This window comes from Gopherus flavomarginatus, chromosome 3 (assembly GCF_025201925.1).
Source record: "Gopherus flavomarginatus isolate rGopFla2 chromosome 3, rGopFla2.mat.asm, whole genome shotgun sequence".
Classification (NCBI taxonomy): Eukaryota; Metazoa; Chordata; order Testudines; family Testudinidae; genus Gopherus; species Gopherus flavomarginatus.
In genome coordinates this window covers 124383493-124455581 of record NC_066619.1, presented here as the reverse complement: position 1 = coordinate 124455581, position 72089 = coordinate 124383493, and positions in this window count along the sequence as shown.

Genomic DNA, 72089 nt, shown 5'->3' with positions numbered 1-72089 from the left:
CCCCTCCTCCGCGCCACTGCCCCCTACAGGGTGGCCAGAGCAGCGAACAACAACAAAAAAAAGCGGCCATGACGCCCTAGGTTTGGGTGGAAGCCACCCTGTAGAATCTGCCACACCAAGCACAAGCTTGCTCAGCTGGTGCCTGGAGCCGGCCCTGGCAGCAGGTAAACAAACTGGCCTGGCCTGCCGGGGGCTTTCCCTGCACAAGCAGCAGAAAAAGTTTGGGAACCACTGCTCTAAACAAAACTTTTTTATTTTAAAACAACGTTTTGAAGCTACATTTTTCATTTTGCAGTGTCATTTCAAAATGAGAAAATATCAAAAGTCCAACTTGAATCTTTCTGTATTTCTCCAATTTGCAACAGGAAGTAATTTCAAAATATCAAAATGTACCACAGAAGGAAAATTCTATTTTCAAACAATATTATTTTGGTGCATAAGTAGAATGTGAGCGCTTTCAAAAAATCTGAATCCAGTTATCAATGCTGAGTACTTCTGAAAATTCATGCCATTGGGTTCCTCTTTTTTTTCTGTGTAACTTTTGGATATTTCGCTTGTTAGCCGATGGGTTTTTTGCTTGCAAAAGGGGTTCCATATTTTAGCAGCAAATTGGAGAGTAAGAGTTTGTAAGACTAAAATGTTAAAGTGTCTGTTTAATAGTTTTTTCTCCTCCCTTTGAATTTCATTAACATTTCCAGTCAGCTGACGAGTTTAGAGTACCATCATGCAATTAAAAGCAAAGTTAACACCAACATCCAACACTTTCTAAGCTCACAGCTGTAGTACAAAACCTAATAAAGACTCTTCAGGTGGGATTGCAATAGATATTTTAATTGCCATTTGGTTTTGCTCTGTGTGTTTTTATTTCATCTATAATTGCTGCCTAAACCCAAATAAATCAATAGCAGGTTGCGGGGGCTGCTTTTTTAATTAATTTTTAAAAAGAGAGAGTGTATGCTAGCTTTTTTAGTAGCATGGCCTGTGGGGAAAACCATGCAGACTATCTTAGAGTGGTATTAGAACAGTCAGACTTGTACATAGGGAATATCTTTCCCTATTACTAACTTGAGGTAAGTAAATATCATCCCAGAGAAGAGTTCCTGTCTCTAATAAGACATGTATCTAGAAATCCACACTCCATATGTGATGCATAATAGTTAGTATGACTCATACTGTGGAGTAGGAACATTGGAGAAGGTCATCCTCAACCCGACAGTTCTTAGGAAGATTTCCATGAGGAGAATTAATCTTTGTTGAAAAATTATATGAGATTTCAGGAACCAACAGATGGGGTCAGGAAAAAATACTCCTACACTCCATCATCTACTGTTATCAATTTAGCCTGGTTATATAGGGTGGGTTAAACACTATTCTGAACCAGGATTGGCCAGGATAATGGAAGGTATAACTCACGATCAGGGTGGTCATTAGTCTATTTCACTGTGTCAGTTTTGTGCAGAATTTTCAAACATGAGTGGCTAGATTTAGGCTTCTACCTCCATTCTGACTTAGATACCAAATATAGGTATCTAAATGAAAGCAGCTGGCTTTTGAGAGGTTCCAAAGACCCATAAATCCCCTTGACTTCAAGCTGCTGTGTACTCAGCACTTCTGAAAATTAGACCACTCATTTAGGTACCTTAAAAAAAAGGGAATGAGGGCACATATTTTCAAGAGGTTAGTTCCCTCTAAACGAAGTGGACAGATTTTCAAAAATGCACCACAACAAGCCACTCCCCTTTCTCTCAATGGGAGCTACTGGGTGCTGCCTTTAGGTGCCTAAATTGGAGTTCTTGGGGGCTGAGATCTTTTGAAAGAAAAAAAGATTTTCAAAAGTTGCTCATGATTTTGAGTGTCAGTTATTAGGTGCTTAACTTGAGACCTTAAAGGGCTTTGTTTTTCAGAGACAGGGTGTTCAATCACTCATCTACATCTTGGGCTATATATTTATTTTGCCAATGTCATTGCCATGGGGACTGTTGGAGTACTGATTGGCCTCGTTGGTATTAGGATTCAAGCGTGCCATTTAAAATGGAGGCATGCACAGTTATACCTGCACAGAGCTTTACTGAAGTCAACAGGACTCTGTGTGCTTACAACAGTCTGTCTGCATGTTGTAAATTGCTGAAGCCGGTGGCTGAACTATATTATGTGCAATCATAAAGTCACACTGATGTTGATTTGGAATATAGATGTAAGCCTAGTGCCAGTCTGAGCTGATGATTTCCTAATGTTTTCATCCTTTCCAGAGACTTAGAGCTAGGTGTTATTAAAGTGGAGTCAGCTGCCAGAAGCATTGCCTGTCTCACATGCATGTGTGTGGCGTCTGTGGTGGGGAAAAGCTATATGTTGTCAATTTCAGTTACCATGGAAACTAATAAAGCTTAAAACTTACTTGGCGGGTGACCGTGAAGATCAGTGCAAAAAGAAACCAAATAGCTCGTCTTAATAGTTTCAAGTGTACACTGTAGGACCAAGATTTATAAAAACAAGGCTTTAAATTAGGTTCCTAAATCCATAATTAGATGCCTGAATAAGTGACCTGTTTTTAAAAGTGATGCGCACCCGTCAATGGCCACTGGTTTCTGTGGGAGATGCTGAGTGCTCTGTTCCTTTGAAAATCAGGCCTTTTAAGTAAGGATAGGCATGACTTAGTCAAACACAAGTTTGGGAGCTCAGTGCAGGAGTAACTGGGGCTGACATGCTATTGCCTGTGATATACAGGAGGTCAGACTGGATGATTCAATGGTCTCTTCTGGCCTTAAAAGCTAAGAATCTAAGCCAAATTGAAGGCCCCATGGTTGCAAATGACAACCGAGATACATTATCTTGCCTGTAAAGAAATGAGTATTTATAATGGACTGGATTCTACTTGGGCTTTTCATGGGGGCATAGTGATGCGGGGAGGGTTTGAAGATTCCCTTTCCTTTTGTGTGGCTTGCGTAAGTGCCAGGCAGAATTCTAGTCCATCCCAGAAAGAGGGATGAAGGCAGGATGTAGAAAGATCTACCCCCGTTCACACAGGAAGTGCAACCTCCAGTTACTAGGGGGTTCTGCTCCACTTTAATCATTTCTGCAGTGTGTAGCCAACCACCCCTAATCATGGGCTGTGCCAATATGGCAATGTCTACTCCACTGTGTCTTACATCAGTCGTTTTAAGCAAATATTTCCCCAGAATAATGTAATGTATTGTTCAATAGTCCTTCTATATCAACATAATGCAAATATTTTACTCTAAGCTCCTCAGCTCCCAGTGGATGATAATTATGATAAACACATACACTAACTGCCCCGACATTGTCTTTCCTTTGGGTTTAATCCTCTGCCTCTAGCCTTCTTGAAAAACACACAAGCACATTCTGAGCAGTCATGAGCACTTGCATATTTGGCACTGATTTTTTTAGGCAGGAGTAGGAGTTATAGACCAGGACCCCACTGTGTGAGGTGCAGAACAAACACAGAACAAAAAGACAGATTGTAAGCTCTCTGGGGCAGGGATTAAGTATAACACACAATACAACAGATGGATGCAGACAGCCCAACAAAGGAGTACATGGAAACAAGACACTAGCCATCTAATCCATGTCAAGTTGTAGATGTCATGGAGAGTTTGAAGGAAGATGTTTATGTGGAACTCCTCCCAATCATGAGATGCTGCATGGGAGTAAGAATAAAGGCGCTTGTTTGAAAACTTGACAAGAAGGTGATGGAGAATGGCATCCTGGGATGAAGCTGTTTGTACTGAAGACCTCCTCTTTCAGTCTTCTTCTCATTTACACATTTTATGCCCATTAAGATCCCACTATCTCTAGCAGGAGACCATGACTTTCTGGCAGGGGCTATGGTATGGAACTCATTCCAAAGTTTAGATGAGCAGGTGGTTTTAGGTCTGGATTTTGCTTGGAACATATAGAGTTTATAAATGATATGTCTGAAACTGTGCCATTCTCTGGTCAAATATTTATAGCAAGTATTGAGGAATATAAATAATAAAAAATATGGAATTTCTACATCAAGCCATGTCTCAGGTTCTGACCTTCCATAAATATTTTGAGGAGATTTTAAATAAACGATGAGCTGCTTATTTTTTCAGACTCCTGCACTTGACAAAATCCATATCCAATTAACCTGAAATTTAAAAATAAATAAAAAGTTGCCTGTGACTAGTGACCAGACATAGCAGGTTTCAGGCAATCACTGAGTTGGTGGAAAGGGAAGTTGAAGAATTTGGCTGAAAGCATTCTAAAATCTTGTTTATAACATAATTACTGCTGCACTTCCATAATTGATGGTTTACTCTAGCAACTGAAATCCAACCAAAAATCCAGGCTAAAATCTGAAGTTTCATATTGATTTTTTTCCCTCTTACTTTACATAAAACCGATCAGACAGTAAATTAAAATATTTGATTCATAATGATAAAATACAGTTTGATAAATGTCTTTTTAATTGTATTTGTAGTGAATCAAATGGAGCTATGTGAACAAAATGTAATCTAGATAAAAGAAAGCTGGCTAAAATGATTGTCTTCATGGAAATTTCAATAATCATTTAGTTAAAGTTTTCAATTTAGAAAAATGGAAAAAATAAACATTGTTAAAAATGAAAAACATCAACAATTTTTAATCCAAAAAAGTCATTTTTGCAAAAAGGTAATTTGGGGATGGGAAAAGTAATGAAAAATGTCATCCAGTTTCTAGTCTTCAGGTTTCCTTGACCCTGGCCGGCTTAACCTGCCTCTGCACACAGTATGCAATATGGAATTACTCTCTTTATTTTGAGGGTTTGCTATGGCAGTACCACAGGATAGCCTGCACATTTGAAGTCCAGCAGTTTTAGGATTATAGACAAATCTAACAGGGCAAACTCCATTCTTGTTCTGAGATCCCCCCAAACAGCCTTGGATGCCCTCTGTTTGTTAGTACCTCTGAGTTTTATATATATATATATATAACCTTCACCAAACCACCGCCACACTCCTGTGCAACAGCTGTCTGCAGCTTTCTCTGTGCCTTAGCCCTTTCTCCAGGACGAGCTCTTACTTCCTTTGAGCTCTGCCAACCTCCCCCTTTTGCACTTCCTTCCAGTGCTTTTACACTACCCTCGCACTAACAGCTGCAAAATAGTGCTTGCAGGGATCTGCATATACATGGGAGGGGAGGAGGAAGACCGCAACCCCCATCTAACCAATGGCTGCTCATTGGGGGTTACTGCACCTTGCTCCCAAGGCACAGTTATGAAGCCTCTTCTATCTCCACTGGCACTGGATCTAATCATCCTTAAAGTGTGTGTCAGGCTGGTGTGGCGCCAACATACATAACATGGGAGCAAGGCAATGATGCATTTACACTCCCTCTGCCCATACAACAGGCCCGATGATGTCGTCCTATGTTACTTAATGCTGTGTTCACCAGAGAGTTTTCAAAATCCCAACCTAGATAGTTCTAATTGAAGAACAACGAGGAGTCCTTGTGGCACCTTAGAGACTAACAAATCTATTTGGGCATAAGCTTTCGTGGGCTAAAACCCACTTCATCAGATGCGTGGAGTGGAAAATACAGTAGAGAGGTATAAATACACAGCATATTAAAAGATGGAAGTTGCCTTACCAAGTGAGGTGTCAGTGCTAACAAGCCAATTCAATTCAGGTGGAAGTAGGCTATTCTCAACAGTTGACAAGAAGGGTTGGAAATCACTTTTGTAATGCTAATGAGTTCAATGTAATCAAGATGGCCCATTTCAAACAGTTAACAAGAAGGTGTGAGTATCAGCAGGGGGGAAATTAGTTTTTGTAGTCACTCAGTCTTTATTCAGGCCTAATTTGATGGTGTACAGTTTGCAAATTAATTCCATCTCTGTAGTTTCTCTTTGGAGTCTGTTTTTGAAATTTTTTTGTTGAAGAGTTGCCACTTTTAAGTCTGTTATTGAGTGTCCAGGGAGATTGAAGTGTTCTCCTACCGGTTTTTGAATGTTATAATTCTTGACATCAGATTTGTGTCCATTTATTCTTTTGCGTAGAGGCTGTCTGGTTTGGCCAATGTACATGGCAGAGGGGCATTGCTGGCACAAGATGGCATAAGAGACTATTTTAATGCTCACTAATTTATAAAAAGAAATAAGGGATCTACTAATAATTCTCAATGGAGCAGCATATTTATCCTAAAAGGTACCTTCAAAGCATTATCGAATTCAGCCTCGCAGTGCCTTTGTGAGGAAGGTAAGTGTTTCTATCATTACAGAGGTTAAGTGACTATCTCAAGGCCACAGAGTGTATCTGTTAGGAATGGTATTAGAAGAAACGTGGCCCTAATTCCCAGTCCTGTGCTCAAACCACTGCCCCACCCCCTTCTGAAGAACATTCACGGTAACTAGATTACTCCATGTTTAAATGGCAGCAGTACTGCGTCCCTATGAGGAAGTGGGATTGGCCAATAAGTGCAAAAAGCCATCTCCAAAATAGGGTTTAAGTGGTACACAGAACTTGTGCTGGTCCTCTGGACACAGGTGACTATCACTGTTTGGTAAGCCCCCCCCCCCCCGGTCAGTAGTTCTAGTCATACATGTAAATGCCAATGTGATTAAGGGGTTCACCATTAAAGAATGAGGTCTGGATCCCCCTATATTGAAGAACAGTTTTCCAGATAAAAAAATAAATATATAAAAAAGTATAATTGTTTTAAGAACAGCTGCTCAACTGGCATTTCCCTTCCCGTAGAAAATTCTTTAATACCCTGATTTTGTCAACACAACAGAACTGCTTAACTGTTTTTTCTGCTGCTGAAAAAGTGCTTTCTTCTCCAAATGATGCAGAGAGAAAGCACCGTGATAGTGCTCTTAGCATTTCTTGCCCTCCTGGGAAAGACTCTTCCAACTACTTCTGTGTTGAATATTACAGATAGATCTGTCGAGAAACTTGCCAAATTCCCATTCCCCAGAAGAAGGGATTTGGTACCTGGTTACCATTATTTAGCTGATCTTAATTAATACATTTTGTAATTTTTTTTAAAAAAAAGAAAAAATTATCACAACATATAGTAGCTCAACCAATCCAGTGAATATTACAAGAATGAAAAGAGAAATGGTCTACCTATTAAAAAGAAATCTCTAGTCAAAGGTCACTAATCAAGAACCTTTTGAGACAAGTAAGTATCATCACATCCATTATAACTAATATACCTAGTTCTTTTGTAGTGCTTTGGAATAAAGATTTGAAATTTGGTAGGGAGTAGCCATTTGTCATCCCTCTCAGGAGTTCGCTCCTTCATCTGAAGACTAGCTAGTCAGCCTCCAGGCAGATTAATTAGCTCATCTGGATTGCAGTAGAACTGCCTGACAAATACAGGTTAGGAACAGTGCTTGTTGGAAAACCATTTTGACAGAAGATTTTTCCACATTTTGTTGAAATCAAAAGGTTTCACGGGAACATGTAGATTTCAGCTAAATATTTGATGGGGAAAAGTTGCAAAGAATTGTTTCAACTGTATTGGGTTTATTTGATAATATCGAAACATTTAACTCTGATAATACTGAAATGTTTCATTTCAACTATCATTTTGATTAATTTCATTTCAATGTTTGTTGCATTAAAATATTTTAATACATTTAATATTTTACATAATTTAATATATTGAACAAATTAAAATGAAATTGATCAAAATGATAAACTTGAAAGGAATGTTTAAGCTTACTGAAAGAACACATTTCAACATTTTTAAAAAACCAACAACAGTTCAATGGTTCTGAATCAATTTTTTTCAGAAATGTCATTCCATGACATTCTAAGATTTCAGCTTTTCGTTCCAATTCAGAATGAAAATAAATTTTGCAAGAGTGGAATTTCCTGCAGAATGGAAATGCTACATATGTGCTGTAGTTAGGAATAAGATATACTAACAGTTGGATTGAAGCAAACTATATTAGATAGTATGACCAAATAATATCCATTAGACAGTGTTAAAAAGAAGTTTATCCTCCATGAACAGTTCTTGAAGTGCACATAGGCCTGATTCACACCTGTGATAGTTCAGCTGTATACGTGTGTAGCTTCACTGAAAGTAGTAATACAGCAACATAAAATTAGAGTGATGTGGGGGCACAGGTGGCCCTATCATTAGAGTACTATTCTAGTCTGAGGAGAGTGTCTCCTGCTAACATAGCACAGTGTAGACACCACATTAAATCGACGTAAATTATGTCACTTGGGGGGCAGTGTTCTTTATAGCCCTGAGTGACATAACTTATGTCAACTTAACTGGTAATGTAAACAAGGCCTCGGGGTACCAACAAAGGCCCCAAGTGCTTCAATTACTGCAGTTTTATCTACAGAATTTAGCAGAAGTATGACTCTTAGAAAGTTTTTGGCATCTATCATCAGAATATTTTTCTGTGGTATAACTGCTGCAATAGGGAATAGAAAACAGGTGTTGCATTGATGTGACACTTCATGACAGCTAAAGGACAGGCACAAAAAAGTGAGTCATAAAGGCTTTCTGTAAAACCTTTTTCTACCTAAAAATAGATGTAATAAAAATAATTGAGGTAAAGGACATTACAAAGGCTTAAGCTTCAAATATTGAGCACTGTTTTTGCATTTAGAGCTTAACCTCAGATTCACTAAATTCTTCAGTTTTCAAAATTAGCCTTTGTGACATGACAACTTTTTTAAAATCTTGTTTGGGAGACTGGATGCCTGACAATGTTGGTAATGGAATATGGAGCCTTTCATTGAAGTCAATGGTTCAATTTCAGCCCATATTGATGGTAATCAAATGTATTGCTAACTTTTATGACCTATGGATTGCTATCTTAGCTCAGTTTCTGCTGAACAGGTCTTTACAAAGTCAAAGTGTTCGCATTCTGGGGAACTGCAAAGCTCGTTTTTTAAAAAGATGAATAATATTTAGTTAACTTTTGAATATGTAACCTGGTTAACATCATGTCTTTGTTTCAGAGTAGCAGCCGTGTTAGTCTGTATCCGCAAAAAGAAAGGCGTACTTGTGGCACCTTAAAGACTAACAACTTTATTTGAACCTAAGCTTTCATGGGCTACAGCCCGCTTCATTGGATGCATAGAATGGAACATATAGTAAGAAGATATATACACATACAGAGAACATGAAAAGGTGGAAGTTGCCCTACCAACTCTAAGAGGCTAATTAATTAAGATGAGCTATTATCAGCACTAGAAAAAAACTTTTGTAGTGATAATCAAGATGGCCCATTTCAGACAGTTGTCAAGAGGTGTGAGGATACTTAACGTGGGGAAATAGATTCAATTTGTGTAATGACCCAGCCACTCCCAGTCTCTATTCAAGCCCAAGTTAATAGTATCTAGTTTGCATATTAATTCAAGTTCAGCTGTTTGGAAGACCTACAGTCTTTTGAAATGGAATCTACTTTGGAAGCTGTGCTCCATTGACTTCTCGGAAGGTAGTCTTAATTTATTTACGTAGGTACAGCTTAGAACAGAACCTGGCCCAAAATGAAGAAGTTAAAGCACAGATCAGTTTGTTCTGTGTCCACTGAAGTCAGTGGGACAGATTCTCAGCTGCTGAAAATAAGCATAGTTCTATGAATGTCAATTAATTGATTTCAACAAGCTGGGTAATCTTGCTTATCAGCACAACACCTGTTAACTTCAGTGAACACAAGACCTAACCTAGAAAGAACAAACAGTGCAGTGTGAGAGGAGATAAAGATGTATAGCAGTCCTAAGGTGCTCAGCTTTGTTTGTAAAAATAAATAAATAAATAAAGTGTGAGGGGCTTAAACAGATGAGATATTTGCCTCTGTATTCCCTTGCACTGACCATGCAACAACAACAATAATAAAAAAGCCTCCATTAAAAAGGCGGTAAATTGGAGGAAGCTGTTTATACTGATGCTGCTAGCTGCAAACCTGGAACCTGGTGAGTGAAAAAAAAAATCTGTGTGTAGCTCTTTTGATGTGACTTTCTAAGAGTGCTTTCTAACTCGAAAACTTAATTTAGCTTTAAATCTCCCGCACAATACTGAGATACTGCTGTAACAGCCCTGCACTCATTTGTTTGAGAGTTTCTTATGTCATGTGAAAGATCATTTTGAGGAGAGCTGGTGGGATGAAAAATTGTGCCTGGAAACTAAACTGCATAGCCACATATCTCTATCTACTAAACATAGGAAACCGAACCCTAGGGTGGGAAGCCCTGCCTATAGGAACCCTAACCCTAGCTCCAGGTGCTCTACCCATAGGAACCCTAAACCTAGGGAGGGAGGTCTTACCCATAGGAACCTTAACACTAGCTCCAAGTGCCCTACTCTTAGGAACCCTAACCCTAGGACGGGAACCCCTACCCATAGGAACCCTAACTCTAGCTTTAAGTGCCCCATCCTTAGTAACCATAACCCTATGGACGGAAGTCCTAACCATACGAATCCTAAACCTAGCTCCTAGTACCCTACTCATAGGAACCCTAACTCTAGCTCCAAGTGCCTGACCCATAGGAAGCCTAACCATAGGGCGGAAATCCCTGCCTATAGGAATCCTAATCTTAGCTATCAGTGTCCTACCCATAGGAACCCTAAATCTAGCTCCAAGTGCCCTACTTAGAGAAACCCTTACCCTAGGGAGGGAATCCCTACCCATAGGAACCTTAAACATAGATCCTAATGCCCTACCCAAAGGAATCCTAACTCTAGGGTGGGAATGCCTACCTATAAGAACCCTAACCCTAGCTCCAAGTGCCCTACCCATAGAAACCCTAACCCTAGGGTGGGAATCCCTCCCATAGGAACCCTAATCCTAGCTCAAAGTATGCTTCCCAGAGGATCCCTAACTCTAAGGTGGTAATCCCTACCCATAGGAAACCAAACCCTAGGGTGCAAATCCCTATCCATAGGAACACTAATCCTAGCTCTAAGTGCCCTACCCATAAGAAACCTGACCCTAGGGCAGGAGTCCCTACCAATAGGTACCCTAATCCTAGCTCCAAGTGCCCTACACATAGGATCCCTAATCCTAGCTCCAAGTGCCCTACTCATAGGAACCCTAACCCTAGCTCCAAATACCCTACCCATAGGAACCCTAACCCTAGCTCCAAGTAGCCTACCAATAAGAACCCTAATCCTGAGGAGGGAATCCCTACCAAAAGGAACCCTAACCATAGCTCCAAGTGCCCTACCAATAGGAACCCTAACACTAGGGCGAATATCCATGCCCATACTAACCCTAATCCTAGGGCGGGAGTCCCTACCCTTAGGAACTCTAACCCTAGCTCCAAGTGCCCTACACATAGGAACCCTAACCCTAAGGCAGGAATCCCTATCCATAGGAACCCTAACTCTAAATCCAAGAGCACTACCCATAGGAACCTTAACCCTAGGGAGGGAATCCCTACCAGTAGGAACCCTAACCCTTGCTCCATGTGCCCTATCAATAGGAACCCTAACCCTAGCTCCAATTGCTCTATCCAAAGTAACCCGAAGTCTAGCTTTGAGTGCCCTACTCATAGTAACCCTAACACTAGCTCCAAGTGCCCTACCTATAGGAACCCTACCATTAGTGTGGGAATCCCTATCCATAGGAACCCTGATCCTAGGACAGGAATCCCAACCCATAGGAACAGTAACCCTAGCTACAAATGCCCTAACCCTAGATCATAGTACCCTACCCATAAGAACTCTAACCCTAGGTTGGGAATCCCTACCCATAGGAACTCTAACCCACGGCGGGAATCCCTACACATAATAATCCTAACCCGAGCTACAAGTGCCCTACCAAAAGAAACCCAAACATTAGGGCAGGAATCCATACCCATAGGAACCCTAACCCTAACTCCATGTGCAATACCCATTGAAACCCTAACCCTAGGACGGTAATACCTAAATATAGGAACCCAAACACTAGCTCCAAGAGCCCTACCCACAGGAACGCTAATCCTAGGGTTTGAATCCCAACTCATAGGAATCCTAAACCTAGGTACAACTGACCTGCTCATAGGAACCCTAAACCTATCTCTAAGTGCCCTACCCATAGAAACCCGAACCTTAGGGCCAGAATCCCTACCTATAGGAACCCTAACCCTAGCTCCAAGTGCCCTACCCATATAAACTCTAACCCTAGGGTGGGAATCCCTACCCAGAAGAACCCTAATACTAGGGCAGGAATCCATACTCATAGGATCCCTAATCCTAGCACCAAGTGCCCAACCCATAGGATCCCTAATCGTAGAACCAAGTACCCTACCCATGGGAACCCTAATCCTAGCTCCAAGTGCCCTACCCATGGGAAACCTCACCCTAGCTCCAAGTGCCCTATGCATACGAACCCTTACCCTACGGCTGGAATCCCTACCCATAGGAACCCTAATCCTAGCTCCAAGGGCCCTACCCATAGGAACCCTAACCCTAGCTTCGAATGCCCTACTCATAGGAACGCTAAACTCAGCTCCAAGTTCCGTACTCATAGGAATCCTAACCCTAGGGCGGGAATCCCTAGCCATAGGAACAGTAACCCTAGCTCCCAGAGCTCTAGCCATAGGAACCTTAACCCTAGCTTCGAGTGCCCTACTCATAGGAACCCTAATCCTAGTTCCAAATCCACTATCCATAGGAACCCTAACCCTAGGTCGGGAATCCCTACCCATAGGAACCCTAATCCTAGCTACAACTGCCCTACCCATAGGAACCCTAACACTAGCTCCAAGTGCCCTACCCAAAGGAACCTTAACCCTGGGACGGAAATCCCTACCGATAGGAACCCTAACAGTAAGATGGGAATCCCAACCCACAGGAACTCTAACCCTATCTCCACGTGCCCTACCCATTGGAACCCTAACTCTAGCTCCAAGTGCCCTAAGAATAGGAACCCTAACCCTAGATCCAAGTGACATATCCATAGGATCCCTAATCTTAAGGTGGGAATTCCTACCCATATGAACCCTAACACTATCTTCAAGTACCCTACCAATGGAACCCTAACTCTAGGGTGGGAATCCCTACTCATAGGATCCCTAATCCTAGCACCAAGTACCCTACCCATAGGAACCCTAACCCTAGCTCCAAGTGCCCTACCCGTAGGAACCCTAGCCCTAGGGCTGGAGTCTCTACCCATAGTAACCCTAACCCTGGCGTCAGAATCTCTGCCATAGGAACCCTAATCCTAGATCCAAGTGCCCTATCCATGGGAACCCTAACCCTAGGGCTGGAATACCTACCCATAGGAACCCTAACGCTAGCTCCAAGGGCTATACCAATAGGAACCCTAACCCTAGGGCTGGAATCCATGTCCATATGAACACTAACCCTAGCTCCAAGTGCCCTATCCATAGGAACCCTTACCCTAGGACAGGAATCCCTACCCATAGAAACCCTAACCCATCTCCAAGTGCCCAACCCACAGGATCACTAACCCTAGCTCCAAGTGCCCTACCCATAGGAACCTTAACCCTAGCTTCAAGTGTCCTACCAATAGGAACCCTAACCCTAGAGAGGGAATCGCTACCAATAGGAACCGTAACCCTTGCTCCAAGAGCCCTTCCAACAGGAATTCTAACCCTTGGGCAGCAATCCTTACCCATAAGAAACTTTACCCTAGGGCTGGAATCGCTGCCCATAGGAAGGCTAAACATAGCTCCAAGGGACCTACCCATCGGAACTCTAACCCTAGCTTTGACTGCCCTACTCATGGGAATGCTAAACCTAGCTCCAAGTTCTGTACTTATAGGAACCCTAACCCTAGGGTGGGAATCCCTAGCCATTGAAACCCTAACCCTAACTACAACTGCCCTACCCATAGGAACCATAAGACTACCTCCAAATGCCGTACCCATAATAACCCTAACACTAGGCTGCGAATTCCTACCCATAGGAATCCTAACCCTAGCTCCAAGTGCCCTAAACACAGGAAGCCTAACCCTAGCTCCAAGTGCCATACCCACAGGAATCTTAGACCTACGACAGGAAACCTCACCCATAGGAAACCTAACCCTAGAGCGGGAATCCCCAGCCATAGGAAGAGTAACCCTACCTCCAAGTGCTCTATCTATAGAAACCTTCATTCTAGCTTCGAGTGCCCTATTCATAGGAACCGTAACTCTAGTTCCAAGTCCCCACCCATAGGAACCCTAACCCTAGGGCGAGAATCCCTACCCATAGGAACCCTAACCCTAGCTCCAAGAGCTCTACCCATAGGAACTTTAACCCTAGCTACAAGTTCCCTACCCATAGGAACCCTAACCCTAGCTCCAAGTGCCCTATCCATAGGAACCGTAACCCTAGGGCGGGAATCCCTACCAGTAGGAACTCTAACAGTAGGACAGGAATCGCAACCCACAGGAACAGTAACCCTAGCTCCAAGTGCATTATTCATAGGAACCCTAACCCTAGCTCCCAGTGCCCTACCCATTGAAACCCTAACGCTAGCTCCCAGTGCCCTAACCATAGGAACCCTAACCCTAGCTCCAAGTGACCTACCCATAGGATCTCTACCCTTAAGGTGGGAATCCCTAACCATAGGAACCCTAACCCTATCTCCAAGTCCCCTACCCATAGGAACCCTAACCCTAGGGCAGGAATCCCTACCCATAGGAACCCTAACCTTAGGGTGGGAATCCCTACTCATAGAAACCCTAACACTAGATCCGAGTGTCCTAACCATAGGAACCCTAACCCTAGTGCGGGAATACCTACCCTTGGGAACTCTAACCCTAGCTCCAAGTGCCCTACCAATGGGAACCGTAACCCTAGCTCCAAGTGCCCTACCCATGGGAACCCTAACTCTAGCTCCAAGTGACCTACTCATAGGAACGCTAACCCTAGGGTGGGAATCCCTACCCATTAGAATCCTAACCCTAGTTCCAAGTGCCCTAACCATAGGAATGCTAACCTTAGCTCCAAGTACCCCATCCATAGGAACCCTAACCCTAGCTCCAAGTGCCCTACCCATAGGAAATCTAACCCTAGGGTGGGAATACTTACCCACAGGAAACCTAACCCTAGGTGGGAATCATTACCCATAGTATCCATAACCTTAGCTCCGAGTGCCCTACCCATGGGAACCCAACCCCAAGGCTGGGAATCCCTACCCATAAGAACCCTAACCCTAGATATGAGTGTCCTAGGCATAGAAACCCTAACCCTAGATCCAAGTTCCCCACTCATAGGAACCCTCACCCTAGCTCCAAGTGCCCTACCCATAGGAACCCTAAACCTAGCTCCAAGAGCCCTACCCATAGAAACCCTAACTCCAATTCCCCTACCCACAGAATACCTTACCCTAGGGCTGGAATCCCTACCAATGGGAACCCTAACCCTAGGGTGTGATTCCCTACCCATAGGAACGCTAACCTTAGCTCCAAGTGCCCTACCCATAGTAAGGCTAACCCTAGGGTGGAATTCCCTGCTCATAGTAACACTAATCCTATCTACAAGTGCCCTAACCATAGTCACTCTAAACCTATGTCCAAGTGCCCTACCCATAGGAGCCCTAACCCTAGCTCCAGGTTCCCTACTCATAGGAACCCTAACCCTAGCTCCAAGTGCCCTACCCATAGGAGCCCTAACCCTAGCTCCAGGTGCCCTACCCATAGGAACCCTCACTCTAGCGCTGGAATCCCTATCTATAGGAACCCTCACCCTAGCTCCAAGTTCCCTACCCATAGGATCTCTAACCTTAGCAAAAAGTGCCCTACCCATAGGAACCTTAACCCTAGGGCGGTAATTCCTACCCATAGGAACCATAACCCTAGGGTGCGAATTCCAACCAATAGGTACCCTCACCATAGCTCCAAGTGCCCTACCCATAGAAACTCTAACTCTAGAGTGGGAATCCTTACCCATAAGAACCCTAACCCTATCATGGGAATCCCTACCCATAGGAACCCTAACCCTAGCTCCAAGTTCCCTACCCATAGGATCTCTAACCTTAGCAAAAAGTGCCCTACCCATAGGAACCCTAACCCTAGGCCTGAATCCCTACCCATAGGAACTCTAACCCTTGGGTGGGATTCCCTACCCTTAGGAATGCTAAACCTAAGTCTGGAATCCCTACCCATAGGAACCCTAACCCTAGGATGGGAATCCCTAGTGCCCTACTCATAGGAACCCTAACCCTGGCTCCAAGTGTCCTACCCATAGTAATGCTAACCCTATGTCCAAGTGCCCTACCCATAGGAAACATAACCCTAGGTCCAAGTGCCCTACCCATAGGAACCGTAACCCTAGGGCGCTATTCCCTACCCATAGGAACCCTAACCCTAACTCCAAGTGCGCTACGCATAGGAACGCTAACCCTAGGTAAGGAATCCCTACCCATAGGAACCCTAACCCTAGCTCCAAGTTCCCTATCTGTAGGATCCCTAACCCTAGCAAAAAGTGACCTACCCATAGCAACCCTAACCCTAGCTCCCAGTGCCTTACACATAGGAAACCTAACCCTATCTCGAGTGCCCTTATCATAACCTTAGTCCCAGATTTGGACCTTAGCGTCCAAAATATGGGGGTTAGCATGAAAACCTCCAAGCTTAGTTACCAGCTTGGACCTGGTACCTGCTGCCACCACCCAAAAAATTAGAGTGTTTTGGGGCACTCTGGTCCCCTTGAAAAACCTTCCCTGGGGACCCCAAGACCCAAATCCCTTGAGTCTCACAACAAAGGGAAATAATCCTTTTTCCCTTCCCCCCCTCTCTGTTCCCAGTCCTGGAAACAAAAAGTACTTTCCTATTCCCCCAGAGGGAATGCAAAATCAGGCTAGCAATCCAACACACAGATCTCCCCGATTTCTTCCTCCCACCAATTCCCTGGTGAGTACAGACTCAATTTCCCTGAAGTAAAGAAAAACTCCAACAGGTCTTAAAAGAAAGCTTTATATAAAAAGAAAGAAAAATACATACAAATGGGCTCTCTGTATTAAGATGATACAATACAGGGTCAATTGCTTAAAAGAATATTGAATAAACAGCCTTATTCAAAAAGAATAGAAATAAAAGCACTCCAGCACTTATATTCATGCAAATACCAAAGAAAAGAAACCATAGAACTTACTGTCTGATCTCTTTGTCCTTACACTTAGAAACAGAAGACTAGAAAGTAGAAACTACTTCTCCAAAGCTCAGAGAAAGCAGGCAGCCAGAAAACAAAGACTCAGACACAAACTCCCTCCACCCAGAGTTGAAAAAATCCGGTTTCCTGATTGGTCCTCTGGTCAGGTGCTTCAGGTGAAAGAGACATTAACCCTTAGCTATCTGTTTATGACAGCCCTAAACATAGGAACCCTAACCCTAGCGCAGGAATCCCTACCCATAGGAACCCTAACCCTAGCTCCAAGTTCCCTACGCATAGGAACCCTAACCCTAGGCCGGAATCCCTACCCATAGGAACCCTAACCCTAGGGTGCAAATACTTACCCATAGTATTCATAACCCTAGTCCAGCTGCCCTACCCATGGGAACCCTAACCCTAGCTCCAAGATCCTTACCCATAGAAATCCTTACTCTAGGGCTGGAATCTCTACCAATAAGAATCCTAATCCTAGGGTGGGATTCCTTACCCATAGGAATGCTAACCATAGCTCCAAGAGCCCTACCCATAGGAACCTTAACTCTAGCTCCAAGTGCCCTATCTTTAGGAACCATAACTCTAGGGCAGGTCATCCTATGCATAGGAACCCTAATCCTAGATCCAAGTGCCCTACTCTTAAGAACCCTGACACTGGGGCAGGAAGCCCTACCCATAGGAATCCTAAACCTAGCTCCTAGTGCCCTTCCCATTGGAACCCTAACCCTAGGTAGGGGCGCCCTACCCATCGGAACCCTTACCCTAAAGTGGGGCGCCCTACCTATATGCACCCTAACTCTAGCTCCAGGTGCCCTTTTCTTAGGAACTCTGATTCTAGGGCCTGGCTCCCTACCCATAAGAACCCTAACCCTAGCTCCAAGTGTCCTATCCATAGGAATCCTAACCCTAGGGAGTGGCGCCCTACCCATTGGAACCCTTACTCTAGCTCCAAGTGCCCTGACTATATAGCTCCTTTACTCTGCCCTATTCACCCAAGCAGTCTCATTGACGTTAAGGCTGTGGGCAGTTGCCCGTAATCTGGTATGGTTGGCAGATTTGTGCCATGACTAAGACATAAGAAAGTGGATTCAGTAGTAGTAATTATATCCTGATCTGGTGAAAATACATCTGCCCACATTAGTGGGTTCATACTCCTGTGCAGCAAGTATTGTCCAGTGCTGAGAGAAAGTTCTCAGAAATCAAGCTATCTGGGTTCTCTTCTTAGCTTTACCACTGATTCTCTGTGTTCCCTCATGTAAATCCACTATGGTTATTCTCCAGTGTGAGTAAAGGTTTCAGAATCTTTTCCTGTGCATCTTCAATATAAATCAAATTGATCCAAAATTTTCACAATAACTTGTTAATGTTTAATTCCACCTATCTGTGTTAAAGTTGCAGGGTTTTTTGGTGGACAAGAATGAAAGCAATTGATTTTGAAAGCAATTTATATGATTTTTAAAAATGTTGTTCAAAAGTATTTAGGGTCTGATAGTTATCACAAATTTTGAGTCTTGTTTCTTAGAGACATGGTGTATTACCATCAAATTATTTGATTAATTTTGTTCCACTCTAATAGGAATTGAATATTTTATATTATGTGTGTATATATTGCAAGCTCTCTAGATAGGGGATTGTGCTGTAGTAACTGTCTTTGCCAGCACAGTATGCCTGGGGTTGTACCTTATTGCTGCTAATAATTAATGGCAGGAATCTCTTTATCTGTTGCTCTGAAGAAAACATTAAAACATTGATAACATATATTTTCTAGCTACCACTGGATGTGAGACTTGTTTTCCCAAAAGTATTTTTCATTATATAGCTACATTTTGCTCTTCTTTGAGCAGAGGCAAAATAGTAATTTTTTTGGACATGGACATTCAGTAAACTCCTGGTTGAAATTTAAGGTGATTTGAAATTAGTAATGCATGTTTTGTAGACCTCAGATAATCTGCTGTCAAATATGATTGTTCGATGGATATCAGATCGTAGAGCCAGCTCTTCTTGTGATGTTTGGCCGCATCTATACAGGAGACTAAAAAGGATCATAATTTCATCAAGATATGAACTTGTAACATGGCTGTTTCAGAGAAATTTCGGTAGTGATTGCCTACTGGAAATGACATGTAGCACCTATTGTTTGAGGTCTTTGCTGAACTACATTTGGATGCAGATGTTTCCAAGAGTGAGGAAACTTGGGGACTTATTTCAGAGCTTATGATGTGTTGAAAGAGAATGTATTACAAGGAATAGTATGATTCCTGGAGCTCTCTTTCAACCATTCTGTTACTGATTACACCATTAGCAATGAGGTTTGAAACAGGCAGTTTGATTAGACAGTTATGTAAAGTGCAACACAATTTCAGACTGGTTTTATGTTTCTGCATAACTGTACTTTTTATCCATGTTTTGTTTTAAAATGGCCAAAATTATCAGCAAAACTGTTTGTTTTTTTTAATGGCTCAATTTTTGGATATGCAAGTGAATTGTCTGGATATGTCATATCGGCCTAATACTCTTTCTTACTAACATTTCATTTACATCTATTTACCAAAGAGATACTTAATGTGAGAGTCAAGTTCTACATATCTAGCACGTTGTTGAAATATCTGCTTGGCATATGTCCCATAGGAGCTGTACCATGAAGAGTGCATGCAGGTGGTTTTTTTTTTTTTAACTTCAGTGTGGTTTTTCACCAAAAATAAAACACCAAACTTATGGAAAATGTGAAATGACTTTTTAACCAGAAAACTTAAAATCAAACATCTTAATTTTGAAGAAAAGAAATTAGTCCCTCTGCTTTTTTTTCTTTCTTTTTTTTTTTACACTCCTCCTTCCCTGCTTTCCCCCTAGAAAAGGTGGAGGGGAGAGGGAGGGGAAGAGGAAAACCAAAATAAAAATCTTGAATTCAAAACATTTTTATAAGTGATGGTTTCATTTTGAATTTTTCTGGGGAAAAGGGAAGGTTTCCTGTAATGATCTTTTTTATTTATTTTAGTTTCAATCTGTTCCTCATGCCGTACTAAGGATCTTCATTTGAGAATTATCACTGTTGCAACATAGCCTGTTTCCATGTCTATTCTGTGCCATTTAAAGTGTTCATAGAATTACATTTCAGCTATTGTCTCTTACCAGTTATGATAGCAGCCATTGACAGAGACACTGTATCTGACAGAGCCTGGGGTGAAATTGTTTTGGGGGCATTCGCTACCACTTGAGTTCATGACGAGCCTTTAGTGCATCAGTGCAAATTACGCCTACATTACTTGGTGACTGCAGAATCACCTTGGAAATAGGTGGTCTGGAGGCAAATAATATTTCCACTTTATTATATACATTTCTTTCTCAAATAGGTGAAGGCAAAGATTTTCTTTTATGCATTTCTGAAGTATCATACATAGACAAATATACAACTACAAGGCCATTACACAATGGACTGGTTTATTCAGAATAAAGCCAATGGTGTAAACTAGAAGTTTGTCTCTTTCAAAGTGATCATATTGTAATTGATCTTTTTTTTTTTTTCTGGCGAAAGAGAAAGCAAAGGAAGTGCTTGTTACACTGCTCCAGAGAAATGCATCTGTATCTTCAAGATCATTTATCTAGTGAAGAAAAATTTACTCATGAAGGGGAAAAAAATGAAGATAAAGTTATTCCAGGTCCATAGACTCATAGATTATAAAACTAGAAGGGAACATTGTGACCATGTTGTCTGACCTACTGTATAACCCAAGACATTGGATTTACTTGAATTAATTCCAGGTTGAACGAGATCATATCTTGATTTTTTAAAACTATCACTGATTGAGGTTGCTTAATATTTCCTAAGTTTAAAAATGTTCAATAACACTAACACCTTTTAATAAGCAGAACAATTGGTGGTATGGGAGCTGAAACTTTTTTTTCTTCTTCGCCACTCCTACCAGGCTATTCTTAATTCTCTGACCATAGCTTCCTAGAACTACTATATGATTCCTAAAGAGTGTTTTTACCCCACTGCAGAACATTAAAAAGAAAACACTGTTAACATCTGTTAAGCAAGTAAAAGCATTTTATACATGGTTCTGTGTCCCCAGTGTTGATGCCGGGCATGGGAGGAAAACTGTTTCAGGCCCCGGGGGACTTTTGTGTAACTTATAAGAAAACTACAGCTTTTCTGTGCTGCCTCAAAGCAACTGGGGGTGGGGTGGGTGGAGAAAGCTAGTGTATAGCAACAGAAAAGGGAATGTGCTCAGAGACCAAGTCATTGCACCGTATAGTCATCACAACCAAACAAAATGAAGAGTGTAAGTGAAAGTTCTTTGAGCGATGTCCCTGTGAGTCCTCCACTTTAGGTGTCCATTGTTGGAGAAAAACAGAGTTTTTACTTTCAGGTTGGGTGCAGCAGGTCAGATACTTTATTATCTTTAGCAATTGCATGGAGGAAGAGAGCTAAATAGGTCTCTCTACAGGCAAACAATTACAGCAAGCATTTATACCTTTGTTAAATACATACAATAATGAGCAACAGCTGCATTTTGTTTATACATATGTTATTTTAATTTTTTTACCTTTATTTAGACTATAGTTTACATTTTATACTTATTTAACACAAGGTTGCAACACTTTTTACAGTTTTTTTTACTTGCCTTATACAATTTTTGCTTTTACAAATTTCGTGTTATTAGGGTTACAGCTAGCCTAACTTTTGCTTACGAAAAACAACTGTTTGCATTAAAATTTCCTTTAAATTTCTCCTAATTTTTTCTTTACTTTTACACCACCTACCCCTGCACTAGTAATCAGATCTATAGTAGCAGTGCCTGGTTGGGTTGCGTATTCAGGCAATTAACTGGCATGGTGCGATCAACCCTCCCCTCCACCCCGTTTACTTTCTCTACCGTCTCTGGCTTGAGTCAGAGCAACTAGCAGCTCCTTGCAGCTTCTGAGTAGCATAGTTTCCCTTCGTTTTAGCTTTCAGTTAGAAGAGATAGCGTTAATACTTTATCCTTGGCCTATCGCAGCAGCAAGGTATTCATACCCCTCTCCATTCCGCATTATGGGGAGAGCATGCTCCCTGAGGGGCATGCCTGGTTTTCCAGGGTCCAAACACTGTGTTACCTGCAGGCTTTCTATACCTCTCAGTGTGTTGGTGTCTCAGTGGTACACACATAAAAGTGCTCGCACTGCCACAGTCTGAAAGCCTGCACAAGAAAGGCAAGTGATCTCCAACTTAAACTTTTCCTCAGGGAGAAGTCTCTCATCTGGCATCTGAGCCTGAAGTATGCACCCCACCTGGCCAGAAATCGCTGACCATAACCTCTGATAAGGACTCTTCTTCCTAGGCCCTTGATCAACCAGCCAGGTAGGTGGCAAAATATGGGGTACAATGTCCCCAGTCTTGGAGCTGGCCAAGAAAAGGCACTCCACTAATGGGCAAATACTCCCAGTACTGACTGCACTGGCCATGTCAACAGCTGAAACAGCAGGACCCTCCAGCACTGTCAGTACCAAGAAAATGAAAGCTCCCAAGCAGCTGAGCTCAGATACAGGCACCAAGGGGAAGATGAAACTTAATGCAGTGGTACCACCAGACACAAGTAAACACTTAGTACCGAGCATGCTGGCACTCCCACTGCTAATGATGTGACCTTATATGGTCATCGTGCACTCCAGGCAGTTTTCAGCACATGGTACCGACGGTGCTGATGCCATGCACTTCGCAGCAATTCCTGCACTAAAAAGACTTCCCCGTCTCTTCAGTACCAGAGTCTCCCATCCTCTGCATCGACGGTACCTAGTCAACCCAGCTCTCCACCTCTTTTTGCTCCACAATTCTCGAGTGAGGATGAAGATGCAGATGAGGATGCTGGGCACTCTCCATAATGTTCCTCCCCTGTGACTGCTGTCATTACACATGCTCCTCCATGCAAGGGTTACCTAACAAACCCTCCAAACCAACCCTGGTATGGGCAACCCAGGATGCCCACTATGACTTTTGTGCAATAGTGGTCATTTTGGAACCCATGGGCAGCATAGCCAAACAACAATGTGTATCTGATGTGTGACAGCTCTGGGAAGACTGACAATCACCTTTTATTAACACCATAGGGACCACCTAACACCTCAGAACAGGGGGATGAAGAGGAGGAGGAATTCTCTGACCAGGCTAATCCACCTGAAGTCCATTTCTCTTCATCCTCATCTGACGACATGATTATTCCCCCACCTCCCAACACATGTGATGATTTCAAATGATTCCAGGACCTCTACAAGAGAGTTGCTACCTCACTGGACATTTTTTAGGGGAAAAAGTCCAGGAGTTGCTACATAAATTAGTAGATATACTGCACACATTGACCTTTTCTAAAATGACCTTTCTGATGAATGATGCAAAAATGGACCCTGTGAAGTTGCTCTGGCAATCCCCTGCAATGATTCCACCTACCTGTAAGAGGTCTGATTTTAAAAAGTATTATGTGCCTGCAAAGTGCACTGAATTTCTCTTTTTGCATCCAACACTGAACTCGTAGGTGATTGATGCAGTCAATGAACAAGGTAGACAATGATACTCCAGAAACACCGCATATGACAGACTGGAAATGGTTCTACCTTTTTGGCTTGAAAGCATACGCTGTTGCAATCTCATAGTTTAAAAATAGCTAACTATGAAGCCTTACTGGCAAAGTATGACCACAATAATTACGCAAGTCTTTCTGAATTTACTGAGTTTATTCCAGATAATAAAAAAGAACACTACAAGTCTATCATCACAGAAGGTCATAACCAGAACAGCATTACAGGCTACTCTTGATTCAGCAGTGAGATCCATAGCGATCATGATGGTTGAGAAGGGCTTCCTGGCTTTATGTATCTGGATTCCCAGATAAGTCAACTGAAAAAGACTTGCCATTCGAGGGATCCAAACTCTTTGCAGACAAAACAGATGAGTTGTTACACACTCTAAAGGAGTCGAGGGCAACATGGCGATCTCTGGGCATTCACGCACCTAAGATCAAAAGAAGATAAGGATGTTATCAAGCTCCTTAAAGATTCCAACCCTCTCCATATGCACACCATAGAGACTATGACCATCGGAGTGGAAACAGAAAACCTCAAGGAGATGACAATCTGCTCCCTCGAATACTACTTCTCAGCCATCGACTTCCAGACAACAAATTTGAAGTCTTGGTCAACAGCCAGAGAACCCCATCTCTTTCAATGCTGGAACCATCTACCACTTGCAAGAACTTTGGAGATTTCCAGATCGGGTAAAATGGAATCAGTTGGAGTATTACAACAGACGGGTATTTAGAAATTATCAAAAGTGGTTACTCCTCCACCTTCTTCCCCATCCCTCTTCGGGGACCCCTTTCATGAGCAAGTACTGCGAGAAATGGTAACCCTCCTCATACTTCTAGGAGCTACAGAACCCATGCTGTCCTAGTACAGAGGGAAGGGGTTCTGTTCCCACTCTCTTCTCTCTCAGAAAAAAAACAGGAGGCTGGAGACCTATCCGCAGTCTACAGTGACTCAACAAATTTGTGAAAACACAGCAATTCAGAATGGTCACACTAGGCACCATAATCCCAGTGTGAGAAAGAAAGGACTGGTTCTCAGTCCTTGACCTCCAGGATGTGTATTTTCATATATCTATCCATCCCTCACAGTGAAAATTCCTATGATTTGCAATAGGACGGGACCATTTCCAATACAAAGTTCTATTCTTCAGCCTTTCCACTGCACCTTGGGTACTAGCCGAAGGAACTGCCTATCTATGCAGAGAGGGAATCATGATATTTCCTTACTTGGATGACTGTCTGTTGAAAGCACCAATGCTGCAGACAGCCATAGAGTTCACCGAACAACCAATAACTCTATTTACAAAGTTAGACATTCAGATAAACATACACAAATCTACTCTGAGACCAGTTCAACATCCCCAATTTATTGAGGTAGACCTCAACTCTCTTGAGGTAACTGCCTCCCTGCCAACAAAATGATTTTTGACTTTAACCAACTTGATCTCCACGGCGCAAAACAGCCTGTAAATGTCTACCAGAATTTATCTACAAATTGTAGGCCACATAGCCACCACAACTCATAGACTCATAGACTCTAGGACTGGAAGGGACCTCGAGAGGTCATCGAGTGCAGTCCCCTGCCCTCATGGCAGGACCAAATACTGTCTAGACCATCCCTGACAGACATTTATCTAACCTACTCTTAAATATCTCCAGAGATGGAGATTCCACAACTTCCCTAGGCAATCTATTCCAGTGTTTAACTACCCTGACAGTTAGGAACTTTTTCCTAATGTCCAACCTAAATCTCCCTTGCTGCAGTTTAAGCCCATTGTTTCTTGTTCTATCATTGGAGGCTAAGGTGAAGAAGTTTTCTCCCTCCTCCTGATGACACCCTTTTAGATACCTGAAAACTGCTATCATGTCCCCTCTCACTCTTCTCTTTTCCAAACTAAACAAACCCAATTCCTTCAGCCTTCCTTCATAGGTCATGTTCTCAAGACCTTTAATCATTCTTGTTGCTCTTCTCTGGACCCTCTCCAATTTCTCCACATCTTTCTTGAAATGCGGTGCCCAGAACTGGACACAATACTCCAGTTGAGGCCTAACCAGCGCAGAGTAAAGCGGAAGAATGACTTCTCGTGTCTTGTTTACAACACACCTGTTAATGCATCCCAGAATCATGTTTGCTTTTTTTGCAACAGTATCACACTGTTGACTCATATTAAGCTTGTGGTCCACTACGACCCCTAGATCTCTTTCTGCCATACTCCTTCCTAGACAGTCTCTTCCCATTCTGTATGTGTGAAACTGATTGTTCCTTCCTAAGTGGAGCACTTTGCATTTATCTTTATTGAACTTCATCCTGTTTACCTCAGACCATTTCTCCAACTTGTCCAGATCATTTTGAATTTTGACCCTGTCCTCCAAAGCAGTTGCAATCCCTCCCAGTTTGGTATCGTGCGCAAACTTAATAAGCGTACTTTCTATGCCAACATCTAAATCGTTGATGAAGATATTGAACAGAACCGGTCCCAAAACAGAACCCTGCGGAACCCCACTTGTTATACCTTTCCAGCAGGATTGGGAGCCATTAACAACTACTCTTTGAGTACGGTTATCCAGCCAGTTATGCACCCACCTTATAGTAGCTCCATCTAAATTGTACTTTCCTAGCTTATCTATAAGAATATCATGAGAGACCATATCAAATGCCTTACTAAAGTCTAGGTATATCACATCCACCGCTTCTCCCTTATCCACAAGGCTCATTATCCTATCAAAGAACGCTATGAGATTAGTTTGACACAATTTGTTCTTTACAAATCCATGCTGGCTATTCCCTATCACCTTACCACCTTCCAAGTGTTTGCAGATGATTTCTTTGATTACCTGCTCCATTATCTTCCCTGGCACAGAAGTTAAACTAACTGGTCTGTAGTTTCCTGGGTTGTTTTTATTTCCCTTTTTATAGATGGGCACTATATTTGCCCCCTTCCAGTCTTCTGGAATCTCCCCCGTCTCCCATGATTTCCCAAAGACAATAGCTAGAGGCTCAGATACCTCTTCCATTAACTCCTTGAGTATTCTAGGATGCATTTCATCAGGCCCTGGTGACTTGCAGGCATCTAACTTTTCTAAGTGATGTTTTACTTGCTCTTTCCTTATTTTCTCTTCTAAACCTACCCTCTTCCCGTAAGCATTCACTATACTAGACATTCCTTCAGACTTCTCAGTGAAGACTGAAACAAAAAAGTCATTAAGCATCTCTGCCATTTCCAAGTCTCCCGTTACTGTTTCCCCCTCCTCATTGAGCAGTGGGCCTACCCTGTCCTTAGTCTTCCTCTTGCTTCTAATGTATTGATAAAAAGTCTTCCTGTTTCCCTTTATTCCCAACCTTTGTCATCCGACATGCAAGACTACATATGTGGTGTCTATGAGCTTGGCTCCAGACAAATTTATGTCCCACACAGGCATAGTATAAACAAGCGCCTCACCATGCAGGATACAATCAAAGACTCCCTTTTATGGTGGATCAATCCAGACAACATCGGCAGGGAGGTGCCCTTCCTACAGAATCCCCCATTGCTCTCCATCACTACAGATGCATCCCTTCTAGGTTGGAAAGCACATCTGAAACCTTAGTCTATACAATGCCGATGGTCCACAATGGAGTCCCATTTTCATATAAACCTGCTAGAACTGCAAACGGTTCAGAACACTTGTTCTCACTTCTTACTGATAATCAGAGACAAGATGATGCCGAACCTCACCGATAATGTGGCTTGTATGTGTTTTATTAACAAAAAAGGGGGGCCTGATCACCCTCACTCTGTGTGGAATCCATACAATTCTAGCAATGTTGCATTGAGTACAATGTCCATATTACAGCATCAGACCTACATGGTTGTCAGAATACCACAGTGGATATCCAGAGCAGGAACTTCTATCAGGATCACAAGTGAGAGTTGAATACATGAGTACTCCTAGACATTTTTTGGACATTGGTATTTCCAACAATAGATCTTTTTGCAACTGCACAAAAACACCAAATGCCCTCTGTTTTGCTTCAGGCCAGGATTCGGTCCACACTCTCTGAGCGATGCCTTCCTCATCAGGTGGCATGTTCCCCTCCTATACATCTTCCCTCCCACCCCCTCTTAGCCCACATGTTTCACAAGATCAGGCAAGACAGATCCAGAGTGATCTTAATAGCCTCCCACATGTTCATGCCAAACTTGGTATCCTTACCTTCTCCACGTGGTGGGGTCTGTCCACCATGCACACTCCCACTTCTACCTTGGCTGCTATCACTGTTCTCGCTCATTTTTAGTGATACAGGAGTAAAAGTAGAGATGATTCAGTGTTAAAATTTGAAATTTTGCTTGTTTCAAACTTCAACATAAAGAGGGTTAATTTTTGGTGAAAATGTTCACACCCAAAAATTGACTTGCCTTTATTCATAAGCAGAGTTGACTCAAGGACATCTTCCATTTCACTGCTTAATGGAAAAAAGGCCTTGACGTAAAAATACAAATATGAGCCAGAATGGAATTAGCAATGAGGGCTGATCTTAACTTAACTTAATCCCCAATTTTGAGAATGTTTTGGATCCACAGCTGGGGGAGAACTTTGAGTTAGACCCTTTCTAATTAAGATGCATAGGCTTAGCAATTCAAGGGCTTTAAGTAAAAGCTACAGGAGTCATTTTGCCTGTCTGTGTCTCTCATATAAGAGTTTAGATGTGGAATAGATCCTTCTCTATAACTGAGAGATGAATCTTACAGATAAGAGGCTCAATCCTCCAGAAAATGACATGACATAAACCACAAATCTGTACATTGGGAAGGCAATGATCTTGTACATACCAGTGATTTCAAAAGAATATATTAACTCTACTGACAATCTCAAACCAAGGTAGGAATAGAATAATTAAACCACCAAACGTAACGGTGTAGCATCGGTATCTGTTACCTTTTGCAGCAAATGAGAATTCGGCCGTCATCTCTGAAATGTAGGAAAATGCGGTAATTGCTCTTTTTCTTTTTTTCTCATTGAAAAAGTTAAACACCCAATGCTCAATTTTGCCCTCACTGGCATAGATGCACTTCATGACTCTTAGTGAATTGCACCTGTGTAAGTGAGCTTTAAGGAGACACTAAATTAGCTTTGATGTGCATTCAATTTTTGCCTGCACAAATCTTCGTATGAAAGAAGAAACAAGCTTTGCTTAGTGGATGCTGCCTCTTCAGTTCGCTTTATTAATCTAATAATAACTGACATAAATTGAAAGGGGATGAAAACAAAATGCCCAGTGAATGGATAAAAGTAACACACCTTGCCTGTACACACCTCCAGAAATCTAAGCTACTTAGTAACTGACTTTGGAAAAATGTCCTGCAATCTTTGTTCCTTCAGTTTTACAAGTACAAATATGATATGGATTATAGTACTATTGTGCCTTCAAATGAGGTAGAAATTTATGGTAGGATTTTGAAAAGGGCTCTGTGTTGGTCTAACTGTCCTCCCTTTTTACATCGGTGATTAAAATTCCCATTGACTTCATTGGGAGCAAAGTTACCATAATGAAGAGCACATCTGAGAATCCCACCCCACGTGCAATTTTTTTTTAAAATGTGCTTGCAATTACTGACACCTCCAAAACTTCAGGAACAGAACTGATAGCCCAATTGAACTCATTAGAAAACAAAGGACTTAATGCCAGATGGAAAGGCACACTTTCAAAATGTAAGGGCAGATGCTGTCAGGTGATACAAACTCAAAATCCCCCCTGGAATCAATGGGATAAATGTGCAAGTATGTTCATGTAGAATTTACAATGGTGGGGTAGCCAAGTTGGACCCAGGATATTAGAGATAAGGGTGGATAGGGTAATAAAGGTAGAATTTAGCCATCAGTAGCCTTTAGTGTTCATAAAATAGAATGCATTCAACAAGATCTTATACATATCTTCTCTTGATACAAAATATACTAAATTAGATCAAGTTCTTAATTTTTATACAATTAGACCTTATGTATTAAGGTAGCTTTAATATTAATCTTTCATGTTTTATTCCTTAATACACAATGTGATTTTTAATGAAGTCAGACAAGAATAAGGGAGCTGTACTGTAGTTAATTTAATATCTGAACACTTCTATAGATCAGAACCGAAGTGTGTAGCCACCTGGAGAAAATTCTCTGCATCACATTTCAAAGGTAATGGTTTCAATTTCTGTTAAAATTGGTGTGTGTGTGTGTGTGCTTTTTATTAAATTTTCTAACTCTCTTCCTTCAGTGCAATCTTTGATTCTTCATTTTTTGTAAAGCAAAAACCTGTTATCTGAACTTTAAATATTTCACATAAAAAGGCCAAGCTGGAGGAGAGGGGAAGGAGGGAATGGAGCCAGGCAGAGACATAATTCTAAAAACAACTAAACTAGAAAAGGATTCTCCAAGTTAGGTCCTGTTTCTGGAAAGCATCTTGCCTCAGCATAGCACTTGTGCTCAATGTTAAGAAAGAAAATGGAAAGTAAGCAGCTGCAGAATCAGGGACTTCAACAAGACACAATGAGCCATATCCTAGAGTTCTTACATGGTCCACATATTTCTTGTGAGGTGAATTATTTCCTGTTCACAGCCCCAAGTCAACATGAGTCACTACCACTGACAGCTTTGCATCAAGCCAGAAGGTGCTAGGGTCCAAGTGGAGAAACTGAGACACTCTAAGGGTTAAATCATGTCTGCCCCTTATGAGAAGACTGAGCACCTAGATCCTCTCAATTGCTTTTAAATTTCTCCTCTCCCTTCCCGCTACCCACACAAATGTTTGAATAATATTGATCTACCATGTTTCAGGCATTTTATATGCCACCATTTTAAGAATGGAAAGTATGGAAAAATGCTGTATAGGAGCTAGGTATTAAGATGCTGAACTACCACAGGATAGTCTAATGGTTAAAGTCCTGTCGTGGGGATAAAGTAAATTTGTAGACCCTAAGCTGTGAGCTCAATTGCAAAATGGGTGTAAGATCATAAGATGTTATAACCTATAATACCAAATGTTGATGGGGGGTGTGTGTGCAAAAAAAGAGACAGAATGAATTAGTCCAGAAAAAAGGCCCTCTGACATGACTCAAGGATAGTGTTACGATCATGCCTCATACACAAGAAAAATGTGAGACTGGAAATTAATGAACCAAAAGGCTTCACATCTGACAACAAACTGGTAGACAAAACAATGAGGTTATTCCACACATCACTCCCTTCTGAGGTCCTTTTAAAAAAACAAACAAGACTTTGGGAGGAAAAATTGGCTGCTTGAGCAAGCTTCATCATCATCATGGCTGCCACCTCCACTCTCTCAATAGAATCTGGACCTCCTTCATCATGATCCTGAAAGATGTCATGGCCAGGAAGGCAGATTATGCTTTCCAATATGCATTACTTTGCATTTATCAACATTAAATTTCATCTTCCGTTTTGTTGCCCAATCACCCAGTTTTGAGAGATCCTTTTGTAGCTCTTCGCACTCTGCCTGGGTCTTAACTATCTTTAGTAATTTTGTATCATCTTCAAATTTAGCCACCTCAATGTTTACCCCTTTTTCCCAGATCATTTATGAATATGTTGAATAGGACTGGTCCTAATACAGATCCCTGGGGGACACCACTATTTACCTCTTTCCATTCTGAAAACTGACCATTTATTCCTACCCTTTGTTTCCTATCTTTTAACCAGTTACCAATCCATGAGAACACCTTTCCTCTTATCCCATGGCAGCTTACTTTGCATAAGAGCCTTTGGTGAGGGACCTTGTCAAAGGCTTTCTGAAAATCTAAGTACCCTATATCCACTGCATACCCTTGGTCCACATGCTTGTTGATCCCCTCAAAGAATTCTAGTAGATTGATGAGATATGATTTCCCTTTACTAAAATGATATTGACTCTCTTCCTCAACAAATTATGTTCATCTCTATGTCTGGTGATATTGTTCTTTATTACAGTTTCAATCAGTTTGTCCGGTACTGAAGTCAGGCTTACTGGTCTGTAATTACCGGGATCACCTCTGGAGCCCTTTTTAAAAATTGTTGTCACATTAGCTATCCTCCAGTCATCTGGTATAGAAGCTGATTTAAATGGTAGGTTACAGACTACAGTTAGTAGTTTTACAATTTCACATTTGAGTTCCTTCAGAACTCTTGGGTGAATACCATCTGGTCTTGGTTACTTATTCATGTTTAGTGTATCAATTTGTTCCAAAACCTTCTCTAATGATACCTCAATCTTGGATAGTTCTTCAGATCTGTCACCTAAAAGGAATGGCTCAGGTTTGGGAATCTCCCTCACATCCTCAGCCATGAAGACTGATGCAAAGAATTCATTTAGTTTCTCTGCAATGGCCTTATCCTTGAGCACTCCTTTAGCACCTTGATCTTCCAGTGCCCCTACTGGTTGTTTAGGAGATTTCTTGCTTCTGTTGTACTAAAAAAAAATGTTGCTATTTTTTTTTGAGTCTTTGGCTAACTATTCCTCAAATTCTTTTTTGGCCTTCTTAATTCTATTTTTACTCTTCATTTGCCAGTGTTTACACTTCTTTCTATTTTCCTCACTAGGATTTAACATCCACTTTTTAAAGGATTTCTTTTTGCCTCTCCCTGCTTCTTTTTACTTTGTTTAGTCACGGTGGCTCTCTTTTGGGGGTTCTCTTACTATGTTTTTTTTTTATTTTGGGTATACATTTAAGTTGAGCCTCTATTATGGTGTCTTTAAAAAGTTTCCACGCAGCTTGCAGAGATTTGGCACTGTACCCTTTAATTTCTGTTTAACTAACTTCCTCATTTTTATGTATTTCTCCTTCCTGAAATTAAATGTTACAGTGCTGGGCCACTGTGATGTTTTTCCTGCCACAGGGATATTAAATTTAATTATATTATGGTCACTATTACCAAGCGGTCCAGGTATATCTACCTCTTGGACCAGATCCTGTGCTCCACTTAGGACTAAATCAAGAATTGCCTCTTCTCTGGTGGGTTCCAGGACAAGCAGCTCCAAGAAGCAGTTATTTAAGGTGTCAAGAAACTTTATCTCTGCATCCCTTTCTGAGGTGACATGTACCCAGTCAATATGGGACTAACCGAAATCCCCTATTATTATTATTCTTATTGAGATTTTTTTTTATTTTAATAGAGATGATTGATGAAATCCATCTTAAGGCCTGAGGAAGAAATACTTTAAGAAGAAATACGATAAAAATATGTATTAATAGTCCCCCTGAACCTTCCAATTAACCAGATAATAATTAACTTGATTGTTTTGCACTCTGAAGTAGTTTTTCCTCCACTCTGAAAAGGCTGTTTTGCTAGTCTTTACTTACAGTACAGAGCCTGAATTATCACCTGTTTGCTGGCTCTGTGAGACAGAAGATAAAATTGAAATCACTTTATCTTTTGTTAATAAACTGTCACTTTTGCTATTTCAATGGAATGGACCAATGATTATGCAGGCTAGGAACTTGCAATAAAGGTTTAAATACCCCCTCTTAAAAAGTGTGGGGGGGGACATTTCCATACATACATACAAATAGATGTCCTCAACAAATGTAGACAGCTGTTAATGTGAAGAAGCATTTTGTTGTCTAACAGTGAATGAGGGCCATTCAACAGAATGGCATTTAGTTAATTTAACTAATCATTACAAGTGTCAGGCTTAAGAGTCCAACTAATCTATGCAGGAGGCTAACAACAGATGGTCATCTGGGCATCAGCCATCATTACCTAAACATGGAAACTGTATTTGTGACCTTCTCTTATCAGGTACCATCTGGAGTATGTTAATGTTCCAGTAAAGCGGTCACTACATTTTTTTTTTGCATCCATCTGAAGTCTATAAAAAAGCAACCAAAGAAGTCAATTCCTGTGTGATACACACACTTATGGCCCTATATAAATATTCAGTGATGCCATAACAGGTAAGGTGGACAAATCCCTGACCGCTTGCAATATAAGACTCCCTATAGGTGTGGGGAAACACAAGACTTCCACCACATTTTTATAGCCTTGCTATTATGGATGTATTCCAATTCCCACTGAAGTCAATGGGAGTGTTCCTGTTAATAACCATAAAAGTTGGATCAGGCCCTAAAGCTAGCCCAGTTTTCATTATGTTTAAGTTGGATGACCCAGTTCTATGTATTTATTTATTTTTCCTGGTTGACGGATTCTCTAAAAAGTAGCAGAGGGCCTCCAGGGTTATGTATCTTTTCAAATGATCACAATGAAAGCGTCTTAATTATTTCCTTTTAAGCTGTCACTGCTGTTGAACTATTTATAGACATTGATATCTACCAGGGCTACAGCTGGACCTGAGTTAAGATTGGTGTGAAAGGGAGAATGTAGATGTCACAATGGGAAGCACTGGGAGAGCAACCAAAGACTGGACAGTGTTATATCCTCAGAATGACACCATTCTTTTTTTCTGTTAACCTATTTCTATTACATGTCTATACATACTAGTCCTTTCCCTTCAAGTGCTAACTAATGAGTAAACTGAGAATCTCTTTGAAAGCAAATATTCCAGAAATGATGGAATTAGCAAGTGACAAATTTCACTGCTTGGTCTAGAATTGATCCAACATTTTTGACATTGAAAATTGCGATGAAACTTTTTTCATTCCATTTTCTGGGGTGAAGGGACAATATTTTCATGAAAATGTAAGCCTATTTTTTTTTCAAACCTGCTCTAGTTCAGAAACCGACAAACAGAGTATCTCAACCCCCTACCTGTGTTTGTACATGGTCTCTTCTGTCTCTCTCAGGCATTTACTAGAGTGATGTGGGCCATGTACTTGAGCACCTCACACTGATATATTTATCCTCTCACAACACCGACTACAGGGGGTTGCTTTGTTCCCTATTTTACAGATGCGGAAACTGAGGCACATACAAACTAGTACAAATTTTGAAAAGTATCAGATGGGAGGTAGGCACCTGAATACTTTTAAAAAATGTGTCCCTTTAGTTTCTGTGGTTGTTTCCCCATCTGTAAAATAGGGAATAAAGCAACCCTGCCCACCCCCCGACCACCTCACATTGGGGTTGTGGGAGGATAAATACATCAGTGTGAGGTGTTCCGATACCACGGTGGTGGGGCCATGTAAGCACCTAATACAGTGTGCCTAAAGGCCAGATTTTTAAAGGTATTTAGGAACCGAACTCCCATTGGATACCTTGAAAAATCTGTTTGAGTGGCTTCCCCTAGGTCCCATCAGAAGTCAGTGGCGGAGCAGGGGATTGACCCCAGGTCTCCCAAACTGCAGGCTAGCACCAAACTTCTAGACAGTTCTTCTGCCTCTATTTTAGATCAAGTCCCAACTTCTTCAAGGCAGGGCCTCCCTTTCATATCTGGCCGGTGCTGTACAGGCATTGGATAATAAACCAACAGTAGTATGCTAGTATTTAGCGGGGTGGCTACCCACACCTGCCCTTCAGGGATTAAAACAGCCCAGGAGAGGGCTGTAGCTGGGGTAAGAAGCCTGAGCTGATTGGGAGAAAGCAGGCACAGCTATGGCCAGGTCCCAATCAGGTCCAGCTGGCCCCTATAAAGGCAGTGAGCCAGGAGCCCAGACAGTTTCTCTCTGGCTGTAGAGGGAGAAGGGCTGCAGGGAGCTAGACAAGGTACCTTGAGTGAAGCAGGGCTGGGAAAAGGCAGAGGAGCTGGGGAGCTCCTGCCTGGAAAGCCCCAGGCTGCCGCCTAGCATTAGGCCGAGAGGTACTGGGAGTTGCAGGGGGCAGCCTAGGGGTATGCAAAGGCAGCAGGTCCAAACCCCTTTGCCTATGATGAGTGGCTGATACTGCAGTCTGCCCCAGTGAATGGGGGCTAGATGGAGACTGGGCAGTAGCCAATACTGAGGCAAAGTGGAGATAGTGGGGTGGGGGTTCCCCTGGGAGGGGGAGACCCAATTAAAGGGGCTCCGGGGTCCTGGGAGGGGGCCAGTAGTAGTAAGGCGGATCACTGACCTGCAGAGGGTGCTCTGGGCTGGATTGAGCTAATTCCCAAGGACAACCAGCAGGAGGCGCTGCATGGGGTGAGTCCAGTCTGCCTACATAGTACACTACAATAAGTGTGTGTTAATCACACTTCATTTTCTTTTCTTTTCCATTTTGCCTCTCGGGTTACACAGAAGCACCAAAAGAGGTGTTTGTCCCTTATTCTAGTTTAAAATCCATTTTTATGCAAGTTCTTAAATGTACTTGGTATCAATTAAAGAAACAAAAGTAGATTAGGTATTGATGGATGAAAGAGAAACAATTTTGCAAGTGTTTGAAATGTACATCACAGTTTGCTTTGTACTGCCCTGGCAATAAACTGATTTGATTGTAGTACCATGGCCTAATACAATTAACAACAGAAAATGAGAAGCTATGCTCCTATTACAGGAAAGAGAAATTGAGAGGCCTATCCAGGGGAAAATAGGCTCAAGGTCCCAGAGCAGGTCAATGACAGAGTCAGGAACAGAACCCAGTGTCCCATCACTTCAACTAAATATATATATATATAATTTCATGTACTTTACTGAAAGGCAATTGTGCGGATAGGACTTTTAGGCACGAAACATTACTCTTTTCTGAGTCATAATGCACAGTGCTAGAAGTTTGTAGGAAAATGATTCTCAGTCAAATGACTCATCCAGCATTAACTACTGGATATTCCATTTGATGTAAGCTGTGAACCACTCAAAGGGTAGAATGCTGTCCGTGGTCTATGATGTATTTTTCAATGACATCGGTGGGACCTCTGCTCAAGATCAAGGCTGAAGTTATGGCTTTCAGATATTAAATAAAGATCTTAATGAAAAATTGCATTCAGCACTTGTAACTACTGAATTAAACTGTAATAATAGCTAGCTCTTCAATGGCACTTTCCAGTGGTAGATCTCAAAACATATGACAAAGGAGACCAGTATCCTAATCCTCACTTTACGGAACAGGAGTCGGGGGCTTGGAGAGGTAAAAGTGTCTCCTGAGTCCCTGTTCAGTATTCTGTCCACTAAGCAATACTGGCTCCCCTATGCCAGAACTGCTTTTGAGATCCATGCCCTGGAACGTATGACAAAGGCAGCCCGTTGCACATGAATTACCATGCTTGTGAAAGGTGCCAAGTAGGCAGTTCTAGAAAACAAAGACTTTGATGGATAGAAAGGAGAAATACAGTAAGTGGCAATGGAAACTTCATATTGACTTACCAACACAAGCACACTTTCCATAGATCTAAGGCAGACATCCAGCTACACTTGGGATAATGAGGGGAACACAATTTTGGCGAACTAACTGCAAATTCTAACTGGCATTTCAGTTGAGCCATTTTCACATTTTCTCTTTTTGCTCCAAATGTTGCTGTGAGTGAATGTTTGTGGGAAATTTAGTTTGGGGAGCTGTGATGGGGTGCCCACCCCATACAAGGCCTGAAGGGGTTAAGGTCACTAGGTGGGCCAATTAACTGCCCAGGCTGAACCTAGTGGAGAAGCAAGCGAGCAGAGATTGATTAGATGAGGCTCAGCTGTGTAAAGAGCTATGAGGTTCAGCTGTGTGAGCAGAAAAGGGCTGCAGAGAAATAGCCTGCAGTCACTCTCTGCACGACCTCGGAAGGAGTGACCATAGTGAAGGCCAGAGGGCCAAGTCACAAAGAGGAAGCTGCAGCTCCTGGAGCAAGTGGGGACACGAGGGCAGAGAAAGTGACAGGTGGAGAAACTGCCAGAGGAAGGCACGACATCTGGAAAGAGCTAATCCACAGGAGGTGCCACTAGTGGTGAGTAGATCCGTGATAGGACCTTGGACAAAAATTCACTGTGTGACTGAACAAATGGCCCTTCAGGCAGTGCCATAGCTACTTCGGAAACAGTTTGGTCAGACTGAGTGAAAGAGATTGGAGTATAAGCAAGTGGAAGATGGAGTGGGGGGAGGGGGAGATAAAAGCAAGAAGGGGGACAGAGTTGGGGAGAAGGACTCAGTCATCACTGGTATAGGTCTCGGAGGACTGTCATTGCCATCTGTAGCCTCTGTGAAGGGCAGGTTAGCTCAGGAGCTGACGAGGACAGGGGCAGTTTGGTTATGTAGACCCCCGCTGATAGGCCCAAACCCAGCTCCAAACCCAAGTGGAGTGGCATTTCCACTTTAAAGCCACCATAGCATCCACTCTTGGAAGAGCAGTAGCTGGCCCAAGGAAAAACAGCCACAGTAAGGCGAGCAGGCAGCAGCTCCCCACCTGCACGATCCCATGTCTATAGATCGGCACTTCCATTTGTTACTGGGTATCTGGGATTGCTGCTCTGCCCATACATAGACTGTGGAGAAGCAGTGTGGAGTCCATGGCAGAGGACAAGAAAGGGGTAAAAAGAACTGGAGGGTACTCTGAATGAATGGAGGTTTAACTTTCCCAGGGTTAAAATCTGTTTTCCCTCTTGTCCAATCATAGACATTGCCTAAACCCATATAAATAAGACTTAACATTTGGCCCTACATTTCCTCAGTTCACCAAGTAACTGCTAGATAATAGGAAAGATATTCACTTTGTTTGAAGTGAACACACAGATGTTTTGACCCAAGAGACAGGTACTGATGGATGAATAATACTGATTTATCTGAGATGAATTTGGGGCTAAACAGGAATTTTGGTGCTTATACAACTGCAGAGAATAAAAATGGTGTGTACAAGAGAAAGAAGAGAACTATATTTGACTCTCCTCTATTTGTGAATGGCTACTAAAGATGCCTGGATCTGGATATGAATTTGAGGATTTTCAGGCAGGTTTGTCTGTCTCATGGTGATGTGTATCAAAACTAGACACACAATGGCAATAAAACAAATGTAGGGGGTATGGGATATATTGGGCACCAAATGTGTTCAACAGAGTAGTGAGTTAAAGGAATTATCCTGGAGTTTGAAATATTTGTTGCAAACCTTCAGGATAATAGGATTCGATTAAGTTGCCTGGGCACTAGGAGTTTCCATATACGCATGTAATACAGTTAGGAACGAAAACTAGTTAAAACTTTTCAAAACTGATTTTTTTCAGTCAATTTCTAATTGAAATGACATTTCGATGTGGAAAAGGATTGCCATCGCCCCAAACAAAAAAAGACAATGTCCCTTTTTTAAAAGTGCCTCTTTAAATAACAAGCAAGTACAGGAATTCTATGAGAACATTAGGTGTAGAAAAAGTGCTCATTTTTTTTTGCACGCAAAAATCCTAGAGCTAGGTGGGAACTGGATTTTCACATTTTGTGGAAAACTCCATTATTTAAAAGGGAATTTACATTCCAAAATGGAATGAACCATTTCTCTCAAAATGGAATTATGATTTTTTATTTGATTTTGACACTTAAAATCATCATGAAATTAATTTCTAAACCGTTCTTTTGAAATGAAAAATATCAATGTTTCAAAAATATCAAAATGGAATGTTTTGAGCTTATCAAAACTTTCTAAACAAAAAAAAATGTTGAAATTGACACACTTCTGTGAAACCTGTTGGCTTTTGACAAATTGGCATTTTCCAACAGAAAAATGTTCTGTTGGACAATTTCCAACCAACTCTACAAATTGTCCTGTAAACCTGGGCTATGGTGTAATTCCTACTCCTGATTTTCATAAATCTGATGTATTTAGCAAGAATTGACATATATGGAATCTCCGAAGGAGGTGAAATTCTGTTGTGGTGCAAACTATAGGTTCAGAATTAAAACTGAGGGGCTGAATACAAATGAATTGCTGAATAACGTAAGTACTTAGGCCTCAGTCCAGCAGAGCCTTTCAGCATGAGTAGTCCTATTGCGTTCACTGGGTACCTGTTTAAAGATAATCGTGTGTTTAAGTGCTTTGCTGGATCAGGGCCACTTCTTTTTGGATTTGCAGCACTGGGATGGGCAGTCTAGGCATCTCAATTTAGCAAAGACTTTTATTTGGGAATAAACAGAAACTTTTAAAAGAAGACACCTCTTCTATACACAGTCAAGATGGTGTTTATGTGCATGAATGTGTTAGGCCTTATAGACTCCTCTGTTTTGACACTGAAGCTGATTTAAAATCTGAGGCACAAAAGCTGAGCCCTATTCATAGATGAGGAAAGTCTGAGCTCAGCCTCTTAGAGCGCTTTCCCTCACATCAGATTTCATGTGATAAACTCCAAGACACTCAAAAGCAAAGATTTTAAAGGTAGCTTTTAGTTTGTTTTTCACTTCCTTCTGCCTCAGCACATTCCAAAAGATGATTCTGTTTTCCTGTCAGTTCCAGCCTGTTTGGGAAAAGGTGGTGGAGAGGGGGGAGTGCAAACGTAGAAATCTCGTGAAACTTGTATCTGAATTTTGCAGAATTGAGAGCTTAAAATAAAAAGAAACATTGAATTGAAATCATCCAGATAAATTTCATTTTTTTATTTTGTGGTTTACACACACTGACCCAAACTTTGGCCCTTCTGAGGTTCCCCCTTCACTAATAACGAGAACAATGTTGAGATTTTTATCCCCATAGACAGGAAAATGTGTAGTGTTTATTTTCCTTTACTGCAAATGAAACAGACAACATTCTTCTACCCTCCTTCAGTATCTTCCTCTCGCTGAAGTCAATGAGTGAGGATGGCAGAATTTGACACAGGTAGGTAGTCACCATTGGAGTGAATATGACTCACTCAGTAACATGCTGCATCTGAACTGAAACACAAAATTGAAGCAGGCAGGCAATTCCTCAACATTTAAAGGTGCAGTACACAAAAAACTGAATGTTATTCTCTTTTGATACTAAGCACACTAGACTTTCCTCACTGGATGGTGGAAAGATGCCTGGTGCTTGTCATATCAGTCCATTAGCCAGCCATCTTAGCAGCATGTTAATGTTAAGAGGTGACTGTGCAGTTAATAACTTACCATCTTACTTTACATTAGCCACCTTATGTTGTTGGATATAACTAGTAGAGCTGTGTGAGAACTGAAATTTCCATTTCATGGGAAATTCTGCAACTTCAAAATTTGTTGCACTCCAAATCAGATTGAAAAGAAAATTAATAAATTTCACCCAACAAAATTACAAAACAAAATCCATTGTTTTGGGTAAATCCAAACATTTTTAATGTTGAAGTTTCATTTAAAAAAAAAGTCATTTTGAAAAGAAGATTCTTCCATTGTGGAAAAAGTCAAAAAGGAATGGTTTGACCTTACCAAAATGCTGTTCTTCTTTTTTTTTTTCTGAAATATAATTTTCTCAATCAGTAGGTTCCCATGGGAAGCTTTGGTTTTGGCAAAACAGTATTTTCTGTCATAAAACTGTTTGGCGGGCAAAATTTGGACCAGTTTTCATTATACCTAATCAGTGAGTGTTGGGCTTTTGTCATAAAGAGAGGCAAATATTTTTGCCAATAAAGAATGGACGAGTCCTAGACAATAGGCTATCCAAAAGGAGGTGTAAACTTAGGGAAAAAATAATGTAGCTGTTCCAGTTTTAAAGTGCTGAAGTTTCACTATAATATATTTCATTCATTTACCTGAATTGGAGCTCAGTTATGAAAGGGAAGTTTACACAGTCATTATTCGAGAGGGCCTTGTTAAATACTTAACAGCATACGAGCATGGTGGGATTCACATGGAGAGATTAATCTGAGGTGAAAATACAATATGTCTCCATATGGATTTGACAAAGTGGGTGAGGTAATATCTTTTATTGGGCCACTTTCTGTTGGTGAGAGAGACACGCTTTCAAGCTACACAGAGCTCTTCCCCAGGTCCAACAGAAGTTGATCCAATAAAAGTTGTTGTCTCACCCACCTTGTCTTTCCAATATCCAGAGACCAACACTGCTATGAGAACTCTGTATAGAGTTGTCAATAAAAATTTGAGTTCACTTTCTAATCAGAGAGAGAGAGAACCAGCTCAAGCTATCTCCAGCGCATGTAAGGAAAAAAGTCTACATTTCTAGGACTGTGGGTTTCTTTCCCTAAAACACACGTCCTCCTGTATCAAGAAATAGGCATTTGTTTTTATTGCTACCATTATGTTTCTGGGGAACACTTTTTTCCTTTTTCCTACAACCACCAACACTGGTGGGCTACGTTTCCGCTTTGATATATTTTTACCAATGGTAATGAGCTTGTAATTCCACAGTAATCTGCCCTTTTGTATCAGCCCAGCACTGTAGCAATGCTGAGCCAGGACTTCCACAAAGGCCTGTGCTTTGGCAGTCTCCTAGCAAATAGCAGTTGCTTCAGTAGCCTCACAGAGGCCTTTGGGTAAACTCAGCTCGAGGTGCCAAGCCAGTAACGCTCTCAAAGGCCTGTGCCCTGTCTTAATGACCTGCGAAAGCTCCTGATCTACTGAGCATGCTAGCTCTGCTAAGCTAGTTAACCCTTACAGAGTCTGTAGCTTAACATCAGCTGCAGTTCAGAGGCAGAAGAGGGCGTAAGTCTTGCAAAGGGCTCCGCACCAATCTTCTGTGCTTGGGTAAATTTTAACTAAGTACAGGGAAAACCTTTCTTTCACCAAGCTTGCTTTATAGGATATTCTCTCTACCTTCAAAGGAAACTAACTCAGTACATTACACCTATTTTTGGTTTAAATGATGCTCTGTATTCTGGTAAGAGAACTTTCCCTGAGGACAATTTGGTCTGAATGGCTATTGGAAGGATTGCTTACTGCAAGGAGCTGTTACAAAGCCAGTGAACTGCGGTGTGCAAAGTGGTTTTTGTTAGTACCAACAAACTTTGAGACTTATAGGCACAGTAGGTTTGCTTAAAAGCAGGTATGTGGGGCGGGCGCTCAGGGAAAACCTAGAGTGCCACTCACACTGGATATAAAAGTCTAATTCCCTGAGGAACTTAAGGTACAAAAGATGAAGAATAGTTTGAGGCTGCATATTGTTCGGAATCTTTCTGTGGGAAATAAAAGTCAAACAGACTGATGCATTTATACTAGATCTGAGCTAAGCAGTTTCCAGATGAGGATAACTCAGAATTTGACTGGAAAAGATGTTGCTAAGACTGATCTAAAGTGATTTGGGGAGGGCCCTCTGAACCCCTTGGCCCCAGCCCGGAGCACCTTCCTACATGCCAAACTGATTATCCCCACCCCACCCCAGAGTCTGCACTTCCAGCCAGAGCCCCCTCCTGCTCCCCAAATCCCACATCCTTGGTCCCATACCAGAGCCCTCGCTCCAGCCCAGAGCTCCCTCCCTCACCCTGAAACCCTTATTTCTGGCCCCACCCTGGAACCCACACCACTAGCCAAGAGCCACCTCCCACACCCATGCCTCTGCCCGGAGCCCCCTACAGTAATCCGAACCCCTTGACTCCACCTCCAGCCCGGAGTCCCCTCCTGCACCCCAAACCCCTCATCCCTGGCTCCACTCTGGAGCCTTCCCCCCTCACACCCTGGAGCCCTCCCCCCAAATACACACACACCCCAACCCCCTGGTGAAACTGAGCAAATGAGTGAGTGTGGGGATAGGGAGTGACAGTGTGTGTTTGGGGCTGTGCAGTGGGCGGGGCTTCAAAGGAGGGGCGGGACGGGGCAGGAAAAGGGTGTTTGGTTTTGTGTGAATAAAAAGTTGGCAACCCTAGTCATATACTTGCAAAGCTCTGTTTCATTTAGTGCTTTGGGCTCTGTAGTAGGGTTGCCAGGTGTGTGTCTTTTATTTTACCAGAACACCAGATCGAAAAGGGACCCTGGTGACTCTGGTCAGCACCGCTGACTGGGCCATTAAAGTCCAGTCCGCGGTGCAGTAGGATTTAGGAAATCTCCCTGGCTCCGCACAGCTCCCAGAAGCGGCTGGCATATCTCTGCCTAGGCGGGGAGGTGCGATCAGGGAAGCTCAGTGTGCTGCCTCCACCCTGAGTGCTGGCTCCACAACTCCCATTGGCCGGGAATCGTGGCCAATGGAAGCTGTGGGGGCGACAGCGGTGGGGGCGGGCAGAGTGCACCCTGCAGAGCTGCCTGACCACCCCTCAGCCTAGGAACCGGACATGCTAGCCTCTTCCAGGAGCCGTGTGGAACTAGGACAGGCAGAGAGCTTGCCTTAGCCCTGCTGTGCTGCTGACCTGGATCTGCCTGAGGTAAGCGCTGCCCAGCTGGAGCTCAAACCCCCACCTGCACCCCAACACCCTGCCCCAGGTTGTAACCCCCTCCTACACCTAACTCCTTCCCAGAGCCCGCACCCCAACCCCCTGTCCAAGCCCCAAACCTCCTCCCAGAGACCACATCCTTTCCTGCACCCCAACTGCCTGTCTGAGCCTGCTCCCACACTCCAGACCCCTGGGCCCTAGTCCAGAGCTCCCTCTTACACCCCAAACCTCTCATCCCTGAGCCCACATTCCCAACCAGAGCCCTTAATACCCAGATGAAGCCATTCCCCGCCACCTCCTGCTCCTTGTAACCTTCATTTTTGGCCCCACCCCAAACCCTTGCCCCAGCCCAATGAAAGTGAGGGAGGATTGAGGAAAGCGAGCAATAGCGGGATAGGGGATAGAGTGAGTAGGGGTGGGGCCCTCAGGGGAAGGATGTTGCAGCAGACAGGGCAGGGGTGTTCAGTTTTGTGCAATTTAGAAAATTGGCAACCATAGGCTGTAGGGTTACATTTAGGAAGCTTTTGAAGTGCCTGCAGTTTTAATACTCATTTCTTTTTGTCAGAAAACCTTCACTTCTCTCTTCCTTATTTAATTCATTACTTCTTTCAATAAATCTCAGAAAATTGAATGTAATGGTGATCCTTATTTACCAGATAGCTGCCTGTTGACATAATTTTAACAAGAGAAATGTGTGTGATTACATACCCTGGGTAACTCTAAAGTGATTCCAAATCATTCTGTATGGAAGCTTGCAATCTCTTAAGTAAAATTGGGTTTCTTCTGTTGCCATTTTTCTGTGTGTGTTGGTGGGGGTGTAGGAGGCGGGGGAGTTGTCTGGTTAACCAAGTTTATGGAGTGCAGAGATATGCCTGCAGTAAAAGTAGTCCTCCGTGACAGATTTTCTGCAGTCCTAATATAAAACGAGCTATTTTACAGGGTAATATTTATATAAAAAAGCCAAGGTTTCTGAATTACTTAAAACCAAATGGTATAAAGTGGACAATTTTTTTTTCGTGAAGGTCTATAGTAGGCTTCAAAATGAAACCTAATCTAATTATTTTATCTTCAAAAGTAATGTCTCAAGGTGAACGTGTGGAAAACAGGTCTATCCAAACCCCATTGAAGTTGATGAAAGGCTCCTGTTATAGACTTCAGTGGGCTTTGGATCACATCCGAGAATGATTTTGTTTCCATCACCTGTCAAGACCCAAGAGAAAATCAAAAAGAGTAAGATTGAAAACAGCAGGATTGTGTTCAATTTTAAGCTCATATTCTTATCAGCTAAGGGCAGATGCTGTAACATGATCTACAGAGGCATTTTGGCAGTTTCCTACAATATTTCATGGCCTTAAATACTAAATTAACCCTTTTACTTGAAGACACTCTTCTGAATCATAGTGCTCAATAGGCAGAATATTTTCTCTTCCAGTGTAATTGAACATTCCAGGCACTGTTCCACTGTGGGGTAAGGGACTGAGTAAATTGTTTTAATATATTTAAGCTGCTCTATCTTGTATTAAAAATGACAGTTTTGAACTTCTTGGGAGAGACCAACTGGGGCTGAGCAAAATCAACGGTGGCTTTGGTTTTTCATTGGTGATTGATTGCATATAGGAGTCTGGAGTGTGCTATACGTTCCCAAATTTACTCTCTGTTTGTGACTCTTAAGGTATGTCTACACTCAACGCTCCTTATGTCCGCGTGCAGAGTACATATGTGGCATGGAACCCTAGCCTGGGTGTAAATAACAGTGTAGATGATGAGGAACTCCTTAGGCAACTAGAGTAAAGACATACCTGAACCCTTATGGTATGTTCCCTATATGGCTCTCTACATGCCCAAACAGTGCCTTTCTCATCTACAGTGCTGGGTGCCACTGCCTTCCCCCCTCTGCCAGAACCTTTCACTGATATGCATAGCTAAACACCATAGCGTGGAGGCAGTTTGCTTGTCACTGAGGCACGTAGCTACATGTACCCTACACACCGCTGTCTTGGGAGGTGTGCACTTTAGACGTAGCCTTACAGTGACAATTCTCATTATTTTCTTTTCCCCTTTTCAAATCAAGCTACTTCCTTCCAAATAATTTAGAGGCAGATTCCGCCGTCAGTGTGCAAGTAGAGTAGCATAGATCCCAATTCAGCATCATGGTGGCCATGTTGCTTTGACTTCAAAGCATGTGCTTAAAGTTAAATGTGTTCAAATCCAGGTGATGCCGATGGAACTTAATTTTAAATAAGGAGTCAAGCAACTGCTTGAGAGTAGGCTGAAGAACAGAACTACACCTAATACACACTGATCAAACTCTAATTTGCATGAAGTAGAAAGGCAGAATTTGGCCTTCAGGTATGGTATGAGAAGAAATAGGGTTTTGTGGTGTGGGGGGTTTAGACTTCTGACCACATACTGCAAAAAGTCATTTATGTTAAAATATTTCAATTTACTATCTTATGGTTCCTCTTAAACAGAAAAAAATTATAGACTTTGTCCACGAAGGTTGTACTAGCGGCGGAGGTGAGAAGGAGCGATCCTAGGATCAAGTGTTTAGATCACCTGTACTTCTAAAGATGCAAACTTGAATTTTGTATCCTCTCTGCTAATGTACAAGGAAGCCAGAAGGGACTTAATAGGCTATAATCAACATAGACTGCATGCTTTATTTCTAGCATACTAGACCTGTTCAGTTTCCCATTGTGAGCATCTCATGCTTCAGCTGTTGGAGCTGCAACTTATTTATCTGTTGAAACACAGTTAAAATATCTTGCTTTGGGAAAGAGGTGGAGAAGTATTACAATGTTCTTGATGGCACCTATCATGTTTCATATTAGTGTCTGAAGATAAAGAAAATTTAGCACTTTCTGGTTAGGAAGAAAGACTTATGGGCTAGTTTGATATGCCGTCTGTGTGTGACCATATTAGCTCTGTTGTTGGAAATGTATCTGTTGTACTGCTGAACCTCCTTCTCTGAGAAACGGTCACATTTTTACACTTATTTAATGTGTTCAATGCATGATGATGTAAAGGAAAAGGCAGTGAAGAAGTCAGCATTTGTACAATATAAGAGCTTTATCCCATAAATTTAAATATTGAATAAGGTCTCCATTCTCCAGTGAGCTTCAGGTGGATAAACGTGCTGTTCCAGAATCCCACTGGCTTCAGTGGATCTGTGCATGTGTACAGCAGTCCATCATATGGTGATCATCACTGGGGAAAACTAACACTTAAACACTCATAAGTGAAACCCTGGCCTCATCTAAGTCAATGTTAAATCTCCCATACACCTCACCAAGACCAGGATTTCACCCATTTTTTTTTTTGCACTTATAAAAAGAGGGAATCTGGTTGTCCTAACAGTTTTAGGTGTTGGTATTTTACAAAGCATGGTACATCTATTGTTCACACTATTGCTGATATTTTAACTCCTTGCTAGGTATGATAGCACCTTTTTTTAATCCATTTTTACACCTCAGATTTTTATGACAATGTCCCATGGCCTAAATATACTTCAGCCTTGTGGCTTCCATTTCAATCTCCGCCTCTTTCAATTTCTAATCCTTTTCTTAGTTAGCAACCATTGCACTTCAGTTACAAGCACTAGGACGAGGTGGGCAAACTTTTTGGCCTGAGGTCCACATTGGGTTTTCAAAATTATATAGAGGGCCGGTTAGGGGAGGCTGTGCCTCCCCAAACAGCCAGGCATGGCCCAGCCCCTGCCCCCTATTCACCCTGCCCCCGCTTCTTGCTCCATGACAGCCCCCCGGGGCTCCTGCCCCATCCAAACCCCATGTTACTTGTCCCCTGACCAGCTCCGGGCCCCCCGCCCTGACTCCCCCCTGCTGCCCCATCCAGCCCTTCCTCTCATTCCTGACTGTTCCCTGGGACCCCTGCCCCCATTCAATCTCCCAGTTCCCTGCCCTCTGACCGCCCCAACCCCTATTCACCGCCCCAACCCCTATTACCCTGCCCTCTATCCAACCCCCCTGCTCCCTGCCCTCTTACTGCACTGCCTGGCAGCACTACAGCTGCACTGCCCAGAGCACCAGGACAGGCAGCCACGCCGCCAGGCTGGAGCCAGCCACACCATCGTGCAGCACACAGCACCAGGTCAGGCCGCAGCTCTGCAGCTGTGCTGCCCAGCAAGAGCTTGCAGCCCCGCCACCCAGAGCATTGCACCGACAGGGGAAGGGGAACAGCTGGGGAGGGGCCGGGGGCTAGCCTCCCTGGGGCAGGAGCTCAGTTACAGGGGCCTCTCTGCAATAAATGTGGAATACCATTACAGTCCAATAACACTTACTTTTGTGTGGCCAGCCATTCTTTCTGAATATTATCTATTCAACGTAATACATGCAGGAGAAAGATTCAGCAAAATAACTTCATAAAATAATAATAAAGTAGTCACAATAACACCATTTAAAAATCAATTAAAGAAACTAATTGACTGTTCTTTGGTATTAACGACACTATCTTTCCTGTCAGCACCTTCTTGGCTCATTTAGGAAATTAAAGAATACCTAGCTCTTACACAGTGGTTTTCATGAGTAGAGCTCAAAGCACTTCAAAGTCTAATGTAGTTATTCTCACAATGTCCCTCTGAGGAAAGGAAGTGCTATGATCCCAGATTTTTTAAAGATGGCTTCACTGTGCCTTGGCTCTGAGACTTGTCTCTGCTCTCACACATCGTGATATTTACTCAGCACATGTCAGTCTACAGGACCTTAGTGTAAAATTTGCTTTAAAAATATTTCATTAGTGAGTTGGTGAAGATTATAAAATCACATCTCTAAAAAACCTCTAGGTTAAAATAGGTTTTTAGATGCACAATCATCTTTAGCCTTAAATGCTTGGATCTTCAGACATATGGTTTTTAAAATAAATTCTTCAAAAGACCACCCTTTTCTAAAATATACATTTTAATTACTGTAGTAAAAAAACTTACTTCCAAAGTCTTCCTGTCCTTTCTGTCCATCCATTTCTTCCCCCACCCCCAATGAAGGAAGCAACAGCCCTTTTCTTCCAGATAGCTGGACAAAGTTTCCCTTTCTTTACTTCTGACTATCTGATGAACTAGTTTAAGCAAAATCAGTACCTTAGTAAGATATAAAATCCTTTGTTATGCCTAAAATCTTTGGAAACATATTTTTTTAAGTTGATGAAATTTCATAAGCGTGTATTGTTATGGAGCTCACACACAGTAAATTAGTGTTTCCTTTTTCTGAAAGCAATGAACATTGTTAGGAACACACTAAACCTCTGTGACTGATTAATTTAAAATGTCTGTTTCAGTGATCACCCTTATCTAAAATACACATTTTAATTACTATTGCAGTGGAGTAGGGAGTTGAACCCAGATCTCCCAAGTCTACATAGTCACAGTGTTAGCCTGGGACTTTGATTCTCTGCTCTGTCTGAGACCTTGGACATGACATTTAATCTCTCTGTGCCCTGTTTCCCCACCTGTAATATGACAGCAATAGCACTGCCCTACCTCACAGGGGTGTGGTGAGGATAAACACATGATAGATTGAGGCACTTGGATACTATAGTAATAGAGGCCATTTAAGCATCTGGGACATATAAAGAGAGTACACCTATGTTATCTGTCTTAGATAATGGGCCAAAATCACAATGGCACATGCAAATGGGTTAATTTGTTCCACCTGCACATATATCACATTGCAAGTTTGGGTATCTAGTTTGAGAATCATAATTAAATGAATATCAACCTTTCTGCCAACTTTTTAAATAAAAATTGCACTTCATGTTGTCTTCAGTCAAGCACGACCTTGGCAATGCTTCCTAATAACAGTAAATTCTTTGGCTGACACTAGCTGTTTCTCTTCCCATGATGGCTGCTGTAAATATATTATAACACTTTCTTTTTTTGTGGCAGGGAGCTTTTAAACTGTGACAGCTCAGATAATCAGATAATGCTGTGGTAATTACTGTCAATTAGCAAGGCCAGGCACTTAAAAAAAAGTGTTATCTGAACTTTGGATTTAGAAATTCAGGTTCATGCTCTAGAACATGATATGCAATGTAAAGTCATCCATCAGACCTGCTCTATGTATCTTATGGGATGTGAAGCTTGCCAAGCCACTTTGCCGAAGCCTCATCAGCAAGGCGCAGAACTCTCAGATCACCATCAAATCTGGTCGGAGCGTAGTTGTCATTTAATGTGAAACATTGTCTCTTTGGCAATGGCCACATGTGGGATCTTCAGTTTGGCCCCAGGTGTGAAGGCTGGTTGCACAATGACCGTGGCCTGTTAGAAATTAGTTCAGAATGGCCCATGAGAGGTGTATCTAATCAAAGGTGAATACACACATAGTCAGGTCAGTTATAAGAGACTGATTTTGAGAATCAGCTGCAGACCATTCTTCTTTTCCCATTGACATCACAGAGAAATCTGTGCAGGTCAAGTGGGCCTACAATAGGTGCCTCCATGACAAGTGCACTCTTGGGTACTCAAATAAGTTTGTATACAGTGGAAGGCTTGGGTTTACCCTGATCTTCTCAACAATTCTGACTGCAGCTTCCTCACAATGAACGTGTGGAGGAATGATGTTGTTTGACATGGGGAGCTAAAGTATTGGGATGGGTCAAATTCTCCCAGTTATGATGTGAATGGTTGAATATAGTTTGTGTGTCAACCAACTTGACATAAGATGAGTGGAGCCAGGCTGGTGCACAGCATCCTTCTGTAGAGTTATGGAGGGCTCAACTGGATGATTGGAGAGTTTGAGCATTTGATCCGCATGAAGTGATGGCCAGTTTGCTTAGAAGGCTGTCACACATACAGAATGGGAAGAGACTGTCTAGGAAGGAGTATGGCAGAAAGAGATCTAGGGGTCATAGTGGACCACAAGCTTAATATGAGTCAACAGTGTGATACTGTTGCAAAAAAAGCAAACATGATTCTGGGATGCATTAACAGGTGTGTTGTAAACAAGACACGAGAAGTCATTCTTCCGCTTTACTCTGCGCTGGTTAGGCCTCAACTGGAGTATTGTGTCCAGTTCTGGGCACCGCATTTCAAGAAAGATGTGGAGAAATTGGAGAGGGTCCAGAGAAGAGCAACAAGAATGATTAAAGGTCTTGAGAACATGACCTATGAAGGAAGGCTGAAGGAATTGGGTTTGTTTAGTTTGGAAAAGAGAAGAGTGAGAGGGGACATGATAGCAGTTTGCAGGTATCTAAAAGGGTGTCATCAGGAGGAGGGAGAAAACTTGTTCACCTTAGCCTCCAATGATAGAACAAGAAACAATGGGCTTAAACTGCAGCAAGGGAGATTTAGGTTGGACATTAGGAAAAAGTTCCTAACTGTCAGGGTAGTTAAACACTGGAATAGATTGCCTAGGGAAGTTGTGGAATCTCCATCTCTGGAGATATTTAAGAGTAGGTTAGATAAATGTCTATCAGGGATGGTCTAGACAGTATTTGGTCCTGCCATGAGGGCAGGGGACTGGACTCGATGACCTCTCGAGGTCCCTTCCAGTCCTAGAGTCTATGAGTCTATGTGGTCTCACCTTAAACACAGTTTTCCTCTGGTAGCTAAGATATGTGAGAGATCTATCTAGGGTTCTCCAACATAGGCTGGGTGGGATTTATGCTTCAGATGATGTCTATTGAGAAAGATACTCAGTTCTTGGAGTGCTCCAGCATTGTAAAGATGGAACACATTAGAAACTATCTTGGTCACACTTGGTTGTAAATGCCACTGACTATCGTCTTCAAAGATCTTAATCAGGTCAGTGTTTAGGGTATCTTCAAGTTCTGGGAATGACTGTGCTTGGACACCTAAGCAGATGTCACTTGTGTATGTGAACTGATGGGACTGGGTAGGTGGAAAGTTGTTTGTGTACAGTGAAAAGTGTCAGTGCCCGTACAGAGCCTTGGAGTAGAATGCTGGTTTGTCTTTTTCACACACTAACTCTGTCTCCCAGGTGCTCTCAAACATCTGTGGAGGAGGTCAATGACCACTTATGCTGGGAGTGGTCTTGACAATTTGACAGAGATCCATGTGCCAGATTGTCCTATTCTGCCATCAGGTCTAGAAATATAGCACCCAACTTCAAGTTTTTCAGAAAACTGTATTCAGTTAATGTTGTCAAAGTTAGCACTTTCACGGAGGTTGGAGCACCTACAAGCAAGTCTGCTTGCTTGATGCTGAGCATTGACTCAACTTCAGGGGAGATGCCCTTAAGAATGAGACACTCCAGCACCTTGAATGGCACAGACAACAGAGATATCAGTTGGTATCTTGTAACATTATGTGGGTCTTTCCCAGGTTTACAGAGAGCAATGACTTTTCACATATCTTCAGCAGTCACTCTGTTACGTGTGGCAATAACAGCGTTTGGTATTTATATATGGGGATTTACATCTATCTTAGATAATTTTGTGGCCTCATTGAGTGCCTCACCTCACCCTTCTGAGATGGGGCTGTATTATCCCCTCTTCAAAGATAGGGAATTGAGATACAGAGTCTGAGTGATCTTGGACAAGTCTCTAGCAAAGCAGGGACTTGAACCCAGGTCATCTTTCTCCTAGATTAATGCCCTAACTACTGGACTATCTTTTATCTCAAAGGATCTCAAATTGCTCTACAACCTATAGACCTGATAATGCAAACACTAAATGCAACTGCCCATGTACGTAAGGAGATATATATAATGGAACACAACTGAACTGCATCAACTTCTGGGGTGGTGCATGACAGTTATCAGCACATAGCACACTCTACAGCAGCTGTGGTGGGTGAAAGGAAAGCTTTGGCTAAAGACACTAGCAAAACAACTTCTGTTATTAAAATTACCATAATATCTTTATTATCCACTCAGTGCAGAGACTGCCCCATATTTGCATGTAAATGTGTTACTGCATTGTTAGTCTGTTTCATATTTTCTAGACATGCGTGAAGATAGGGTACTGAACTAGCTCTTTAAATACACAGAACAGTTTCAAATTAATTAATACAGTACAGTATTAATCAAGTCATCTTGATGTGTTTTAATTTAACAAGAAAAGTCTAATAGGCTTTTTTGGTGGGTTTTAAATTAAGGTAATTTATATCAGCTGTCTTAAATAGACAAGGATACTGCCCACAATAAAATTAGCTCTTGAATCATCTCTTACTCTAGAGACTTGCTTCACGTTAAACAAAATTTTGGGGTATTCCATGATCGATTTCAACATTTAAAACTTCGATATTTATTAGGAGTACAAAAATCAATCTGAGATTTTTAACACTTTTTTGTGGCGAGTGACTAAAATTAGCCTCCTAAATCCATATGTTATGTAAAACAGGTGACCTGGCTTTTAAAAAGTCCAGGGCACTAAGCAATTGCCAATCATGGCATTGGGAATTGGTGGGTGCCCAAATGCATTTGAAAATCAGGTCACTTTATTGGGGTGCTTAAGTATGGATATAGGAGCCTAGTTAAAATAAACAAATGATCTACAAACTAAGCCCTAGAATGCTTTTATTGTTTTTGTTTTTTTGTTTTTAAAGCTTACCATCAGATTCTAGCCATGAAAAAAGGGGCATTGTTCTGGAGAATCCTTTACCCTGAATTATTTGATTTATAGTTGAACTGTGCACTAGTCCTCACATTTTGAGATGTGTGGCTGTACATTTGTGCTGTAGCTCCTATGCAGTTGGCTAGTTATAAATGTACGGGCAGAGGGGAAGAGGTGGGGAATTCGGATCCTTCATTTCACAGTGTTGGATAGGTATTGGTTCTGCTTTGTTTGCAAGAACATGCTGCAGCAGACTGGAAGATTGTATCTAGGCTTTGAGAAGTATACCACTAATTGTAGGCCTCTAAACCTCATATTTGTGGTGGTGTAATAATCGCTATCCTCTCAAGCCGTGTGTGTGTGTGTGAAGGAAAGAAAACATGACACACAGCTTCATGGAACTGTAAATCAACATCTTTCTAGATCTGAACAGAAGGATAAGAAGGGAAGCAGCAGCCATAAATATTATAAATAGTGTACTGGAATCTACGTTAACTAGCAGCATCACTCTACAACATTCTCCTCCTGAGTGTCTCTAGATGGTGATTTGCTATGTCCTTGACTTTTACTGTTCTCACTCTTATGCAGTGCTACTTGTATTCTACCAGACACTTGAACTCATGCTGCAGAGCCTTTGATTCTGTCTTTTTATCTTGCAATCAGATTTTAATTCTGAAGTCAGACACAAAGTATATGGAGGGCATAGACTGATTAGCTGTTACTTGATCCTTCTAGCCTATTATTAAGGAGGTTTCCTGGTGTCTCACGAAATGGGTATTCACCCACGAAAGCTCATGCTCCAATACTTCTGTTAGTCTATAAGGTGCCACAGGACTCTGTTGCTTTTTACAGATCCAGACTAACACAGCTAGCTCTCTGATACTTAATAGTTTTCAAAAGCATTAGCAGCTTAAATCAAGACCAGATACGTATTAACATAGGAGAACAGGATTCAGATAACATGTTCTTCCATAACTTCATTTTTGCCATCAGGATTGATATTTTAGGCCAAATTGAATAAAAATCAGTTTTATCTGTTGGAATAAGTTAAGACATAGGGTATCTTATCTATTCTTCTTGATACTCACTTCCCCAAACATACAGGCAATATCATTCCAAGTAGAAAAATTACTAGTGTTTTGTCCAATTCTGCCTTTATGAGAGAAGATTCAAGGAGCTTGGCTTGTTTAGCCTAACCAAAAGAAGGCTGAGGGGAGCTATGATTGTTCTCTAAATACATCAGAAAGATAAATACCAGGGAGGCAGAGGAGTTATTTAAGTTAAGCGCCAATGTGAACACACAAACAAATGGATACAAATGTCATCAATAAGTTTAGGACTGAAACTAGATGAACTTATCTAACCATCAGAGGAGCTACGTTCTGGAACAGCCTTCCAGGCGAAGCAGTGGGGACAAAAAACCTAATTAGCTTCCAGAACGAGCTTGATATGTTTATGACGAGACTGCCTAAAAGAACATGTAGCTGATCTGTGACTGCTAGTAGCCGGTGATGGGACACTAGATGGGGAGTGTTCTGAGTTACTACAGAGAATCCTTTTGCAGGAGTCTGGCTGTTGGGTCTTGCTGAAATGCTCTGGGTCCAACTGACAGTCATGCTTGGGGTCAGGAAGAAATTTTCCTGCAAGTCAAATTGGCAGAGACCCTGGAGGAGTTTTCGCCTTCCTCTGTGGCATGGGGTACAGGTCACTTGCAGGTTTAAAGCAGAATAAATGGTGGATTCTCTGTAACTTGAAGTCTTTTTAAATCATGGTTTGAGGACTCCAGTAACTCAGCCAGAGGGCTGTTACAGGAGTAGGTGGGCAAGTTCTGTGGTCTGCAATGTGCAGGAGGTCAGACTAGATCATCAGGATGGTCTCTTCTGGCCTTAGAGTCTATGGGTGGGGTTTGGAAGGACTGCTCACCTACCAGAGCCCATATTGGAGTTGGGGTGGTCTCTGGCAAGCTTATTAGCATGTGTGTAGGATCTTTTTATTTTAAATGTGATGAAAGGAGGCAGGAAGCTAATCTTCTTTGCTAACTTGTAAAGCAAGGAGCTGCTGCTGTGTAGCACTGCAGTACCACATCTGGCAGCAACACCCAGGAGACGTATGGCGACTGTGAGCTGAGCGGGCTTCATGCTTTCCATGGTATGTCATCTGCACGGGTAACCCAAAAAGAAAGGCGAGAAACGATTTTTTGCTCTTGCTTTCACGGACAGCTGAGGGGGCTGACGACATGTACCCGGAAACACCCACGACAATGTTTTTGCCCCTTCAGGCACTGAGAGCTCAACTCAGAATTCCAATGGGCGGTGGAGACTGCGGGAACAGTGGGATAGTGCAATCCTCCGAAAGTCGATGCTAGCCTTTGTACCGTGGATGCACTCTACCAACTTAATGGTCTTAAGAGGGGACACACACCATTGGCTATATCAAACAGATTTCTAAAAAAATCGATTTACATTAAATTGACCTGATTTTGTAGTGTAGACATACTCTCAGTTAAACCATACGCTTTCTGTGTGACCTTGGTTAAGTCAATTAACATCTGGCTATTATATTCAAAAGCGACTACTAATTTTGGGGTCTTCAGTATTGGAGTGTCCCAACCGACACATTTTAAAGGGACCTGACTTTTAGAGGTTGGGGACTCACTACTTTCTGAAAATCAGTCTCCTTTTGTCAGGTGAACACTCCAGTTCTGATGCACCCAAAATAATTAGTCACTTTTGGCCAGAGTCTTGTGATTTAATTTCCCCCAATCATTGTCAAACTTATATGTATTCTGGAAGTTCTTTGTCACAGGAACTCTGTCTGTGCATTTGCAAAGCATCTAAGACAATTAGGCTTTTGTGTGCTACTATAACACCAATAACTTTTTTCATTGATTTGCTGGAGAAGTGAGGGGTTGTTTTATAGCACTCAGAGGACTTTAAGCATGGGAGCGTATATGTAAAAGTTGCTATATGAATACAATCAAGCTCAAAAGTTTAATGAATGAGATAAATGCTTTTATTATAAAATGTAATTTTTAAGAAGTGTCTTCCTCTCTTAAAGTGACTTTCACCATCAGTGGAGCATTATCATTTGAACCTTAGGTAGAAAAAGATTTACTGCCTTCTATGAAGTTCTTCATCTCTTCATCCCTTTAGTCCTTCAAACTACATTAAATATAAAAAACACAGCAAAGAAGGTAAATGCTTTGAATCCCATTGTGGGCTCTGTTTGGTATATGCAGTCTTGCTGAGCCTTTCCAAATTCTTACACTGGGTTGGCCAGATTCTCAGAGAACTCTGCACCCAATATGCTGAGCTTTTAAATAAATCTGGCCACTCTTTTTGAAAACCTGCCCCGATTTGTAGGTACTGAGCACTAGAAAATTTGAGTGTTAAGGGTCTATAATATAAAAATGTGCATCCATATTACAGCAAACACCAATAGCACAGATGCACTGATCATGGCCACTAAGTGCTGATTGAGAGGTCTCAGGTGTTTTTGCCCTGAGTAATTTTTTCAAGTGACTTAAAAGCCTAAGTCTCATTGACTTTCTGTCGAAAGTCTCTTGAAAGCTGTACCTAGCATCCTAAGTTACAAGATATGGCTTATGTTACATAGAATATATGGCTGAACAATCATTTCTAGGTGTTTTTTTTTAAGTGCACGTACAGCTGTTATGTGTTTTTTATGATATTGGAAGGGTTGGCAAAGGCACGTGATACACTAGTCGTAGGTATCCAAGGTTTTGGATATTTATGCCAGGGTATACGGAGCCCTACTGAGAGGGGCTCTGTACAGTCAGAGAAACATCTAGGCCCAGTTTGGTAATTGGAGCCATACTTTATTTGGGTATTGTAACTGCATGATTGGGTTAACATGATGGCTATGATTATGTAATTGTTCCAGTGTAGGAAAGTCAAATCTTCCAGTTTAATTAAACAAGTAATAACTTCTAAAACCAGTAACCTAATGAAGTGAGAGTGGGAGAAAGGCATCAAGATGCTGTTTTTCATAAGCATCGGCTTGCTAAACCCAGGGTTGTGAGTTCAATCCTTGAGGGGGTGATCTGGGGCAAAATCAGTACTTGGTCCTGCTAGCGAAGGCAGGGGGCTGGACTCAATGACCTTTCGAGGTTCCTTCCAGTCCTAGGAGATTGGTATATCTCCTATTATTACCTGTTAAATACTGGACCTCTTGAGCCTTCAAGAATCCTGAAAAAAATCCCTCCAGGAACCATCAAAGTGATCTCATTCTCAGCATTCTCACCTAATTAACAATCATGGTCCCTTTTTAAAGTTTGTGGTTTATATGAATATTCAAGCTTTGTAAATACTGCTTACGTGCGCTATTGCAGACCTAACAAACTGGAGAATAATTGCACTACCATTAATAGGTAGCACAAAATGCTATAAAAATGATAATACTCCCTAGCTTTAACTTGTTGAGGAGTACTCCCATTTTATGATCAATCCTAATGCCAATAACCAGCTGACTGTAACAGTTACACCTCTACCCTGATATAATGCTGTCCTCCAGAGCCAAAAAATCTTACCGCGTTATAGGAGAAACTGTGTTATATCAAACTTACTTTGATTCTCCGGAGTGCGCAGCCCTGCCCCCTTGGAGCATTGCTTTACCGCGTTCTATCCGAATTCATGTTATAACGGGTAGGGTTATATCGGGGTAGAAGTGTACTTCATTCTTCTAGCCAAATGGCATAATCCAAATAACTACTGAGACATTGCAGGTACCTCTAAAAGCTGGAGATTTTGTTGTGCCTCATTTATACATGTATTACTAGCAACACTAATTATTAAGCCCTTTGGAGTGGATCCTGTTCAGCCCCCGCAGATACTTCATACTACATTCTTGCTGACAATGTACTGCAGCTGATTAGCTGTGGCAATATTTATTCCAACTTGCCCTTCCCCAAACCAATGTATCTCAAAGCAGTGATGACTTGTGAGCTTAGCACAGACTTTGTATATGCTAATACTACTAACACAAATGGGACTTTTTGTATAACAATTTGTTCTGAGGGTTTAGTCTTGTGAGGTGCTGAATGCCCTCCACTCTTTACAGTGGGAGTTGATGGCACTAAGAAAATGTCCTGCACCCTTAAAATCAGTGGGAATTTAAAAACTGACTTCTGTGAGAGTGGGTTCAGGACAATAGTGTCTGGCAATCTAGAACCCTAAACATATAGGATGGGATTTTCAGAAGGGCTCATCGTTAACCCAGTGCTTTTTCCACTGAATTCAGTGGAACTTTCACCATTGACTTCAATGGGAACAAAGTCAGCCCAACACTACCCACATTTTAAAATCCTGCTAATAAGCTTTGGGTGACATTACTAACTCGGGCAAAGCTCCAAGGGAGGGCAGAAAGATGATAATTTAACGGAATCTGTTACAGTAGCTATTAACTCAGTAGTTATTAACACTTGCTTCCCATGGTGCCTTGTGTAACAGAAAACACCAAAGACTTTTTGGAGTTTGTCAAGTGAAAATATTTTGTGTAATTAGTGTGTTCATAAACTGCATGAAAGTTTGCTAAAAGCACTAAATTCATTTGTACAATGAAGCAGTATAAAGCAATTTTGTATCTAATGATCATCTTTAAAAGCTTTCAGACTGAAGAAAATGTAATTTCAGTCATCACTGCAGAATATAAGAATAAGTACTTTTCTGTGATAATTTTAAATACTATTTTAAAAGGGAAACAACTGACTTAATAAATCATGCTGAAGTATCCATAATAGAATTGTTTGTTGAAAATCATGAGTATTTGTGCTGTTCTGTCATTAGGGTAAATGCTCATTAGCTGGCTTATATAGTTATTGATAACTGGGCTTAATGAAATTACAGTAATACCCAGAATTTTTTTGTAGAATAGAAATATGTTCCACCACCAGAAGTATTATTCTCCTAGAATGTCTGTGAAAACCAAAGTATCAGAGCAGATCTTCAGCTGGTGTAACTCAGAGCCATTTACGGTCACAAAAAACCTGGTCCATGATGTTTAGAATAACCACAGGTTCATTTATAAGAGAACTTCTTATTTAGTATGACCTGCACTTGAGATTATAGACCCTGACTCAGAAAAACACATAACTGCGTGCTTAAGTGCTTTGGTGTGCATGCCCTGTAAAGAGGATGAGTAGTGCCAAGTACAGTTAGGCTAACGAGTGATTTCTTTTTTGAATCACTGCAAGTTCCAAAAAGTCAGGAAAGGAAATTGTTTGGGGACAAACTGAATGTTTCATTTTGATTGAGGGTTTTTACTTTATTATTTTTATAATAAAAATGAAGGGAATTCTGAAATGAGAAGTCGCTTCAAAATTGAACTTGTAAACAATGTTACTGTAGCCGTGTCAGTTCCAGGATATTAGAGAGACAAGATGGGGGGGTTGTATTTTTATTGGACCACCAATTTCTTTCGAGCTCACACACAAAAACGGCTGTACTGGTCAGACCAAAGGTCCATCTAGCCCAATATCCTGTCTTCCAGCAGCAGCCAATGTTTCAGAGGGAATGAAGAGAACACAGAACTTTGTTTATTTCTAAGACTTGAAGAAGAGCTCTGTGTAAGCTCGAAAGCTTGCCTCTTTCACCGACGGAAGTTGGTCCAATAAGAGATTACCTCACCCATCTTTTCTCTAAAGTTGACCATTTCATTTGTTTTTCTGATTTATTTTCAGCTTAACCAAAACTATTTGATAAAATTGACACACATTCCTGAAATATTGCAACTGACCTGAATCTGTATATTTCAACAAAATATTTTTTGAAAGCCCACGCTGCAAAGGGAGGAATGGTTAGGATTTAGCCTCAATTATCTCAGCATAAGTGCGGAAAGAAGAGATTCATCTAGCAGGGCTGTGTGTAGCTTGAAAACTTGAGTGAAAACACTCTAGCTGTTGAATCTAACAGCAGAAGTTGGTGAGGAAAGGAGGATTATAGATATAAGAAATCACACCAGCTCTTTTTATTGAGTGCATTGAAGCAGTGATGAGCATGTGGCAGCTTGTAAGGATTTAGCTGAATTGATCTGAATGTCTAGAGATAGCGTATCAAGGTCTTGAAGTGCATTCCCTCCTCCCCCCCCCCCGCCAAGTCTTGTGGCTAGAGATGTGCCCGGAGAGTACAGGAAACCAAGATTAGAATGATATGACTGCATGCTTTGAAAATCACAAGTCCTGAACCAATAAGTTGCAAGCCCCACAGAAGGTTAAAGCGTGTGAATTTACTAGGGAAGAAATGTCACTGCTTTAAAGACTGCACACAGTGTACAGGGCTCATCAGTTCAAACTGTTACTATTTGACATGTTTTTGCACTATGGTTTTTAATAAGACTTAATATCATTCATATTAAAAGAATACATTAAATACAAAATACTCCCTCCTTTTCAATAAGTTGTGTGTCTCCTATGGATCACTGAAGGGTTTGGGCTTTTAGACACCATGTGTAGGTCCACTGTACCAGACGTATTGTTACACTAGATTGTAAATGATTTGGAGTGGCAGCTAACTAACATGAGAATTAACATGTTTTCCTCTTACAGAGAATTACATGGAATTGAAACTTGCAAAATTAAAGCATGGAAAACATCAGAAGGAAAATAACTCAGCAAAAGACTATGTGAAGGGGAGGGAGGGCCTTGTGATTAAGGCTCTGTACTTGGGCTAAGGAGATGTTGGTTCAATTTGTTCTGACAGACTCCTGGTGTGATCTTGCACAAGTTACTTAATCTTTCTGACTGTGCTTCAGTTCCCCAACTGTAAAACTGGAGAAGATGAGGATGATCATCCTCGCTCTTTTTCTTGGAAGGAGGAGCTTTTACTATGGTATGTCTGTTATAGCTGAGTCACTGCCACTATAGGGCCATAGTGCAGACGTTTCCTACATTGACTGAAGCAGTTTTTCTGTAGCTGTACATAATCCAACTCTCCAAGAGGTGGTAGCTAGGTCAACGGAAGAATTCTTCCATTGACCTAGCTATGTGTACACTGGGGGTTAGGTCAACCTAACCATGGTCTTTGGCTTGAAGCTTTTCACAGCCCTAAGCAACTTAGTTAAATCAATCTAACTTAAGTATGAACAAACCCTATGTATATGTCCCCAGCAGAATGGGGGACTGATCTCAGTGGGGGCGGTTAGATGCTAGGGTAATAAAATGCTGAAAAATAGTATGTCATTTCATTGTTCAGAAGAAAATGGCAGAATATAGTAGTAATGAATGAATTTCTTTGTACAATATCTAGCAAAATCAGAGTGCTTTTCATGCATAAATCTCAAAGTGACTTATAACAATGGGTTAATACACAATGATAAATTCTGCATTCACATTGGCTTCGTTAAATAGCATTTTTCATAAGCTCTTACGATAGGAGCTGACATTCTTGTTGCAACTCAAGCATTGAATGGGCTTTATTATTTTGCAAGAAGAGTAATTCAAACTATTTCCAATATAGCATTCCATGTGATCAACTCTTCTAAACTCCCTGTTGTAAAACTCATTCCAAAAGCATGGAGAAGGCAAATTCACCAAAGAAACATTAATGACAAAGTCTGTTAGTATCTTATTTTACCTAGCACCCCCCACTCCCTTCTGTCTTATGCAAGCATTTGAATGTAGAGCCAAATCCTTAGCTAGGGTAAAGAAACACGTTCATTGGAGCTCCCTACTTGCATGCCTTCACAGATTACCACCAGATTGTGCTAGCATATAAACAATGAGGCTTTCATTCTAGAAAAGTTCAGACCTCTGTGTTAAGCAGTACACGGTTACATTTTTCCAACCATCAGCCATGAATCGTCTTGCTCTAATGTGTTATATCAAATGCGAGTGAATGGGGGATGTTGGTGTTAAATTGTATAGAACAAACTTTTACTGAAGCTTTTATATTGTGTAAGAAAAGTTTTATGCATCCTAATTTAAAAAAATCAAGCCTTTCTACGTATAAATTCATCTGCTTCCTTCTACACATTTGACATTTTAGAAAGATGTTTTTGCAGTTACTGTAGGTGAAAAAACCTTCAGTAGGTGGTGGATTTTATAAACCAAGATTGCTAATTGTCATGAGGCACGTGAAGTCATGCTGTCCAAACAAGAATCTTGTTGCAAAGGTTATAACTGAATCACTTCTAAAGTAATAAAAATGACCAACTGTAAGGTGTACGACAATAATAATGCATTTTAGTAAATGTTTTGTGACAAATGTTTCAGTAAAAAATCCAGGTATCTAATTTGAAATGTATAATCTACAGCAATCTGGCTCATTTTAAACAATGAACTAAAGTCCAGGTTCAGGAATGTATTTTAGCATGTGCTTAGCATCAAGGAAAGAGAGATTGTTTATGGGTTTGTATGTACAATTCAGTGGGGAAGGCAGGGTGAGAAGTGAAATTATTACATAAACTTTCCCTGATCTCAAAGGTTAGGTTTCAGATGCAGAGGTTAGAGACAGAGCTGAAATTCAGGTGCTTTTAGTTTCAATCAAAGCATGTTTTTCTATCCTTTATGAAAAACGAAAAAACCCAAAGTTAGCAATTTTTCCCCTACATGTTCAGCAATTTCTAGAAGAGCTTTCACTTAAGTTTAATGGTGTCTTGTGAATTTCAAATATTACATACCATGAAGTTAGCATAACAACATAGCGGATACTGGCACTACATTCCAGGCCTGCTGTAATTATAGATACTTGTTGTAATATGGGAATGAGGGGACATTGCAGAAAAGAAATGGAAATTATACTCACTTGATATTACTCTTTCTGAATTGCTTTATTTTCCCCCCTTAATTGGCTTGGATCACATTTCTCTCTATCACTGGTCTCTTGGGCAACATGGCATTAAGTTGGAGTTGGACGATGACTGAACAACAGAGAAACTGAATTGCCATTTTAGTAGCAAAGGAGGCACATTGCAAAGCAATTTACAGAAAAATAACACTATTTGCATGGGGGAAGCTCATTATGCTGCATTTTTTAAAAAATTCATCTTGCAACAGCAGTAGCACCAAAGAGCTGTTAGCAGAAATGAGTGAGAGAGAGAGAAATTGTGTGTCTTTTTAAAAATGTGGGGGGAAAGTAAGAGGAGGAAAAGTAAGAAAAATGTCACTGAAAAGAATCAGCTCATCAATGGCTAAGCAAAAGTAAAATATATAGGTATGTAATAGAATACATTTTCTTTTGTTCTTCTCACATGCAATGGCCATGTGATGCTTTGGGGGTTCTGTCACCACCTGCCCAGTAACCTTGCGTGCCCATAGGCTGTGCAAATTTGACTCAGAGCCCTGACTCCAGCAGCATGCCCACAGTCCGAAGGCCTCACTCTGAGCTTCCACTAACCCAGTACCCCTTGATCCCAACATCCCTTCTAGAGTCTCTCTCTTACCGGACACTCACAGAGATAGCACCAAGTTCCCTGCATCCAAAGGGCTAAGAATAAGCTTAGGTGACTACAAGCACAAGTGAAAGATATGAAAGGGTTACAAACAAAACAAAAACACACTTTCTAGTGCCTTGAACTTTAATTATAGCAAGATATAGCTTTGCCTAACACAGTTTCTTACTTGCCACAAGTTTTCAGCATTCTCCAGCCTGTTTTAGCAGGTAGACCCATCTTTCATAGATAGAAAGCACTGGCTTCTTTGTTCATCCAGATGATGGATGACTCAAATGTCTCTTTCCCCACTTATATTACACCAAAGTTCATTATCTCTGTTTCAAGAGCTGGGAAGACTTCCTGGGTGTGTAGAATCCATCCCCTGCTGTGATTGTTAAGCAGTCATGTCCCCCACTTGTTTACCTTATATGTAAATATGCTTTTCATTGTCCTCTGTGATCAAGCTGATCAGACAATAAAATACACATTCCTTTGTCTCCGAAGAAAACTGTTTTCCCTCCTTTGTCTACAGGCTCCAAAACATAGTATTAGAGAGTATCCATAATTTCATATGTTGCATTAACATACGTTAAATAGTGATATTGATGACCAGCATGTTGTTGTTTTTTCAAATGATAATTACAGAAATATCATGATGAATGAGGTGTTTTAAACTGGTCATATTCTGTTACACATTAAGGAGCCTTTTGAGTTCTAAAATTGGAGTACTCTTAGGGCCACAGGTCATTAATTTGTTTAGTTCAGACTCGATACTCAGTAATAATTCTGTGTAACCATCAGACAGATGGGGCTATAAGTATGGTTTTACAATGAGCCCTGTGGCAAAATTAATTTTGCATGTGTGCAGTTGCACTGCTCTACGAGCTATGTGGGGAAGGAATGGTGTCTAAGGGTATGTGTACTCTGCAATCAGAGGGGTGACTGCAGCACATTTAGACATACCCTAGCTAGTATAACAATAGCAGTGATATTGCAGTAGCATGGGCTAGCCTCTCAAGTAATTACCCAGGGTCCCAGGTGGGCTTGTAGAGCCTGTGTTGCCATGACCTCATTGCTACTGTTGTGTAGACATGCTCTCAGAGACATACCTTTGTACCAGAGACTGGTACTGGCCCTTAATAGTAGCAATGGCACCGGGTCAGCTGTGTAAGTTGGCCTTTTCGATGGAATAGAATGAAGGTTCCTTCGACTCCCTGCCTGAAACCACCTCATAACCTGTACAGTTGTGTAGGCTGAGACACAGTTTAATCCACAGAGCGACTTCCTTACCTATGTGTTTGCAGCCCCATCTTATTTAAACCCAGGGCAAGAGGTACAGAGAGGGAGGGTTTGGGGCCTTTTGAATAGGAACATGTAGGAAAATCTCTGAGATGTGTTTTTAAGGAAGGCCATGAAGAAAGGTTGCTTGACAAATGAACACACATTATGACCTCATCATGGAATGTAAAAGGGCAAAAGCGGGAAGAAAAGACAGTGCAGTCAGAGAACAAGGAAAGAGAGGAGAATGAGAAGGAAATGACTGAGAGCAGAGATAGAAGTAGCAGCAGGAAGGGATGGGGTGGGAAATCTTCAGTGCGTAACATGACACTTGGTTTGTGCTCTGAGATCCTGTTTGCTAGGAACTGTATTTAGATCATAGATGCATTCCAAAGACCACTGTGCAGCCCAGTTGGGTTGTATATTTCACTGACATCCTGCAGTGGCACTGCGTGACTGGCTCAATAAAAATATATAACAGTTAATGTTTCTGTTATAGTCATGCCCCTCCTGTGCCTTTCCATGACTGTGAAAGCAAAGGCATTTACTGTCAGGACTATTCATGGGAACAATCAACCTGAAGCAAATGCTGTTAGTCTATGCTGGTGGAAAAGCAAATTTTGAGCTCTTCAACATGAAGAATGAGTCTATCCATTGAAGGAACAGAATTAACATGTGACCTATATGCTCAATCCGACTCAACCAATACATTTTAAATTTTGTATGGTAACTAATCACAGATATCTGCTCACCCCACAGACCTTGAATAATTTACTGAAAGTATTCAGTAAATCCTAATGAACAGCAAGTATATGTAAGAGAACTGTTAACTTCTCATGAAAAATTCACTGGGGGAGAGGGGAGGCCCAAAATCCATGGAGTGAGTTATCCTCTACAGATCATTTGCTCAGCTGTTATGAGTTAGTGACTGAGAAACAAAGGACTCCATAATCCCTTTATGAATTCCCTGAGCCATGCTGTCCCACAGGCTTTCATTTTCTTTTTAAGTTAGTAAAGCTAACAAAAGCATCGAAATCAACTGAGCTGAGCAAATGTCAGAGGAGAAAATGAAAGAGATTTCTGTCCAAGGTTGATTTGAAACTGTCTGCTTCTATACAGAATATCATCAGTATTATCCAGCCCTTTTCTCATGTATCTCATACAATTTTATGTTTCAGAAGGGTAGCCATGTAGTCTGTATCAACAAAAACGAGTCGTCCTTGTGGAACCTTTAGAGACCAAGAAATTTATTTTGGCGTAAGCTTTCGTGGGCTAAAACCCACTTCATAAGATGCATGGAGTGGAAAATACAGAGGCAAGTATAAACACACAGCTCATCAGCACTATAAAAGTGATTTTTTTCCTCCCTTGGTATTCACCCCTTCTTGTCAACTGTTGAATAGCCCACTTCTCCCTTAATTGAATTGGCTCATTAGCATTGACCTCCCACTTGGTAAGACAACTTCCATATTTTCATGTGCTGTATATTTATACCTGCCTCTTTTATTTTCCACTCCATGCATCTGATGAAGTGGATTTTAGTCCACAAAAGCTTATGCCCAAATAAATTTGTAAGTCTCTAAGGTGCCACAAGGACTTCTCATTGTTTATACAATTTCATGAAGGTTCAGGCTCGCGTACAGCAAAGCCACCATTTTTTTTACATGAGCATCTGGGCAAGAGACTCAAACTTGCCTGGAAGAATATATTCAGAGCTCTTTAGTGGTAAGAAGTAACCTTAAAGTGTTAGGAGAATGTGAAGTAAATAGGATAGAGACTAAATATTAATAATCTTGCTTCTGGTCTTGCTGTTAGTTTTAACAGACTGAATAAGCAAGCAAGAGAATGTAAGTGAAAGCACAAGACTGCACCCCCCCTGCCCCCAGCTGGTAGCCTTGACGATAAGGGGCTAAATGAGCAAGGGGTTGCTATGGTAACCAAGCAGGTGGTGAAGAGAGTGTAAGGCGGAGACACAAATTCTGCAAAAAAGAGATCATGGGCAAAAGCAACCCCGCTCCTTACCCCTCCCATCAGGTACAAAAGAGGTGGCCTTATCGACCCCAGAATCAAGACTCCCAGAACAGAACACGACCATATATTGGAAGGGATGGTACCAGGGGAGGGGCACTTTGAGTATAATTAAGGTTGCCAGGAAGAGGGAGGAGAAGAGGGAACTCTGGCGTGCTGCGCTGGGGTCAGGAGACAAGGGTTCTATCCGCATATAGAACAGTAGTTTGGGCGGGGGAATATTTAATACATTTCAATGGGTATTCTGTTGTATAAGAATTGGAGGAAATGGCATGCCTTGGATCATGGCAGCCTGCCCAGGACTATCTCATTGGAATTGTGTGGGTAGAAGGCCTAGTAAACAAAGGCAAAGAACTCGTGTTGTGGCTGAATGGACTATAAATGGATGCCTATGATTTCTGTAAATTGAAGTCATTTATTGAGCTACAGTCCCGTGTGGATATAGATGTGGTTTTGCCGGCTCCCCGCATCTTATGATTTTATCCTGATGGAAAGAACTTCGACTAGCCATTGGGACCATGTTTGAGAAATCTATACAGCTGTACAAGCCGAATGCCAGTGAAAAGCAAACTGCCATAGTGTGGCAAGCTGTAAATAAGGGAATTGCATGTAAGGGAGAAGTCTGTGCAGAGTTACAAACATGACAAGACAATTTTAAAACTTGCTAGGAAAATCTGGAACAAGGAACGAGACAGGCACAGATAATGCAAACTTAGAACAAATGGAGAAACAAAATAGGGAATTGGAGAACAGAATGATGGATTGGGAAAAGATTAAAGCAGACAAGGATAAATTAGACCATCAAGTGATAGGAATGAAACAGTTAATTTGAGATTTGACTGAGGAAAAAGAAGAGAAAATTGCAACAGTTGGTGCCGGAAAACTATAGCGTCATTGAAAAGCAAGTGAAAATACAGGATCTGCAAGTTGCAGCTGTGTGTCAAAAAGAGAGATTTAGATTTGGATTTGGATTCCAATGATATTTGGTATGGAGAGGATCTGCGAGGAAGGTCAAGACAAAAGAGAATTTGACCAACTTCGAGAGGGGCTCTATACTAAGTTGAGGGAAGAGATAAGAAACTGGCCGGGAAAGCCTAAGCCAGAAAAGTCTGTAGCAGTGATAGAACGGAGATCAGTCATTAAGGAGGAAATGGGGGAGATACAGTCAGAGGAGACACAAATAATTACTGCGAGTTCATCAGACTTACAGTTGATAATAAAGTCATTAGGCCCAGTGAATATGAACAATTTAGCTAAGTGGCTGGTACCGTGGGCAGAATTAGGAAGAACAGAAAATGTAAATATAATTGAATCTTATCGATTAATCAGGACAGCCATCACTGGTGAGATTAGACAGGCAGTAGATGGAGTGAAAAATGCTTTGGACAGGCAGTCAGAAGCATGCCAGCTGATACCACAACTTATTATGCTGTTGGGAAAAGAGAGAAGTCAAAAATCCATGAAGATGTTATCCAGTACAGATTATATGAAACCTGGAGATTCACCCAGGGGTTACCTGTTAAAGAGAATAATATTGGGATTATTGGCTGGAGAAATACAACCATTGACTCATCCCAGGGTGGAGATCTCCAGTTGATTTGAATCAGAAGGAATTTTCAAATGATGTGTTTGAAGGATGAGGCAGAAATTTATCAGCAATATCTACTAATTTGGTGAACCAAGCAGCCCAGGGTGAGGGGTTAACAGTTATGAATGCACTGGAGCAACGAATGATGAAAGGGGGAAGCCAGGTAGAAGGATTGACACCTAGAGTACTATTTGTTGAGCCAATAACATATTAAAATGAGAGGGCTTATAAATCATAGATTAGAATATCAGGGTTGGAATGGACCTCAGGAGGTCATCTAGCCCAACCCCCTGCTTAAAGCAGGACAAATCCTTAGACTTTTTTTGTTTTTTTTTAAAACTCCACTTTTCTAAATAGCTCCCTCAAGCATTGAGCTCATAACCCTGGGTTTAGTAGGCCAATGCTCAAACCATAGAGCTATCCCTCCCTCACAATCAGATACTGTAAGAGAGAAAGAGGCTGTGGTAGAGGACAAAACACGCCATCCCAAGGAGGTGGAGAATGAAATAATCAAAATGAGCCCCAGAAGGGAGTAGATGTGATTCAGAATATTGCTTGGAGGTATTTGAAATTGATATGGATAAGTGGGATGGGAGACTTACTGATGAATTGATCGAAGAAATGCAAATGATGGAGGAAGAAATGATTAAGGAGCAGAAAAAGGTTGCAAGCTGCAGGTTCAGAGAAACCTGCTGTACAGACAGCAAAGAATCCTGTTTCACCTTTATAGACTAACAGACGCTTTGGAGCATGAGCTTTCGTGGGTGAATACCCACTTCGTCAGATGCATCTGACGAAGTGGGTATTCACCCACGAAGCTCATGCTCCAAAGTGTCTGTTAGTCTATAAGGTGCCACAGGATTCTTTGCTGCTTTTACAGATCCAGACTAACACTGCTACCCCTCTGATACCTGCTGTACAGAGAAGCCCCAATGACAAGTTGCTCCCACTGGAAATGGGCCCTAAGGAGCGGGAGATGGTAACTAGATGAAGATGGGATTCAAACAGGAGGCCTATGACAACTGTCATTGTGAGAGATAATGGACCCAAAGATGCCTGCAGATGGACCCTTCGTCTCTCAGGGTACAAATTAGCTGGAAACCACTCTTTATCACACCAGTGCCCTATTATTTCCCTGTCTTTTCCTGCCACCGCCTATACACGGCTATATACAGTTCAGAATCAATCAGGTAGCCCCTTGGGGAACAGCTTGCTCTTCTAGCTAGCTGGCAGCAACAGGCACTAGGCCCTCACTCCTCACTTTCCTGTTCCTTCCTCTTCTTCTCCTCTTCTTCCTACTAGATTTATAGGCCTTCCCCCGTGGAGCTCACAGGTGATTCTCTTATAGCACTTTAATCAGCCACATCGTCAGCTGCAATCACTTCCCCTTACTGGGAGCTGAGCTAGCAGGCTCTGGGCTAACAGGGGCTAGGTCAGTGCCTTTTGGCCAGGACCCTGTTACAATGCCCTATGGGATAGTGGGGCTGGTATAAATATTATAAATAGAAGTTGTGATTTGACTCTGTATGTGTCAGATTATTACAACAGCCTCCTTTATTGGGGAAGGAGTGACAGGAAAAAACGTATCACTCAGTAGAAATAGCTACACCCAAAGAGAGAATGTGGGGGATTTTTGTTGTAAAGAACAAATGCTTCAGATCGATCAGGCAACTGAGCCAGTAATATTGGGGACTCCTATTTTGAAGAGGAATTGGTTAGATTAGGATTTAACTAATGGAGTTCTATGGCCTGTGCCCGGCTGGATGGAAAACATCCTGATAGCAAGGTACATTCCAAGAATATGTGCTGCAGACGCAGTAGAGGAGATTATACTAGATCAACAGGATGTGTGGGCAATGGAGTTTCCCAATGTAGGGATTAAGAATAAAGCAGAATGAGGTAAAATCGAAGCATGAATTAAAATTGTGGGGGATGAAGTGCCACCACAGAGGCCATATAAATATCCTGTGCAAGCAGAGGTGGGAATTGAGAAAACAATTGAATCCTAAGAACAACAGGGAGTGATTGAAAAGGGGAATTCCACAAACAGTAGCCCAATTTGGCCTGTATTAAAAGCCTTGGGAGATTGGAGATGGACAGTGGATTTTAGACAATTTAATAAAGCTAGCCCCCACCCCGCCCATGGCTCCAATAATAGCAGATCTACCTCAAGTAATGCCAAGAATACTGGATGTCCCTAAATGGTTCTCTGTCATAGATTTGGCAAACTGTATTTTTGCCAGCCCATTACATCCTGATTCTTGGACCTGCTTTGCATTTACCTTTGAGGGATGACGGCACTTATTTAAAAGAATTCACCACGGACTACATCATGCTCTGGCTATTGAGCACCAACGTGTGGTGTGAATTCTGGATCAATTATCCAAAAAGGATCGAGAGAATGTCACCTCATATGTAGACAACATATTAGTGTGGGGGGACACTGAAGAGGAGGTGACTGAGCAGACTAAAAAAGTTTTAAGACTCATCCAGGAAATGGGTTTCAAGGCTAATAAAGAGAGAGTCCAACTAGTGCAGAGGAGAGTGATTATTTGGGGGTGATCCTAGGGGAACAAGGAATTCAGGTAGATCAACAAAAGGTGAAATCATTAATGAATTTACCAAGGCCAGAGGCTCCTTATAGATTGAGGGTGATGTTAGGAGGGTTTAACTATTTTCGGAAACACAGCTGCAATTTTGCCACTATAACTGGACCCTTGTGGTGTTTAATTTAAAAAAAAAAAGTAGAATGAGAGTGGGGGCCTGAACAAGAAAAAACTTTGTCATTTAAAACAAGCCTTGATGCAAACTCCAGTGTTGAAATTACCAGACACAAACAAGCCGTTTGTGATTAAGTTGGCAGCAACCCAATGAAGTCTAGCGGCAGTATTGATGCAAGAAATGGATAGGAAGTTAATACCAGTAACATATGACACTAGACGATTAACCCCTATGGAACAGCAGTTTGGGATCTGTGAAAGAGAATGTTTAGCTGCTGTGGGGGCCATTGAAGCTTTTGCTTTGACTACTGGCACAGCCCCTGTTTTAATACAAACACCTCACTTTCTCCGAAGTATATTTTATCAGGGAAATTGCAGGGGAAAGGAGTATTGAATACCAGGCTGTTCCAATGGGCCTTTATGTTAACTAGAAGAGATGTTAGTTATGAGAATAACAAACAAGCAATGATGTTACCATGTGCTCTTCCGACGGAAGGAGAGGAGCATGAATGCCTACTTCCAGAAATGAAAGTGAGAACAGGCGTTTGCTTGGTACTTTTGTAGCCGGCGTTCTAAGGTATTTACATGGCAGATATGCCTCTTCATGCTTCAACCACCATTCCAGAGGACATACTTCCATCCTGATGCTTGTTTAAAAATAAATTTGTGACTGAACTCCTTGGGGGAGAATTGTATGTCTCCTGCTCCATGGTTTTACCCACATTCTGCCATATATTTTGTGTCATGGCAGCCTCGAATGACTACCCAGCATATGTTTGCTTTAAGCACTCTTTTACCAGTATAATTTATTCCACTACCATCAAGCAAAACAAGCTGTACCAGCAAAAGCACTGTTTTCCTACTACCATCTACCCTAGAGACTTCTGCCGGCATAGTTTTGTCAAGTTAGGAATCTCACCTCTTGACACCCTGA